Source organism: Delphinapterus leucas, chromosome 4 (genome assembly GCF_059928025.1).
Source record: "Delphinapterus leucas isolate spDelLeu-1000000601 "Yukka" chromosome 4, BTC_Dleu_Yukka2, whole genome shotgun sequence".
Taxonomy (NCBI): domain Eukaryota; kingdom Metazoa; phylum Chordata; class Mammalia; order Artiodactyla; family Monodontidae; genus Delphinapterus; species Delphinapterus leucas.
The window spans coordinates 103,111,743-103,183,831 of record NC_143132.1 but is presented as its reverse complement, the minus strand read 5'-3'; the positions used below and the strand labels follow the sequence as shown (position 1 = coordinate 103,183,831).

The 72,089-nt window shown below is 39.5% G+C and overlaps 1 protein-coding gene across 1 annotated transcript; it reads left to right on the top strand.

The window, feature by feature from the left end:
* Window positions 1-13,361: 13,361 nt before the first annotated feature.
* Window positions 13,362-51,279, top strand: OTOL1 (otolin 1). The gene is made up of 5 exons (XM_022575496.2): window positions 13,362-13,448; window positions 29,158-29,526; window positions 32,637-32,726; window positions 44,453-44,524; window positions 45,185-51,279. The coding sequence occupies exons 2-5, from the start codon at window positions 29,166-29,168 to the stop codon at window positions 46,081-46,083; spliced, it is 1,422 nt and encodes a 473-aa protein (XP_022431204.2). The 5' UTR covers window positions 13,362-13,448; window positions 29,158-29,165; the 3' UTR covers window positions 46,084-51,279.
* Window positions 51,280-72,089: the final 20,810 nt, after the last annotated feature.

The following is a 72,089-nucleotide window of genomic DNA, read 5'->3' as shown; positions in this document are numbered from 1 at the left end:
TGTCACGTTGTGGGAATTGAGGCTTGGGAACTGGCACAAATGATGGTACTCAGGTTGTTGCTATCGCTCTGAACAATAAACTGTCCTTTGTCTTTGGCCCAGAAGTCTTATGTCTTCTACCAACATCCATCAGACTGTGGGAGGCTAAGCTTTAGTTTGCAAGTAGGTTAAAATCTCAGGCCCTTCACAGTTCTTGATGCTATACATGCTTTTTGCACTAAAGTGCATAATCTCAGGAAAGCTTAAAAAAAAGAAAAACAGGATAAGTAGCCTTATATTGGTTAAGGAAAACAAAGAAGAAAGTAAAATCTAACCAAAAATACAACTTCCCGACTTCACAGAACAGAGCTACTATTAAGAGGCAAAATAGCCATCATCTTGCATTGGGGAAGAATAAGTGAAAGAGCTAATTGATGGTAATGTCAAAACAATTATAGGGACCGGAAGAAAATACAGAAATTGGAAAACAATAGAATCGTAACACATGGAAAGTTGAAAATTAAGGAGAAGTTGACTCAGGAAGCTCCCAAAGAAGTGTTATGTCATTATGCAGGCATCAATTCTTCTGCAATCTCTGGAAAGAAAAAAAATATCACTGAGTGGTTGTTTCTGAAAGGGTGAATATGGTGGGAGAGAGATCTACTTTGTATATTTTGAATTTTGTACCATCTTCAGGTAGTACTTATTCAAAAGATACATGTATAAAATTTAATTTGAAAAGCTTTTAAATGATTTTTTAGGCAAGAAAGCACGAATTGTTTTTAGACTAAAAAACCAAAAAATACAGCAGGTACTTTACCTTTTAAAAGATTTACTGAGGAAACAGTTTTTTTGGTTTCATGGAGATAAAAAAGTCTTTACCTTTGCAACACTACTTTTGTTAAGGAAATTCTTCAGAATAGGCTCTTTCATTCCAGGTTTGTAAGAAAAAAAATAGCCACCTATTGCTATTGAGTAGAGGTATGAGGTTACCTTGAATCTGAGAATACGTGCATTGTGTTCTATTTGGTAATGTCAATTAGATGTACGTATTTTACTTCTAAAAGAGGGAACAGAAGTAGTTTTCCTAAAAGATATTCAATCAGGACTATTAGTGACCTCTGTTTGGGTTTATTAAGGATTGAATAACTATGAATTTGAGATGGTCTCTTCAGGAGCATAGAGCTTGCTTTTTAGTTGTGCTTCTGGGAAGTCAAGAGGGTGTATTCCAGCCAAGCTTGCAGCAATTGTGAGAGAGGCTGCTGTTGACCACAAAGTGTGGCTCGTGCTTGAACTTCTCTGGCCCAGTACCAGCAGGAGAACTGTAATAGGAACAGCAAATGGGGCATTTGTCTGGGTGGCTCCACTGCCATTAGTATTAACTGCAGGGGCTGCTGGGCTGTTTGAGGAGGCTCAGATAGTTATAACTGAGAATGAACTTTTTAGATTAAGTAAATAATGCTGAGGTCCTTAGGAATATCTCAGGAACAGACCCCTGGGGTAAAGATGGGGCCTCTTGCAATTGTAGACTAGCACTTGGAATTATACTAGTAGTGAAAAGACCTTCTTTGTTACTCCGAAATGTTGAAATGGAGTATTTTGATTTGATTACTGACTTAAACATGTTTAAGTTTGTTTAAATATGCTCAATATTTAAAAAAATTTTTTTTCAGACAAAATAGACTATTTTTTTAACTTTATATTGGACTATAGTTGATTTACAATGTTGTGTTAATTTCAGGTATACAGCAAGGTGATTCAGTTATACATATACATATATATACTCTTTTTCAATTTCTTTTCCCATTTATGTTATTACAGAATATTGATCAGGGTTCCCTGAGCTATACAGTAGGTGCTTGTTGGCTATCTGCTTAATCTTTAGTAATTTAATCATTGGCGATATTGATAAAGTAGGAACTCCAGCTTGGGTCTAAGTGGGATTTACCTAGAGTGAAATTGAGGGTTGGGCCTGCCAGATACTTGTTTGTGGGAAGCTTGAGGAATCTTATTTGGGGAAGAATGAGTCAGTTTTGCTGAAAACACTCAGTGAACCAAACTTAGGAGGACATACTCTGCATTGAATGTAGTTGCCATTGGATTCATGTTTGAATCCCATGTAATTCAGAAAGGTTGTGAGAAATATAGGAAGAGCGGTTTCAGTGAAAGTTTCATAAAATATTGAGGCCAATCCCAGGAGTGATTTGGAATGCTGCTAACAAAGGCAAAGAGCAAGGAGAGACTGTCCTACTTTGCTTTAGAGCCTTGCACGAAGTCTCTGAGGAAGCCGGGCAGTTCTGCTGTAAGCCTCACCAATATGTTGGATTGTGTGCAGAACCTCCTTCCTCAAGTTGCTTACTTCCAAACTGAAGCCTCATTGAGTACTTATTGGTAGAGACTAGGTCATGTGAGTGAATTTTTTGGGTTCCACCTTGAAGATGCAGGACTCTTATGCTTAAAAATATTTTTTAAAAAAATTATAAAAAAAAAGAGACATTTGTCAGAAAACTTACAAGTGTCCACTATAGCATGTACCTCCACAGTTGTTATGAGAATTAGATATTCTTATTTTAATATGCAAATAGAAATAGTTTTGAAAATGTTTTTGTGATATCTACACATTGTTTTAGATGTGGATAATCACCTGGACCAGAGGTCGTAAATTTAAAGTGGGATCCAGATACTTCTGGGGTTGTATGGAAAATATTGAGTTAGTGTTAAGGAATGAAAAGCTGGTAAGCATAAGGACTAAGAACTCTCCTGGGGGAGGAATTCATTTCTGAGATAAAAGTTGCCACTGACCATATATCCAGGGAAAACTAATTCAAAAAGATACATGCACCCCAATGTTCACATCAGCACTATTTACAATAGCCAAGACATGGAAACAATCTAAACGTCCATCAACAGATGAATTGATAAAGAAGATATGGTATATATATATATGCAATGGAATATTACTCAGAGCATGTCTGATATTGAATTTAAAATGATTGTTCTGGAAAACAGTATGGAACTTCCTTTAAAAACTAAAAATAGGGCTACCATATGATCCAGCAATCCCACCGCTAGGCATATATCCAGAAAAGACAAAAACTCTAATTTGAAAAGAGACATTTCTCCAAAGAAGACATACAGATGGCCAATAGGCACATGAAAAGATGCTCAACATCGCTAATTATCAGATAAAAGCAAATCAAAACTACAGTGAGGTATCACCTCACACTGGTCAGAATGGCCAGCATCAAAAAGTCTACAAATAATAAATGCAGGAGGGGGTGTGGAGAAAAGGGAACCCCCCTACACTTTTGGTGAGAGTGTAAATTGGTGCAGCCACTATAGAGAACAGTATGGAGGTTCCTTAAGAAACTAAACATAGAGCTACCATATGATTCAGCAATCCCACTCCTGGGCATATATCTGGAGAAAAACATGGTTTGAAAGGATACATGCACCCCAATGTTCATTGCAGTGCTGTTTACAATAGCCAAGACATGGAAGCAACCTCAATGTCCACTGACAGATAAATGGATAAAGAAGATGTGGTACATATATACAATGGAATACTACTCAGCCATAAAAAAGAATGAAATAATGCCATTTGCAGCAACATGGACAGATCTGGAGATTATCATACTAAGTGAAGTAAGTCAAACAGAGAAAGACAAATATCATATGTCACTTATATATAAAATCTAACAAAATGATACAAATGAACTCATTTACAAAACAGAAATAGACTCACAGACATAGAAAACAAACTTATGGTTACCAGAGGAGATAGTGGGGTGGGGAGGAGAGTAAATTAGGATTTGGGGATTAACATATATACACTACTATATATAAAATAGGTAAACAGCAAAGACCTACTACATAGCACAGGGAACTATATTCAATATCTTGTACTAACCCATAATGGAAAAAATCTGAAAAACAATATGTGTGTGTGTGTGTGTGTGTGTATAGCCGATTCACTTTGCTATACACTTGAAACTAACACAACATTGTAAATTAACTAGATATCAAAGAAAAGTTGCCACTGAGGAAGGAGAATTCTAATGCAGCCTGTCTATGTATTAGATTTATCTCCCAGGATAGCCCTCTTTCGTCTCATGTTTGAGTTCTATGTGGAGTGGGAGAGAGAAACAGAAAATATTTTACACTTAAATCTCTTTAAGGCATCAAGAGAATAAACAGACATCCAAGTGGCTGTACACAGCGGGGAGTGGTATTTCCCCGGATTCACAGTGCACTGTCACCTCCACTGCTGGAGGGGGAGCAGAGGGGCGGGTCCAGTAGAGACTTGGGGAAGGTGGGGCACAGTGGACCATGCAGGGCCTGTGGTGCCAGCTGGCAAGACATCCATGAGATGTCTTAGAGATACTTGCGGGGGGCGGGTGTCTTAGGACATAGATATGAAAGTAGGTAAAATATGAGTAATTACTTTTTAGGCAACCTGGAAGCTGGAGAAAAATCAGGTTATACACATATTTCATTTTTGATCCATCAATATATTGTTGGGGTTGTTTTGTGGGCAACTGGGATTGTTTCCATATGCACAGACTAACTGCTCTGATGGAATTCAAATAACTGAAGAAGGTTTTCATTTTAATTGGCACCTTACCATGTATTTAAAACAAACACTTAGACATTAATGTATATTAGTGAGGGATGCAGATTAGCAAAAATTAATTGATTTTATGGAGGAAAAGTATAAATCTGTCAGACCTTAAGAAAATATATGATATAAAAGAAAATATTTTTAGTGTTTAAATTGAATTGCTGGTATATTGCAATACTTCAAAGGTCCCTGGTGAGAGATTTGCCTATATTCTTGAACTCTACTTTATTGAAAAAAATCCCAATGTTATAAAACTTGAATATTTTCAGGAAGCAAAAAGCATTTTCAAATATAAGTTGTTCAAGGAACATTAGGTCTCTTATTGCTTGAATTAATGGGAAAGAAGCTAAATGGTTTTAGAAAAAGGTTTGAAGCAACCAAAGAGATCATCTTTCTTTTTTTCTGGTAGTCAATCTGAATGATTAACAAGTATAGTGAAATGTCTAGCTGTTAAAAATTTGACTTTATTTACACATTAAATTACAAAATAGAAGGAAGCTTTCTGCTATTTAAATTTTCCACTATAAGGTTTATAATTTTACCAGAGTTGAAAACAAGTGAGTATTTTTGCAATGAGATTTTCAATTAGAGAGAGGATGAAACAAAACTTCATACAATTAAAATCTTATAAAGTATAAAATTAATTTCAAACTGTTTGGGACTTTCCAAGCTCCATGGTACTAATGAAACTTTAATTTTTAAATAGGTACATTTAAGGGAAAATTATATTATTAAAATCAAAATGCTCTGATATATGAAGACTTTCTGCAGTCCTCTTACTCAGGGAAGCTTTCTCCTTGAACTCCTTCTTCTTTCATGTTTGTTCAAAGGAGTCAGGGTCAAGTGTACAGACCTGTTACATGAGATACACATCTGAAAAGTAGAGGTCAGAGGGAGATGCAGTGAGCTAAAGCAGAGAGGTTTTCTGGACTGAAGCCCAACAGGGAAGATTTACTTGGAAAGAAAGAAAGCTGACAAGCTCCTTCAGCTCAGGGTCAGGAATATAATCTGCTTGGTGATGTAGCTGTTTTATAAAAAGAGCTTTATTCTGGGCCTTCATTGTTTTCCTCCTAATAAATTAGTTTGAGTACAAATGTACCCTGAAGAGGAACATAAAACATTTTATGAAGTCATTTGGTTTTATTTATAACTATATATAATGCATATATTATAAAATACATGTTATAAATATGTATTATGATATATATCATATATGTATGTATTATAATACACAGATATATTTATGTATTTGTTTTTCTGCTGCTCATAATTTAAATTTCACCCTAACACATTTTCTTTTTCAAAATTTAATACACAGAAAGACTCCTTTAAGTGATTGTGATGGCCGTTAAAGAAAAGTTAATATTTAGAGACTGTATGAGTTAAAAATGCTAATTCTATGCCAGAGTATGGCAGGGTTCTGGTGAGAGCTCTTCTCCTGGTTTGCAGACAGCTGCTCTCTTGCTGTGTCTTCACGTGGCAGAGAGAGAGTAAGCTCTCTGGTATCTCTTCTTATATGAGCACTAGTCCCATCACGAGGGCCCCACCCTCACGACCTCATTTAAACCTAATTATTTCCTAAAGGTCCCATCTCCAAATATCATCACATTGAGGGGTAGGGCTTCAATATATGAATTTTGGGGGGGAGGAGCATAATTTAGTTCATAGTAACTACATAAGAGGTGATAAGAGTATAAAGATATGGTGCATAAAAAGCAATCACAGCCAGTCCATAGTGAGTTGAAACTGTCCAACAACTTCTTGGAGAAGATTATTTTCAATTTTTTAAGTGTAAGTAAATGTAATGATTTATAAATGCAGCTACATGTATTTTATCAGCAGTACTGAGGGCTTAGGCAATGAGGTGTTTTAAGCTATCTAAGTTTAGTGGTCCAGAAATCCATCCAGTGCCAGCACATCAGAGAGGGTGAAGAATTACAGGCTGGCATGGATTCCTAATGTGACTCAGCCTAGTGTGTGATGCCTGTTGAACACTCTCAGATGAACTGATGCAGATTTCTGTGGTCCACGCTCCTTTAAACTTCATGCTCAAGGTTGTTTCTTGTACTTTAATGATAAAGTCCTACACAAATGCCCAGAAAAGAGGAAGGATAAAATTCACAGGTACGGGCTTCCCTGGTGGCGCAGTGGTTGAGAGTCCGCCTGCCGATGCAGGGGACATGGGTTCGTGCCCCGGTCCGGGAAGGTCCCACATGCCGCGGAGCGGCTGGGCCCGTGAGCCATGGCCGCTGAACCTGTGTGTCCGGAGCCTGTGCTCCGCAATGGGAGAGGCCACAACAGTGAGAGGCCCGCGTACCGCAAAAAAAAATTCACAGGTATGTGTGGACTAGGAATGGGAAATAGTACAAAACAGGCTTATGAGCTGGGCTTTGACACCAGACAGAGCTGGGTTTGAATGCTGGATCTACCTCTCCCTGGCTGGTTCTCTTGAGCAAATTTCTTAACTTCTCTGTGTTCAGTTTTCTCATCTATAAAATGGGGATAACAGTACTTCCTGCACACGGTTTCATTTACTAGTAAATTAATAATTAAATACAATTATTAATATGTTAATATTTACAGCTTTCTCTGTAACCTTCTAACCACAGTGAAGATGGGTGGGTCTTTGCTCGTTTAGCGTCTCTTCTCCTGCTGTCTAAGGAGAAAGGCTATCCAGGCAGATTTGGTAATAACAGAGGAAAAATGATAGAAAACCAGACAGTCAGAGCAGCAGGCCAATCACACTCTGACAGGGACAGCACGCATCAGGGACTCAGGCTCATCAGAGCACATTCTGGGAAACAGCAGTGTTGAGGCAAAGGTGGATGAGGACAGTCACAGTGGTGGGATGTGGGAGCGAAGGGTGCACAGTGGGAGGGAAACACTGTGTCCATGGGCCCACATATATTTTAGTAGATAAAGTCTGGATTGGAATCCAGATTTAACTGCAACCCAGCTCTGCACTACGGGAGTTATGATTCAATAGGAAGCGTGTGCAAAACTCCTAATGCAGAGCCTTGCACATACAAGTGTTTGCTAGCTGGACATTTTAGTACATTTTTAGAGACAGACAGCACCTGAGAGCCACCTACTCTAATAGTTCTCTAACTTCACTGTGAAAGTGTTTGTATAAAACATAGGTCCTGGCCCCCATACCTATGGATTCTGGCACAGAAGGTGTGAGGTGGGACCAAGAAAGCTCCCTTTTTATCTCGTATTATACATTTCTTTATTTTTAGTAAACACTTCTATGATCCAGGTGGTCTACAGACTATAGCTTGAGCCTAGACTCAGATGCTGTCATTTGGTAGTTCCCCTTCCTGGAGCTATTCTAGAGAAACTCTTTTTTATGTGCACAGTAAAGAATGTACAAGGATATTTATTGTGACATTTGGTAGAGGTTAAACATTGAAATAAGCCTAAATAGCTTCCAATTGATAAATAATACACAAAAGTGTAGTGTATTCATATGATGGAATGTTAGGCAACAATTAAAGAGACTAAGGGAGAGCTATGTTCTGATGTGGAAAGATCTACATTTACTTTCATATACTTTGTGAGGAAAATATCTACTTCTACTGCTATACAGGAGATCTGAACAAAGCGATTGCAATTTTGTTAGGTAAAGATGTTTTTAACTCCAAGCAGTATAATGGTTTTAGGTATTTACAGAGAAAAAGAAATGTAAGTAACCCGAGAAACGAACTTTGTGAAGGTCATGGGGCCATTACTTCAACTTTAAACCATCTTCCACTGTTATTCACACACTGCCTATGAAGATGAGTCCAATTCTAAGATATATTGCTTAGTGAAAGCAAGTTACAGAGCAAGATGTACCATGTGGAACTATTTATTAAACATAAAGCAAACAATACTATTTTTTTATGAGTGTATATGTATGTAGACATAGGATGTAAATGCTTAAAAAGGTTTGGAAGGATTCAGATGTGATAACAGTGCTCCTCTTTGGACAGTGGGAATAGCAGACAGCAATTGGGGTGTTGTTGCTTGTAATGTTTTATGCATTTACAGGACAAATGTATTGATATATTACTTGTGTAATTAAAAATCTATGAAAAAAGACCTGGAGGAGACCAACGCTTCCATTTTATAGAGGAAACAGATATTTGCTTGCCAAGGCTCTCAGAGAGCATGGTAAACCCAAAGGGAGAATTCAATGTGCTTGATTGTTTATTTCAGGGCAGTAACTTTCTTCATCATGCCCAGTTGAACTCATCAGGCATTTTAGATGAAGATGTGGTAGACATAGACATATATATCCTCATCATCAGGAGTCAGTGGTTATGAAGAAAAGGCCAGCTGGGGCTGGGCTGGGATTCTCTAGGTAGTGGCTTGACTAAACTTGCATTTGTCAATGTCCAGCAGTGATCAAGACCCCAGAAACACTAAAATGAGGAGGAGACAGATAGCTTTCAGAATGCCTATTAATTTATAATGAGAAATATAACCATATGGGCTGCTGTGTTTGTATTAGCCTGACCACAGCATACTCTCCAAGCCAGCAAGCTACAGCGGAAGCCAAATGATAATTAGAAACCCACTTTGTAAGTTACCATGAGTAATCACTATGTCACATTATTTTAAGCATTATGATCAACACATTCTCTCTGAGGGCAGAATGAGGAAGGACTTGGTGAGTGTGGAATCAAAACGAGAGGATTTACATTAGTCAAATATTTCATGGCTTCTGGTTAAGCTGCATCCAGCTCATAATGGGGATCAGGTTACCAATGGGACTGGAATATTAAAGTCCCATTGCCTTAGGTTCCTTGGGCCTGTCTGGTTGGGCTCCAATCCTGTTTGTGCCTCACAAATTCCTTTTTCTATGTTCTGATGGTTGATTAGTCCCTTCTATAGCACCAGTCCTAGGTATGTTAATATATTTAACCATTTTGCTGATCTGGGATTTAATTTGGTTTTCTTTGTATCTCTCCTCTGATCTATTTTGTGTTGCTTTCACAGTCTAATGCTTGTTGCCATCTCAGAGTCTCTGCACTTGGGATGCTCTTGCATTATCCTCTGATTTCTCCTTCTCCACATTCAAATTGAAGCAGCTTAAAGTCAGTTTGTTAGAAGGACCTTCCCTGAGCAGTCAGTCTAAAGAAGCCACTCGTTCTCTGTCACTTCACTTTATTTTAGTTTGTGTGTAATGCTCATTGGCTTATTAGTATATGATATTTACTATTTACATCTTTGTGTTTTAATTTTTGGTTGTCTCTCCCATTAGGATATAAGATCCATGAAGGTAAGAACCTTGTCAACCTTTCTTCTTCTCTATTCCCAGCATCTAGAACAGAGTCTGGCACTTGATAGGTTCTCATGAATGCTTGCTTACTTCTTTGCTGAATGAATGATCTTTCAAGAGACCAACGGTGCTTTTGTAATGTATAAGTTCTTGGGAACATCTTATTGTAATCCCAAACAATATGACAAAGTTATCTTCTTAGAAATGAACCTGGCCAAGAATCTACAAGTCTTGGTCAATCCTCAATGGGTGTCAGGCTTATGAAGTAAAGGGGAAGGTTGGGGGGAATGTGTTTGTTCAGAAATGTCACCCAAGTGATTGTTCTCCTGCAGTGAGGGCTCACTCAGTAGCGGAAGCAGATGCCTTTAAATACCCAAATGCTGCCTGAATAATAGATTCCAGTGGAGATTCTCCAGAAAACTGTGGCATTTACTAAACAGGAGAATTGTTTGACACATTGGTGCCATGGTCTTAAAGTATTAGGATGAAAGATAATCCTGTAAACCAAGAGGAATGGCAGAGAAGTTCAGGCCAGTGAAGAGCTAAGGCTTTAATATTCCCAAGATATTTGCATTTCATCAGATTTCAGAGCCTTTCTTCAGAGTCAAAAAAAGTCACCCCTCCCCTCATCATAGGGTACTCATCTCTCATTGGGTAGGGGCAAATCTTGAAAGGAGTAAAACAGACCCCTGTCTGATGGTGAATGTGATTGAATTTTCCAATGTGCTGTCCAGGAGAGGGATTACTGATAAGGAAACATCCATAAGGTAGGTGATGATTACAAACATGGATTTATTTTATCTTCTATCAGGTCTTTTGCAATAAGATCCCAGGCTTAAAAAAGTTGTGTTGATGTAATTTGCCTCAAGGAAGTAAGAATATGAATAGACATGATAAAAGCATGCAATTGGTAGAAGGCAGTCTTTCCTCTGTTGTATTAAATCTATTTTTTGTATTGATTTTTGAAATGTGGAAGGTTGTGGTATGGAGTATAAAATCATTCTTAATCTTAAAGTCACTAAGTTTGTGAATATCCATGAGACATGTAGAATAAATAAATTCTAAAGGGAGATTATAATATATTGATATTACTGAGGTCAAGCTACATATTTTTGGTTCCATGCAATATTTAACTCCCTTTCAGAGATGAAGATATTAAAAATCAGGTTTTGTTTAGATTACAATACTGTGGTATATCTTCAGTTAAGGTGATGTAGGTAGTTGTATCAGAAATGTGGTTTCTATCATAATAATTATCTGGTGAGGAGAAAAGATAGTTTGCTTTCAAAAATATGTTATGCCTGTGGTATTTTAGGGAACAATTACGAACAATAATAAAAATTTAATATGCATTTAGCTTCTTATGATAGAATTAGTGGAGCTTACATTTCTAGATCTAATGGTCATTTTATTTTCACCCCCTCTGTAAAGGATTTATAATTCATGAATAAAAATTAACTGCTGGATATGGGGATATATGTATATGTATAGCTGATTCACTTTGTTATAAAACAGAAGCTACCACACCATTGTAAAGCAATTATACTCCAATAAAAATGTTAAAAAAAAATTAACTGCTGACTTAAACTTGACTTGAGGGTTTTCAGGACAGAAGCTAATTTTTATGTATTATGTTCTTTCTACCAGTGTTTAAGGCAAATCATTGTGGCCATCCCTTTTTGATCCTAAATGCTATTTTCATTTTTGAAATTTCATAAAGAACTCTGTCATTTATTTTTCTATTTTTAAGAAGCCAATTTTTCTAATAACATATCTGTACTAAAAAAAAAAAGGAAATGCTATGCTTCTGTGAGAATGAAGTCAGGCAGATCATTAAACAGAAGAAATCTTATCTAAAGATCTTTCTAAGAAATAATTTTCCTTCTGAAATTCGCATTTTATTCCTTCCTCTTCCTTTCTTCCTCCTTAAGTTCTTTGGCAGAAATCTAAAATGAAACTAATTGCTTTACTTTTTAATCTTTAAAATACAATTAACTAGAGATATACAAAATACTGCTTAATAAGGCCAAAGGTAGGAAAGAAGATATTCAATTGAAACATCACAGCCTTTATCCCTTATCTTTTATTGTTGAATGAAAACTAGACACTTGGCTGCTTTTTTCAATTTCTGGAATTGATAAGATATTAAGCAAGAGTCCATACTAGAAAAGAAACTTATTTTCATTTATGTGATACCTACTGTAGTGATATGACATTTACTATAATTTAGTCTTACTGCGTAGCTTATAAGATTTGAAATCTAAGGGCTTTGTATAATCTCCTTCCAAGTGTTTTAATTGACATTCTGCTATAATGAACCCCATAGACCATTACCTGGCTAATTGCTTGAGTTACAGTGCTTATTCTTTGTCCTTGATCTTTTGGGTATTAAATAGCGTGGCTGTTCTGGAAGAGGAAATGGACTGCTGGTTTGCATGTGAAGCATTAACCTCTTGGTAGCTTTTTCAGGGACAGACTCCCTTCTGTTCTTCTCTGGGCTGATACCAAACCTGATGCTCATCAGAGATCCCTGTTATTCTGGGATTCTCAGCTTTCTCCAGGAGAGCCCTTGACCTCTAAAGGGTCTTCCAGAGCCACTGCCACAGGCAGAGCTTTCCATGACGTGCCTCTCAAGTCCTGGAATAGGCCCTGGACCAGGTGACAAAATGAGGATGTAACAATATTTAATTCTCGAGCGATATGATTAGCCAGGGTTTGTTGGGAAAAGAGTCTTAATACTTTAGAATTAGAAAAGGGTTTATCACTCTGGCTCATCTAGTCCAAACTCATTGTTTTTAATGGTAAACTGACTTGCCCCAGGTCTCTCACAGCTGTTAGTGACCCAGGTTCTTGACTTCATTTTATGGAGTTAACAGAATCCATATCCATGATGAAGTCTTGGAAATTAATGCCAAATTATGGAGTTAGAGCAAAGCAGGAAAGTGCTAGAATCAGCATGTCAGTACGACCCAGAAAAATGCAGTGTGGCCAATATCCTTGTTTCCTGCCTTTTTTTGGTCAGTGGTATGGGTCAGTGGCAATGACCTTATAAGTGGTGGGAAGTAATTAAGGGTTTTTCAAAAACTTTTGGAAATGTTTTAGAGGCAGGGTAAGGACCAACTCCATTACCTATAGGCCTAGATTGATTTCTCTTAGTAACTTATGATTCAAATGTTTCTATGGGGCCTGCTCTTGCCTTGATCTAAGATGCTAAACAGCTGTTACTAGTTCGGATTCCGGTGGGCAGGATAGGAACTGATATCTTTTGGGATATATGTAATGTCTGTTGGCATCCTCAAACATTTTACTTTCCTAATGTTTGTTTATAAGACATTCAGAGCACTGGAATAAGTTTGGAACACTGGATTTTAGAAAAAGGGAGATCTTAAACACTGCAGAAATTGAAGACAAATAGAAGTTTGGTAATTGGAAATATTTTTGTATAATAAAGCATTTATTTCATGCCATATCTTTAGCAGATTTACTTCATATTTGAGTTCCCTACATATGAGCATGTGAGTAAGCTGATAAAAGGATCAACACTAATCTTTCCACAGTGAGAAGCAAGGCTACCAGCAGAAGGTAAGCTAGTAGTGATGAAAATTTTCATCTATCATGTTATCTGAAAAATACCTTTTGCTTCAAAGACAAACTCCTTGTCCTTGCTTTTTTATTTTTATTTTTTAATTGAAGTATAGTTGATTTACGATGTTTCAGGTATACAGCAAAGTGATTTAGTTACATATACATATATACATCTATATACTTTTTTAGATCCTTTTCCAGTACAGGTTATTACAAACTTCTTTTCTTTAAACCCTCTAATCTGCTAGATTCTGTATCCTCAGGGTTGTCCAGAACCTCCCCATCAGGGTACCTCTGGCTAATTTTCGGGTGGACCTGATGGAGCACGAGTGAGCTGGCTTCCACTCCTTTCCATAATAATTCCCTACTGAGGAACACCCACGACAGACCTTCTGCTTGGTCGACAGAAACGTGAAGTGGTTTGCTTAGGTTTGGTTATACTTATTTAAATGGGTGTCTAAATAATTTATGTCAAGGAAGTTGAAAAATTTCAGTGAAACCTCTGCTTCGTGAAGAAAGTTTCTAACATGGAAGCCAGTTTGGCTCCACCATAGATTTTTGTTAACATGCCAAAACTTAACAAAAATATATCATGGGCATAGGTAAATTTTAAATTCAGTTTTTTAGCAGCAACTTCGATAGATTATTAACTGCCACCAGGACCAACTAATAAACAAGTAAGGGAACAAATCAATCATGTTTGGGCCCCATTGCTTTTTTCTTTTTATTAATCAATGGACTTTATCTTTTAGAGTAGTTTCAAGTTTACAGAAAATTGAGCAGAAAGTACACAGTCCCATGTACCCATCCCCCCACCCCTCACACACAGTTATCCACTGCCTTTTACAATCAGTGGCTCACTGTCTACCCACCCAGTCACACTGTCCCTTTTCTCACCTCCTTTCTCTCTCTCCATAAAATAGGAAAACCACTACAGCAGACACACTCAGAATCCCTGTGAGGGAAATAAACAAAGATGAACCAGAGTAGTAAGAATTTCATTCTTGCCTTTGCCTAATTCCATTCTTAAAGGTTTCTTTTGGTTTTTGGAGATCTGGGGCCAGGGCTTATTTTCATGCCTAAATTAAAGTACATTTATAACCTGTCTGCTCATCTGTGTGGGTCGAGTTGGCTTTTCCACCAGCTGCTCACCTGAATGATTATTTCCTCCTGCCTTAGCTTGATTGCTCCCAGCTCTCCTGAATGCGATTCCTTCTCTGCACCCAATTCTGTGCCATGGGCCTCGCCTGCCGCTTAGAACATTTTGCTTCCTGGATTTAACACAAAGTGGGCGGAGAAGAGGTGTAACTGAAAAAGTGGTGGCATGCACAGAAGGAAAAAGGCATGCACAGAAGGAAAAAAGCATCCACATTTGCTGCCGGACTTTTTTTTTTTTCAATGGTGTTAGAGACTCTGAACCAAAGCTAATCCCTTTTATCTAACTGAAAAATGATGAGAATATGTTTTTATTTTACTGCATACTTGTTAAATACAAGAAGCATTTAACTGGGCAGAAGGTAATGTTATATTCAATGTGCTTAATAAAATTGTAATGGATTCACTTATTTTGACACTCTGGGAGAAGTAGTCTCCCACTGGATAACGGAAATTATGATGCTTTTGCTGCATCTCTTGACACAAAGGGATGAGCAAGCCTTATTAGAGCTGATCACAGTCACTCTGGAGTTGCCCTTAAAAAGTAAAGTGGGAAATAGGAATCTCTAGTTGCAAAGTTTCTCTTCCTTCCTTTTGATGGTGTTTTATTTGTGAACTCAAACTCTGAGCTCAAGGAGGCCTGCCTGAGTTTGCTGGAAGCAACCGGGCAAGAGAAAACAGCTTCTCAGAAATTCTCCCTAATTCACCCTTATGGCTGCATAGCATTGAGAGCTCAACAGCAGGCACCTTAAAAAGGAAAAGAGGAGATTATTCGATGGATGTGGCTCTCGGGGAAGGAGAAGGAAGTAGTGGCAGCAACTGGCCCTCCCTGTTTTCCTCTCCCTGACATGCTTATATAATATGCTCTGTTGTGGGACCTTCTTCCTTGGGATAAACATGCCTGAAATGAGTGTGATGTTAACGATCTCACTTGTCTGCGGCTCTTGATTCTCAGCTCCACTTTTGGTTACTTGTTTAGGCGGAAAGGTCACAGGGGGCTGCCGACATCCTAGGAACAAGCCCTGAAGTCATCCCATTTCTTGACTGGGGCTCAGGCTCTAATAAAACTTCCTCTTTTCCTCATAACCTTTTCCCATATAGGTTGTTACAGAGTATTGAGTATAGTTCCTTGTGCTGTGGTGGGTTCTTGTTGATTACCTTTCTTATATATAGTAGTGTGTATACCTTAATCCCAGCCTCTTAATTTATCTCTTTCTCCCACATTTCCCCTTTGGTAACCATAAATTTGTTTTCTATGTCTGTGAGTCTGTTTCTGTTTTGTAAATAAGTTCATTTGTATCATTTTTGGGGATTCTACATATAACTGATGTCATATGATATTTGTTTTTCTCTATCTGACTTACTTCACTTAGTATGATCACCTCTAGGTCCATCCATGTTGCTGCAAATGGCATTATTTCATTCTTTATTATGGCTGAGTAATATTCCACTGTATATATGTACCACATCTTCTTTATCCATTCATCTGTTGATGGACATTTAGGTTGCTTCCATGTCTTGGCTATTGTAAACAGCACTGTGATGAACATTGGGGAAAGATGCACTTTTCAGATAAAAATTAAAGTAACACTTGTTTTCCAGAATGGGTTGACCTATTAGTTGTGAATTAACATCAACAAACTGTTGTAAGCCACCCTCATCTCCTATTGCCTGGACTGCAGCAGCTCCCATGTGGTTTTACTGCTTATTGTTTTGATCTACCTGCAACCATCCTCTACACAGAAGCCAGGGTCTCGCTCATGCTTTAATTTTCAGTGACTTCTTAAAGCTTGTAGAAGAAATCCCAAATCCTAATGATGGTCTACAGCACCCTACAAAGTGCATCCCGGGTGACCATGACAGTAATCTCTCTTCCTCACTCCATATGGTCAGGCCTCCAGTACCAAGGGCACACCTGGTTCCTGCTGCTTGAAAAGTTCTTCTCCTTGCTCTTCCTGAGACTGGCTGCTCTGATTCATCAATGCTCCCTCCTCAGGCCTTCCTAACTTAAGTATCACTTCCTTAGATACGCTTTCTCTAGCCACTTGTCTGAAACGATCTTTCCTTGTCACTCTTTATCAAATACCCCTATTTATTTCTTCCATAGCACTATTACAGTCTGAAATATTGGATTTTTTTTACCATCAGATATTTATTACTCTCATTGGAATGTAAGTTCTATGAGAGCAGATATTTTGTTCTATGACTCCTGCATATAATGTGTCTACACAAAATAGGTGTTTAATAAACATTTGTTGACTGAAAGAATGAATGAATGTGAAACATGGGTATGAGAAGGAACACAGCATGGAATATTGTTCATAATGAAGTGTTGTGAGAAATTAAAAGTAACTGTTCACATAGGAAAGGAATGCTATATACATAAAAGTCCATTTTATAATCTTATATAATGATACAAGTGTCAGAAGGGAAGAATTCTCTACAAAAGGTCGAAAAAGACCATCACTGTTACAGCCCAACAACATATCCATACCTATCTGTGTGCCTAAAATTATTTCAAAAGTCTTTATAATTATACTGGAGTCAGCATTCAAGAATGCAACTGGGATGCATCACTGGTGTGGATGATGTATTTGCAGGCTCAGAACATTGTGGGAGGATCTTTTGACAAAATTTTTTGGGATATAATTGGATCCAGCTAATTTCTAAGAGATTAAGATGTTGTGGATGGATGAGGAGTGACTGGGTTAAGAAAAAAGAGAATGTAGGATTGGATATAAGATGGGCTAAGGCAGGCAGGCTGGGAGTTTATAATAAGAGAAGTGGAAGTAAAAGTAAAGGGAGAAGAAGAAGACTATAGTAGGATTCAGTCTGGGACCCCTGTAGCTGTGTAAGGCAGAAAGGGATTTGATACAGGTAATTAGGTGTTCATGCAGTCATTGAAGGGGAAGGAGCACAGGGCAGGAAGGGCTGCCACTAGCTGTCAGGTTTGTCACCCGCCTTCAGAGAATTAAGACTTTGCTAGTGATGGTCACAGCCAGCTACACAACCAGGGCAAGAAATCATGTTGTTGTACCAGAGAACACTGCAAAACTTCGATTCTGCCAAAGTCCATACGGTCACTAGCTGCGGCCGGCAGAAGTATAATGGCTTCTGCTTCCTTTCTGTCTTCCACATCCCATGCAACTGTTTCTCACTGGCAGAAACTGAACTGGAGCCCTGATGGCAAGAGATTCTGGGACAAGTAGTCCTCAGGCTTTGAGTTCCTGAGATAAAGGAGAGAGCATATAAAGGGATGGAAATGGGGCCAAATGCCAATCTGGTACAATATGAGAATAGGAAATACTTGTCACTGCTTTAAAATACTATTTCTGGCTAATTTCATTAGCTCTAATCCTCACTAAAAATAATAGCCAACAGTAACCACCAGGTGCACTGTGTTAAGAGCTTTACATGCATTACATCATTAAGTTTCACAACCGTAAAATATGTCTCTACTATTATTATCTCTATTAAAAAAATAAGGAACTAGGGCTTCCCTGGTGGCGCAGTGGTTGAGAGTCCGCCTGCCGATGCAGGGGACACGGGTTCGTGCCCCGGTCCGGGAAGATCCCACATGCCACGGAGCAGCTGGGTCCGTGAGCCATGGTCGCTGAGCCTGCGTGTCCGGAGCCTGTGCTCCGCAACGGGAGAGGCCACAACAGTGAGAGGCCCGCGTACCGCAAAAAAAAAAAAAAAAAAAAAAAAAAGGAACTAAGACTTTGAGAGGTACAATATCTTGCTCCCAAACAACTCGTAAATAGAAGATCTGAATCTTGTACTCAGGACTCACTGTCTACAAAGCCAATGGCTTTTAGTCCTTTTACTATATTACTTGCTAGTCAGTTATTAAATTTATTTATAATCCATGGCCTTAGCCTCAACATAAAATTTTCCAGTCATCTTACAAATATACATTATTAAGTTGGTGTAAATACCTCACTTATTTTGGGGAAAAAAACTAATGAATCTTTAAAGAACATCCTCCCAAGCATGGGCACTAACTTAATGAGAGAGAAGAAAGAGTACACCATTAGAAGGAATGTAATGTCTCCTGTATTTAGAATGCAATTTTATGGTATTAACGCATTTTCATATATCGATAAAATGTCTACTGTTATAAAACCACATCATAGTATCTAAGGTTAGACAGGGCATTCAAGGTTGAAGAGTCTTCAAGTTTCTTTATAGTAGCATCTCAACAAAACGTGGCCCAGCTTCTGCTTAAGAACTTTCAACGGGGGCAACGTCCAAGACTATGGGGGTTGATTGACAAGGGGGAGGAGTACATAGGATACCTGCTGCTGGGAAAGGGAAAGACGGTGCTGCCTGGAGGCTGCTTAGTCATTTTTGTCTCAGTGGTAGCAAATATAGTGTTAGGCTAGAGGCTGGAACTATTGGTAATATCTTTTGCTGCCTAAACTTTCCCAAACTCACTCCATGGCTTACAAATTATAGTTTGAGTGTCTGCGGTGGCTTCAAGATGGCCAAAGATTACTTGTCTCTTCTTCCATTAAGAGATAGGGTCTATGGCCCTTCCCTTAGAGTCTGGCTGGCCTCTGTGACTTCTGTAACTAATAGAATTCAATAAAAGTGTTGCTGTGCCACTTCTCAGGTACAGCCTAAGTAGACTGGTAACTTCCATGTTCTTAGAACACTCTCTTTGGGAACTCTGAGGTCTGATTGAAGAAATTTGACAATCCTGAGACTAACGTGCTAGGGAGATGATTGTGATTGATGAGCTCAGCTTTTTTTCCCCCATTTTTATCAAGGCATTGGATTTGTAGTGAAGTCTCTCCAGACTAGCCCATGCACCAGCTGAATACTGCTGAGTGACCTTAGTTGATGCCTCCTGGAACAGAAGAATCAACCTAAATAATCTAGACCCAAATTCCTGACCCATGACATTATGAGCTATGGTAAAATGGTTATTTTAAGTCAGTGAGTTCGAGGTACTTTGTTACACAGCAATAGATGACTGGAACATGTCTGTGGGATCAGTGAGGGTCGTCTGATCTAGATTGGCCTCAACTGGTCTCACCTGGGCTCACTCACATCTGTGGATCAGTTGTGGACTTTCATCTAGATTGAGTTGGGCTGGGGCAGCTTACCTGGGGAAGCTCTGCTCCATGTGTCTCTCATCCTCCTTCTGTGACAAGCAAGGTCGGCCATGCATATCCATCTCACGGCAATGGCCAAAGTGCAAGAGCAAGTGGAAGCACATAAGGCCTCTTGAGACCTAGGCTTGGAAATGGTATCCTGTCACTTCCACCTCATTCTACTGGCCAAAGTCACATGGCTGAACTCAAAGTCAAGGGGCTGGAGTATAGACATCATTTCTTTTGTGGGAGACAGTGCAAAACTCATACATCAAAGAGTGTGAGTACAGGGAAGGGTGGAAAATTGGAGACAATAATGCAATCTACTACATTTACTTCATTTCATTTTAGCAAACATTTATGAGATACATATTATGCTAGACACTGGGAACACAGAAATAAAAGAGACCTAACTTTCTGCTCTTGAAATGCCTACAGTCCAGGCAAACTTCAGGAGGAGTAAAAGGGCTTTTACTGTATTTAGGTTTATTGGGGACCTCAATCTCCTTTTAGATCTTTACTTCTAACCCCTCTGTTAAGATTTATACCTGTGTTAAACTTCAGAGTTAGCATTTGAGTCATGTCTTATTGTTTTAGTGACTTAAAATTTGGTCAAAAGCCCTTACTTGCTTGACTCATTGTGGAGGTTTTGTTTGGCTAAGTTTTTGTGTTTTTACACAAACATGAAAAAATCCAAATGAAAAGAAATAATATATAAACGCCATCAATCAGGTTGCTATCAACTCTTGCTCTACTCTTTTAAAAAGGGCTTCATCTCCAAGTTCTTGGGGAGCTTCATCATAGTCTTAAGGTACTGACTACATTATCCTTTAATATCTGTATTTAAATTGGGAAGCAGGAAGCTACAACGCAAGGAAGACATTTATGAGGACAAGTCACACCCTCCAATAGGAACACTGAGCACCTTCACAATATTACTTGGTTCTGCTCATTCCTTTCTGTGGTCCTTTAGCCTCTTGTCAGATGGGCTGTGTTCCCTTCTGTAACTTTGCCCCACACTAATATGTTCCACGGTCAGAGCCAGACTTCTTATCTTTCCTCTTCCTCATGTCTCCCATTAGGTTCCCGTTTCTTGTCCCACTTTCTTCCACTGAAGGGCCTCAGGCTGAGCTCCTTGAAGGGCCTAACTCAGTTCGTTCTGCAGCGTCTCTGATCACTCACTAATCCCCAGGCAGCACAGCACAGTGGGGAGCACATGGGATGACTTTGGAGTCAGATGGATTTAGGTTTTAATCCCAGCTCCACTGCTTACTAATACTGTGATCTGGGGCAGGCTACTTAACCTCTCCGTGCCTCAGTTTTATAATCCATTATGTGGGCATAGTAAATCTTACCTTGCATGGTTCATGTGTGAGGTAATTGTAATAATAATTACAAAGTGCTTAGAAAATGTCTGTCATGATCTCAGTGTTAGTTCCTTTCCCTTCCCCATCCCAATAGCTATCTCTTATTTGCCACCTCATGACTGGTTTACCAAGGGGCTATCACACCATGTTTTTGGGATCAAAAATACTTTGTGTGCCTAGAAGAATAATACAGATATGTTTTAGTAAGGAATAAAAACCCTGTTTTTTCCCCATATAACCTCATTTTGTTTAAGAGAACATAAACAATGCCTTAGAGCATTAACACTCAGCATTTTGTAAGCTCAAATTATTTTTATAGTAAAGTGGTAAGAAAATTAAAAGTTACCAATATTCCACTTTGCATACTTTGCACTTTGGATATTTGCCATATTTGAATGTTTACTGCAGACAAGATCCTTAGGGATGGGGCTCGATTTATTTGTCTATATATTGTATGACCCAGCACAGGACCTGACACTTCTTCGATGCTTAGGTAAATGTTTGTTGAACAAATGAATGTTTCATTGAATGCAATTGTATGAACTAATGAAAGTTGAATTATTTTATATCTAAACTGAATATTTGTGTTGTCTGGTTTTGGCTGGGGCTGGATTTAGCTTACTGATGCACAGGAGCCTTGTTTATGTGCTCAGTGTTGCAGAGATGGGGGGAGTGGGGCTGTGGGATCTGTATTTGGAGAGATGCATTATTGTCATCTGCCCTTCACACTTTCCTCTTTGCCTTTGTTGTTTCTCATCTTTCCTACTAGATTGTCAACTCCCAGAGGGCACAGGCCATGGCTTATTCTGTATTACTGTATGTTACCACATATAATTTCTCACTGCTTGTAATACTGTCAGTACTCAGTTAATATTGGTTGAATGGATGAATATGGTAGCAAAGACAGCTTGAAGGAAGATTAGCACTTTTGGATCTTTATAGTGTTTTGGAAATGCAGCATCCTTTGTCCCTTCTCATCTGCTTTGATTTATATCTGTCTCCTCCATAGCTGTTTCATTGATCCTACACTTGGATTTATTATTCTTTAATCTCACCCTTATAAATGTCACATGATTTGTGGGAAAGGGTTGAGGCTGTTTATTTTATAATTTTTTTCCTTCTTAATTATTTTTTTTTTTTGACATCTTTATTGGAGTATAATTGCTTTACATTGTTGTGTTAGTTGCTGCTGTGTAACAAAATGAATCAGCTATACATATACATATATCCCCATATCCCCCCCTTTCTTGCGTCTCCCTCCCACCCTCCCTATTCCACCCGTCTAGGTGGTCACAAAACACCGAGCTGATCTCCCTGTGCTATGCAGCTGCTTTCCACTAGCTATCTATTTTATATTTGGTAGTGTGTATATGTCCATGCCACTCTCTCACTTCGTCCCAGCTTACCCTTCCCCTTTCCCGTGTCCTCAAGTCCATTCTCTACATCTGTGTCTTTATTCCTGTCCTGCCCCTAGGTTCTTCAGAACCACTTTTTTTTCAGATTCCATATATATGTGTTATCATACAGTATTTGTTTTTCTCTTTCTCACTTACTTCACTCTGTATGACAGACTCTAGGTCCATCCACCTCACTACAAATTGCTCAATTTCATTTCTTTTTATGACTGAGTAATATTCCATTGTGTATATGTGCCACATCTTCTTTATCCATTCTTCTGTCGTTGGACACTCAGGTTGTTTCCATGTCGTGGCTATTGTAAATAGAGCTACAATGAACATTGTGGTACATGACTCTTTTTGAATTATGATTTTCTCAGGGTATATGCCCAATAGTGGGATTGCTGGGTCATATGGTAGTTCTATTTTTGGTTTTTTAAGGAACCTCCATACTGTTCTCCATAGTGGCTGTATCAATTTACATTCCCACCAACAGTGCAAAGGGATTCCCTTTTCTCTGCACCCTCTACAGCATTTATTGCTTATAGATTTTTTGATGATGACTATTCTGACTGGTGTGAGGTGATATCTCATTGTAGTTTTGATCTGCATTTCTCTAGTGATTAATGATGTTGAACATCCTCTCATGTGTTTGTTGGCATTCTGTATATCTTCTTTGGAGAAATGTCTATTTAGGTCTTCTGCCCATTTTTGGATTGGGTTGTTTGTTTTGTTGATATTGAGCTGCATGAGCTGCTTGTATATTTTGGAGATTAATCCTTTGTCAGTTGCTTTGTTTGCGCATATTTTCTCCCATTCTGAGGGTTGTCTTTTTGTCTTGTTTATGGTTTCCTTTGCTGTACAAAAGCTTTTAAGTTTCATTAGGTCCCATTTGTTTATTTTTGCTTTTATTTCCGTTTATCTAGGAGGTGGGTCAAAAAGGATCTTACTGTGATATATGTCATAGAGTGTTCTGCCTATGTTTTCCTCTAAGAGTTTTATAGTGTCTGGCCTTACATTTCGGTCTTTAATCCATTTTGAGTTTATTTTTGTATATGGTGTTAGGGAGTGTTCTTATTTCATTCTTTTACATGTAGCTATCCAGTTTTCCCAACACCACTTATTGAAGAGGCTGTCTTTTCTCCATTGTATACTCTAGCCTCCTTTATCAAAGATATGGTGACCATATGAGCATGGGTTTATCTCTCGGCTTCCTATCCTGTTCCATTGATCTATATTTCTGTTTTTGTGCCAATACAATACTGTCTTGATTGCTGTAGCTTTGTAGTATAGTCTGAAGTCAGGGAGCCTTATTCCTCCAGCTCCGTTTTTCTTTCTCAAGATTGCTTTGGCTATTTGGAGTCTTTTGTGTTTCCATACAAATTGTGAAATTTTTTGTTCCTGTTCTGTGAAAAATGCCATTGGTAGTTTGATAGGGATTGCATTGAATCTGTAGATTGCTTTGGGTAGAATAGCCATTTTCACAATGTTGATCCTTCCAATCCAAGAACATGGTATGTCTCTCCATCTGTTTGTATCATCTTTAATTTCTTTCAGCAGTGTCTTATAGTTTTCTGCATACAGGTGTTTTGTCTCCTTAGGTAGGTTTATTCCTAGATATTTTATTCTTCTTGTTGCAATGGTAAATGAGAGTGTTTTCTTGATTTCACTTTCAGTTTTTTCATCATTAGTGTATAGGAATGCAAGAGATTTCTGTGCATTAATTTTGTATCCTGCTACTTTGCCAAATTCATTGATTAGCTCTCATAGTTTTCTGGTAACATCTTTAGGATTCTCTATGTATAGTATCATGTCATCTGCAAACAGTGACAGCTTTACTTCTTCTTTTCCGATTTGGATTCCTTTTATTTCTTTCTCTCCTCTGATTTCTGTGGCTAAAACTTCCAAAACTATGTTGAATAATAGAGGTGAGAATGGGTAACCTTGTCTAGTTCCTGACCTTAGTGGAAATGGTTTCAGTTTTTCACCATTGAGAATGATGTTGGCTTTGGGTTTGTCATATATGGCCTTTATTATGTTGAAGCAAGTTCCATCTATGCCTACATTCAGGAGAGTTTTTATCATAAATGGGTGTTGAATTTTGTCAAAAGCTTTTTCTACATCTATTGAGATGATCATATGGTTTTTCTCCTTCAGTTTGTTAATATGGTTTATCACATTTATTGATTTGCCTATACTGAAGAATCCTTGAATTCCTAGGGTAAACCCCAGTTGATCATGGTGTATGATCCTTCTCATGTGCTGCAGGATTCTGTTTTCTAGTATTTTGGTAAGGATTTTTGCATCTATGTTCAACCATGATATTGGCCTGTAGTTTTCTGTTTTTGAAACATCTTTGTCTGGTTTTGGTATCAGGGTGATGGTGGCCTCATAGAATGAGTTTGGGAGTGTTCCACCCTCTGCTATATTTTGGAAGAGTTTGAGAAGGATAGGTGTTAGCTCTTGTCTAAATGTTTGCCAGAATTCATCTGTGAAGCCATGTGGTCCTGGGCTTTTGTTTGTTCGAAGATTTTTAATAACAGTTGAAATTTTAGTGCTTGGGATTAGTCTCTTTATATTTTCTATTTCTTCCTGGTTCAGTCTTGGAAGGTTGTGTTTTTTAAGAATTTGTCCATTTCTTCCAGGTTGTCCATTTTATTGGCATATAGTTGCTTGTAGTAATCTCTCATGATCCTTTGTATTTCTTCAGTGTCAGTTGTTACTTCTCCTTTTTCATTTCTAATCCTGTTGATATGAGTCTTCTCCCTGTTTTTCTTGATGAGTCTGGCTAATGGTTTATCAATTTTGTTTATCTTCTCAAAGAACCAGATTTTAGTTTTATTGATCTTGGCTATCATTTCCTTCATTTCTTTTTCATTTATTTCTGATTTGATCTTTATGATTTCTTTCCTTCTGCTAACTTTGGGGTTTTTTTGTTCTTCTTTCTCTAATTGTTAGGTGTAAGGTTAGGTTGTTTATTTGAGATGTTTCTTGTTTCTTGAGGTAGGATTGTATTGCTGTAAACTTCCCTCTTAGAACTGCTTTTGCTGCATTGCATAGGTTTTGGGTCGTTGTGTTTTCACTGTCATTTGTTTCTAGGTATTTTTTGATTTCCTCTTTGATTTCTTCAGTGATCTCTTGGTTTTTTAGTAGTGTATTTTTTAGCCTCCATGTGTTTGTATGTTTTACAGTTTTTTTCCTGTAATTGATAACTAGTCTCATAGCGTTGTGATCAGAAAAGATACTTGATATGATTTCAACTTTCTTAAATTTACCAAGGCTTGATTTGTGACCCAAGATGTGGTCTGTCCTGGAGAATGTTCCGTGAACACTTGAGAAGAAAGTGTATTCTGTTGTTTTTGGATGGAATGTCTTATAAATATCAATTAAGTCCATCTTGTTTAATGTATCATTTAAAGCTTGTGTTTCCTTATTTATTTGCATTTTGCTTTTTCTGTCCATTGGTGAAAGTAGGTGTTAAAGTCCCCTAGTATTATTGTGTTACTGTCGATTTCCCCTTTTATGGCTGTTAGCATTTGCCTTATGTATTGAGGTGCTCCTATGTTCGGTGCGTAAATAGTTACAATTTTTATATCTTCTTGGATTGATCCCTTGATCATTGTGTAGTGTCCTTCTTTGTCTCTTCTAATAGTCTTTATTTTAAAGTCTATTTTGTCTGATACGAGTATTGCTACTCCAGCTTTCTTTTGATTTCCATTTTCATGGAATATCTTTTTCCACCCCCTCACTTTCAGTCTGTATGTGTCTGAAGCGGGTCTGAAATGGGTCTCTTGTAGACACCATTTATATGGGTGTTGTTCTTGTATCCATTCAGCCAGTGTCTGTTTTTTGGTTGGAGCATTTAATCCATTTACATTTAAGGTAATTATCAATACGTATGTTCCTATTACCATTTTCTTAATTTTTTTGTGTTTGTTATTGTAGGTCTTTTCCTTCTCTTGTGTTTCCTGCCTACAGAAGTTCCTTTAGCATTTGTTGTAAAGGTGGTTTCGTGGTGATGAATTTTCTTAACTTTTGCTTGTTTGTAAAGGTTTTAATTTCTCTGTCGAATTGGAATGAAACCCTTGTTGTGTAGCGTAATCTTCGTTGTAGGTTTTTCCCTTTCATCACTGTAAGTATATCCTGCCACTCACTTCTGGCTTGCAGAGTTTCTGCTGAAAGATCAGCTGTTAACTTTTTGGGGATTCCTTTGTATGTTATTTGTTGCTTTTCCCTTGCTGCTTTTAATATTTTTTCTTTGTATTTAATTTTTGATAGTTTGATTAATATGTGCCTTGGTGTGTTTCTCCTTGGATTTATCCTGTATGGGACTCTCTGCACTTCCTGGACTTGATTTACTATTTCCTTTCCCATATTAGGGAAGTTTTCAACTATAATTTCTTCAAATATTTTCTCAGTCCCTTTCTTTTCCTTTTCTTCCTCTGGGACCCCTATAATTCGAATGCTGGTGAGTTTAATGTTGCCCCAGAGGTCTCTGAGACTGTCCTCAGTTCTTTTCATTCTTTTTTCTGCTCTGTGGTAGTTATTTCCACTATGTTATTTTCCAGGTCACTTATCTGTTCTTCTGCCTCAGTTATTCTGCTATTGATTTCTTCTGGAGAATTTTTAATTTCATTTATTTTGTTGCTCATAATTGTTTGTTTGCTCTTTAGTTCTTCTAGGTCCTTGTTAAATGTTTCCTGTATTTTCTCCATTCTATTTCTAAGATTTTGGATCATCTTTACTATCATTACTCTGAACTCTTTTGCAGGTAGACTGCGTATTTCCTCATCATTTTTTTTGGTCTAGTGGGTTTTTACCTTGCTCCTTTATCTGTTGTGTATTTCTCTGTCTTCTCATTTTGCTTAAGTTACTGCATTTGGGGCCTCCTTTTCGTAGGCTGCAGGTTCATAGTTCCCATTGTTTTTCGTGTCTGCTCCAGTGGGTAAGGTTGGTTCAGTGATTTGTGTAGGCTTCCTGGTGGAGGGGACTAATGCCTGTGTTCTTGTGGATGAGGCTGGAATTTTCTGGTGGGCAGGACTGCATCCAATTGTGTGTTTTGGGGTGTCTGTGAACTTAGTATGATTTTAGGCAGCCTCTGTGCTAATGGGTGGGGTTGTGTTGCTAGTTGTTTGGCGTGGGGTTTCCAGCACTTGAGCTTGCTGATCGTTGAGTGGAACTGGGTGTTAGTGTTGAGATGGAGATCTCTGGGAGAGCTCTTACCAATTGATATTACCTGGGGCCAGGAGGTCTCTGGTGGAAAAGTGTCCTGAACTCGGCTCTCCCACCTCAGAGGCACAGGCTTGGCACCCGGCCAGAGTACCAAGACCCTGTCAGCCCCACGGCCAGATTCATGGGGATTTTCTTGCCTTTTGGGAAGTCTGAGGGCTTCTGCCAGCATTCAGTAGGTGTTCTGTAGGAGTTGTTCCACATGTAGATGTATTTTTGATGTATTTGTGGGGAGGAAGTTGATCTCCACATCTTACTTCCCTGCCTTCTTGAAGGTCCTATGGTTGAGACTTTGATATTATTCAGACGTGGATTTAAGTTCTGACTTAATAACTTGTGGGTTGTGTGATCTTGAACAAGGTATGTAACCACCTGGTGCCTCTTTCCTCATCTGTGAAGGTGAGTGTGAGTGTTGTCTACCTGGCAGAGCTGTTTTGAGAACAGATTGGATTGATGAATATAAGGCACCTACTCTTTGTAGGGATTCTATAAATAGTAGGTATTGTTACTATCCTTATTTCCATTCTCTTTTCTCTCTTACTGTTTATCTTAAACACTCCTTCCTTTTCCAATCAGAAGTCATGCATTTCTAACCCTGGCTATCTGTTAGCAGCCACTGGACTACTGGGAGTTTCTGGGGAATGGAATATTATGAACTCTCAAAATTTCATTTCATCAGGAACCTTATATCCCCTTGAACAGTGATAAAAGCCTTAATAAGAATAACCACTATTTGGCCCATTAAAATAATACAAAGATAAATGTGAGTTTGCAGAAAAACCCTTAAATTATAAAGCAAAGAATTGGAGAGTTAAATGGCATGTGAAGAATCTGAAGACATAACACATATTTAAATTTATGATTTTTTATTCTCTCTCTCTATTTATTACAACAGATTCTAAAAGATTGTTCTCATAACAAGACCATTATCCTGAGTAGATTTAAGGACTCTTTTACCAGTATTTTTTCTTGAAATAATTGAGTTTGCTGAAATAAACAATTCAGCTCAATATTTTTCATCTCCCTCTAATACAGATGTATTTGATTCCTATAAATCTGGGTGAAGTCAGTCATGATTTTATTCAGATTTGTTTTCCACAGGGTATATGAGCTATTAAGTCATGTTGCATTTATTATAGATCATGTTTGCTTTTTGGCAAGATAATTTTAACGATTGAGAACAATATTTTAGTACATGTAACACTGGGAAAACAACCAGAAAGGAGTATTGAAGCAAAATGTTCCTTACAATAAATACTTTAAGTAAATAAAATATTCCATTGTGAATCAAGCATACATTTACATATGAAATGTATAAAAATCACTTAGTATTATGCATACTGTTCATTCTTATGGTTCATATATGTATATATATTCCTCTCATATAAGAATATATCTATATCACTTTGTCTTTTAGTTTGTAATATATGTATATATTCCCATTATATCTTTCTTCCAGCCTCAAATATGTGGATATTTTCTTGGTTTTGTGCCATTTTAATTATCTTGGCTGTTGCTGGTGTGGACACAATAGTAAAGACCACACCATATACCAAATTCACGAAGTCTGAGGGAAAAGAGATGCCAAAGGGTCCAAAGCCATCCAGTGGCCAACCTCCAGAAGAAGAAGAAACTCCCTTCACAGAAGCAGCTGAAATGGCAGAACCAACCCCTGACCCCTCAGCTTTCAATTCTGTCTTTGGTGCTGCCACCCTCTTCCCCTCTGAAAACCTCACTCTTGACACGGCTGATTTCTTCTTGAATTGCTGTGATTGTTGTTCATCTGGACCAGGGCAAAAAGGAGAACCTGGAGAGACTGGAAATCCAGGTATTTGAAAATATACGAGGCCCTATATTTCTCACTTGTACATCCTTAGAGTTGAGAGGTGGTGGATTGGTGGTGGAATTGCCTCAAGGGTTTCTACATTGTCATGCGAATGGGACAAGCCTAGGTGTAACACTGTGACAAATGCAATGGGTTCTGTTGCCCAGTGGGGTAGCCAGAGTCCCATGTATGGCTATTAATATTAAAATTAAATGAGATTAAAAATTCAATTTCTCAGTCACACGGGTCCCATTTTAAATGCTCAGTAGCCACGTGTGGCCAATGGGCAGCACAGATATAGAGCATTTCCATAATTGCAGAAAGTTCTACTGGATGGTGCTGGTTAGAGCAGAGACTGGCCTACCAACCCTAGCACTGGTGTGTAGTCCTTCCAGTTACACAATCTTTTCATTAATGGCTGATGTAAATAGGGTAAGTGAAAATTCGGTGGTCTGGTAAGAATGTGTACTGACTGATGGGGTTTTGGAGTGCTACTTGTAGTTAGGATTAGAAATGGAATGCCTGTGAGGTGGAGAATAAAGGCGGGATTCAGTTCACTTCTCATTGAAATTCTGAGGCAACACAGTCCCCTTGCCCAGGAATTTTCTCCATTGAACGTCATGGTTAAATATTTCAAAATTTCAGATGTCTTTCATGTATACAGTATGAATATACTCTCACTTTTATTGTAATACAGTTCAGCTTTCACATGTCCTACAGCAGAGAATTCAAGGAAGAAGTGAGATCAGAATGTCAATTTCAAATCCACTATTCCCTGAAAGAATTACATATAAATATTTGTTGTGTCTTGCCTGAAGAATTTAAAGTTATAAAATCAGGAATTCTGCATCCTCATTAAGCTTTTCATTCATTTCATCCCATTTCAGGAAGCTTTTGGGAAATGTGATCAGTGTTTATGTGGAGGTGGTATTGAATGGGAAAGAAGCTGGGCAGGGGTCTGGGGAACCAAGATTTCAGGCTTGCCAAAACATTACTGGAGATCTAATTAGACTGAGAAAATTATATTTACCAGGGTTTCTCTTAGTATCATGTCTGGCAAGCTGCTAGCGGGGAGCGGGAGGGGGTCATGTAAACACAGCTGGTTGCTAAACTGTCTTGTAAGTCATAGCATCAGGGCTTTTGTCTTACCCAGTGGTGGATTTAGCTGCGCTGTTCTTAGAGCTCAGCTTATTACATACATTAATTAACACACATAGTACATACATCACATTTGTGTTATCTACTGTAATGTGAATAATAAATGTAGACTTTAAAAGTTATGAGCCTAATTTTACAGAGTTTCTGAATGAAAGTGTTTTGAAGTATACAGCTCAGCTCTATCTAATAGCTCGTAAAGGTAAAATTCCATTTGAAATTTTATCTCCAGCTTCTCTCATTAATTCAGTTATATAATAGTTACCTACTATGTGCCAAGAACTGTTAAGCACTTTATGTTGTTTCTCATCTTTGTAGAAAATGATTAAAATATTATTACATTTCAGTGCATAATTTAATTGCGTTTCAGAGGGTTTCAGGTAATTCTAGAGGTTATAGCACCTGAGAGTATAGAACCTGGTGTCAAACTCGGTTTGTGCACCCTCCAGCCCCAGCTCTTCCATTAGGTCCAGCCTTCCGATATTTACACTAAACTAACCAAGATGTACACCTTGCCTAGATGGAAGGGGCAGCCTGCCTGCCCCTTGTGCCCTTGCAGGTAGTTGCTGTGTGCTCCCTGTGCGTTTCCCTCATAACCACATTGGGCATTTGGGGGTCGTGAGGAAGGGGGGTCACTGCACAGTGAACTGTAATTGATCATTTTGCTTGCTTCTGCCTTCCCTGCTCTTTGTTCTCCATTCCTTTCCTCTCTGCTCTTCCTTCTTTTTTAGACAGAAGAGCTTAACCACCACTTTGGCTTCTTAAGCTTGCCTTCAGCCTTAACCTCCATTGCATGCAATTTATTAAAGCTTTTCATCTAAACAAATACAGCGTTCTTTCAAAGAGGAAATTCAACAGATTGAAAATAATTTTCTCCATCCCATCAACTTAATTATAATAATTAAGATGAAAAATTACAATTTAATTGAGTGTACTTATTTATATGGTTAACTTTCAAAGAACCTGGCCATAAATTATTCCAATCAAGCTTGAACAGGACTGGGGTTGCAGGAACGATAACTGTCCTAGGCTTGGGTGTCTGTGTGGCCCAGGTAAGTGGAAGGGACCTGGGCTGCTGGGATGAGCGAGGACACCAGTGAGGTCTGAGTCCTGCACCATCTGCCCCTCACCTGCCCCTCAGCCTCTTTTACCCTGATCGCTAGCTCCGCCCATGGTGCTCTTCTTTCAGTTTCTTAAAAACACCATGGTCTTTTCTACTCTTGTGTTTCCTGAAATACTCATCCATGTTTGTTTTTTTTTTCTTTGTCTCAGAAATTTCTAATTTGTTCATTGGGTCTTAGCTTAATGACATTTTTTTCCAGGAGGTATCCTCTGATCCCATAAATCAGTTTTTTTTTAAACCACCATCTACAATAGGAACTTTCTCTTTTCTTTACATAACTAACAACAGTGTGGCCATTTCTATTTATTTGTGTGGTTATTTGTTCATGTTTATCTTTCATGGACTCTCAGCTCCATGAGGGAAGGGACTGCTGGAATGTTGATGGCTGATTCCTGACACCTATCAGGATGCTTGGTGTGTAGGGGGGCTCAGCAATTTTTCCTGAATGAGTATATAAGTGAAGGAATGGGAAAACCAAAAGTGCTAGGTATTGTGGTTTTACTTCCAATTTGAAAGTGTGGTCCACATGAGGTTAAGAGTCAGATAATCATCTTTTCTTGTTGTTTGATATAGTACTGCTTCTCTGAATCATTTGATCACTGCCATGAATTCAGTGACAAGTACTAATGGGCTCAGTTTATCTATTCAGGTAGTGCAAAATTGCAAATCAGAAAAAATATTGTCCTTAGAACTCTGTAATAGTTTATTCTCACCCAGATTTTATCATTAGGACACTGACAGTCATTGGCCTCAATAAAATGACTGATTTTTTTGGAAGTAATGAATTTCAAAAGAGAATTTTTCTACCCTGATGGTTTTTAAATCTCATTTCCAGGTTTTAAGGGAGAAGCTGGTGATATGGGGATCCTAGGGCCACCAGGAGTCACTGGACCCCAAGGTCCAAAAGGCCAGAAAGGAGACAAGGGTAGGTAATTATATCCATTTCATGTCAGAACTCAAGAGATGTTCTGCATCATTTTTAAGAAGAGCAGCTTGTTAAGTAAATACCAGATTCTTACAGGTAGATCTATTTTTTAAAATGTAAAAACTTGGTAAAGCATATTGTGAGTTATATTTGATATAAAAATGTTAACTTTATAAATAGCCGATTGAGAAATTTTAAACTCGCCCCCACACACATACCTTTTCTGTTTCTTGTAGTCCACCTGGCTGACTCAGTGACTGGGAGCCACAGGGCATAGACTCTGGGAAAGGGTCCTTTCCTATATACTCCTGTTTGAGTTCTTCTTTATGATGCAAATTAATTTCATACTACACAAAACTAATCAGAGCAGGCAATCCTCTAGAATATTCCATATAGATGGATAGACTACCTACTAAGGAGAGTATGACATATCCTTTGGCTTACTCTCAAATCAGGGGCAGTGTCAACGGTGGGAAGAGAACTGAATTAAAATGGAAGAAGTCAAGCTATTTGCAGTGACCCTGGACCCGTCACTTTACCTCATCTGGAAATTGAGAGGACTAGACTAGATATTTATTTATACTCTGTTTAAGGAAGATTTGTCGTTATGGGGGCTTTCCTAGATCTTTTCCAGCTCAGAAATTCTGTAATTCCATAGATGTATCAGCAAAGAGGGTGCTCTGCTCTGGGAAATCCCTGGTTCTATAAGTGCTTCAAGGTATTGAGGGAAGGTTATAGATTCACTGGGACATTTAGAAATTCCTCAGGGAATACCACCAGCCTGTAGAAATACTATATATCCATCAAGTTAAATGTTTTAGCCTTAGTGTCACGTGTCAAAAGACATAATATCATCTATACATCACCCTCTGCATGGCTCAGGAACCGCCTAACTCATTTCTGGTAGAACATTCAGTGAAGTAATTACTCAAAAAAGATGCTAAGGTAAGAGAGAGCCACTTCACACTTGTCAGTTATGCGATTTTCATTCTTGGAAGCATTTAATCCTTTTGTGGCTGAATTATGTTAGCAGAAAGCCCTGTGAAATAAAGATGAGTGATGAACCTCCCCAGTGTTTCATACATTTTGAAAGTTAGACTTCTGGAAGTAGAAGAAAAAAACAGGGAAGTATTATAAAATGAGGTTCTTAAGAATATGCCTTGATGAAGGATCAAAAGTATAAAATCATTTAGCCAGTCTCTATAAAGTGACAACTGTATTTTCCTTTTACTTCCACTTAACTTGGACTCTTGTTTAAGACTTAAAGTTAAAAAAATAAATGAGTAGAATGACTGTAGTTTTTACTCAATCATTATCTGATTGAGTAAATTCACTATAAGCAGTTAAACTCTTTAAATGAACTCAAGAACCAGAATAACTGTGCAGTGAAGGTCAGGATATGAATATTGACAAGGACTGGGAATAGAATTATTCCTTCACTTCCATTCATAGTTATGTTCTCTTCAAAGGTATACAGATGTTCTCCCGATGGCCTATGGGTTAATTTCCAATTTTTTTTTTTTTTTTTGCGGTACGTGGGCCTCTCACTGTTGTGGCCTCTTCCGTTGCGGAGCACAGGCTCCGGACGCGCAGGCTCAGCGGCCATGGCTCACGGGCCTAGCTGCTCCGCGGCATGTGGGATCTTCCCGGACCAGGGCACGAACCCGTGTCTCCTGCATCGGCAGGTGGACTCTTAACCACTGCGCCACCAGGGAACCCCTAACTTCCAAATTTTAAATTTTAAATGGAATGATAAAGAGGAGCAAGCTACTTAGAAAACTCAGTTGAGCAGCTTATGGTGGGATTTCTCTAGCTAGTCTTATGAAATTTGGCTGAATTGCTTTTCATGACTTTTATTTATGTATTTATTTATTTATTTACAGCCATTGTGCTTTTATTGTAAAATTAATAAATTCTTTATAGTAGATTATTAAATACTGGCATATTTATACAATGGTAATGAGAACCAACAAACAACTATATGCAACAGTATAAATCAATTTTACAAATATAATGTTGAACGAAAGAATTCAGACACAAAAGATTATATACTATACAACTTCAATTATATAATGGTTAGTACACCCCCCAAAGTCTATGATGCTAAAAGTCAACTGTAGTTACTCTCAAAGGTTAGGCTGTGACAAAAAGGGGGCACATTAGAGTCTTCTGGGACTCTGATAATATTCTGGTTTCTTACACAACATTGTAAATCAACTATACTTCAGTTAAAAATAAAATAAAAGAGATTAAGAAACTAAAAAAAATTATTTTGGTTTCTTCTTTGAAAAATTTTTATTGGGATATAGTTGCCGTAAAGTGAATCAGCTATACATATACATATATGCCCTCATTTTTGGATTTCCTTCCCATTTAGGTCACCACAGAGCACTGAGTAGAGTTCCCTGTGCTTTACAGTACATTCTCATTAGTTATCTATTTTATATATAGTATCAATAGTGTATATATGTCAATCCCTATCTCACAATTCATCCTACCCACACCCTTTTCCCCTTTGGTATCCATATGTTTATTCTCTACGTCTGTGTCTCTATTTCTGCTTTGCAAATAAGATAATCTATACCATTTTTTAAGAATCCACATATATGGGATAATATACGATATTTGTTTTTCTCTTTCTGCCTTACTTCATTCTGTATGACAGTCTCTAGGTCCATCCACATCTCTACAAATGACCCAGTTTCATTCCTTTTTATGGCTGAGTAATATTCCATTATATATATGTACCACATCTTTTTTATCCATTCCTCTGTTGATGGACATTTAGGTTGCTTCTATGTCCTGCCTATTGTAAATAGTGCTGCAATGAACATTGGGGTGCATGTCATGTGTCTTTTTGCATTATGGTTTCTCTCGGTATATGCCCAGTAGTGGGATTGCTGGGTCATATGGCAATTCTATTTTTAGTTTTTTAAGGAACCTCCATACTGTTCTCCATAGTGGTTTTATCAATTTACATTCCCATCAACAGTGCAAGAGGGTTCCCTTTTCTCCACATCCTCTCCAGCATTTATTGTTTGTAGATTTTTTGTTGATGGCCATTCTGACTGGTGTGAGGTGATACCTTTTTGTAGTTTTGATTTGCATTTCTCTAATAATTACTGATGTTGAGCATCCTTTCATATGTTTGTTGGCAATCTGTATGTCTTCTTTGGAGAAATGTCTATTTAGGTCTTCTGCCCATTTTTGGATTGGGTTGTTTTTTTTTTCATATTGAGCTGCATGGGTTGCTTGTATATTTTGGAGGTTAATCCTTTGTCAGTTGCTTCATTTGCAAATATTTTCTCCCATTCTGAGGGTTGTCTTTTGGTCTTGTTAATGGTTTCCTTTGCTGTACAAAAGTTTTGAAGTTTCATTAGGTCCTTCCCATTTGTTTATTTTTGTTTTTATCTCCATTTCTCTAAGAGGTGGGTCAAAAAGGATCTTTCTGTGATTTATGTCATTGAATGTTCTGCCTATGTTTTCATCTAAGAGTTTTATAGTGTCTGGCCTTACATTTAGATCTTTGATCCATTTTGAGTTTTTTTTTGTGTATGGTGTTAGGGGGTGTTCTAATTTCATTCTTTTACATGTAGCTGTCCAGTTTTCCCAGCACCACTTATTGAAGAGACTGTCTTTTCTCCACTGTATATTCTTGCCTCCTTTATCAAAAATAAGGTGACTGTAGGTGCATGGGTTTATCTCTGGGCTTTCTATCCTATTCCATTGATCTATCTTTCTGTTTTTGTGCCAGTACCATACTGTCTTGATTACTGTAGCTTTGTAGTATAGTCTGAAGTCGGGGAGCCTGATTCCTCCAACTCCTTTTTTCTTTCTCAAGATAGCTTTGGCTTTGGGGTCTTTTGTGTTTCCATACAAATTGTGAAAAATTTTTGTTCTAGTTCTGTGAAAAATGCCATTGGTAGTTTGATAGGGATTGCATTGAATCTGTAGATTGCTTTGGATATTATAGTCATTTTCACAATATTGATTCTTCCAATTCAAGAACATGGTATATCTCTCCATCTGTTTGTGTCTTTTTTTATTTCTTTCATCAGTATCTTATAGTTTTCTGAGTACAGGTCTTTTGCCTCCTTAGGTAGGTTTATTCCTAGATATTTTATTCATTTTTTTGCAGTGGTGAATGAAATTTTTTCCTTAATTTCTCTTTCTGATCTTTCATTGTTAGTGTATAGGAATGCAAGAGATTTCTGTGTATTAATTTTGTATCGTGCAACTTTACTAAATTCATTGATTAGCTCTAGTAGTTTTCTAGTGGCATCTTTAGGATTCTCTATGTATATTATCATGTAATCTGCAAACAGTTACAGTTTTACATATTCTTTTCCAGTTTGTATTCCTTTTATTTCTTTTTCTTCTCTGATTGCTGTGGCTAGGACTTCCAAAACTATGTTGTATAATAGTGGCGAGAGTGGGCACCCTTGTCTTGTTCCTGATCTTAGAGGAAATGCTTTCAGTTTTTCACCATTGAGAATAATGCTCGATGTGAGTTTTTCATATATGACCTTTATTGTGTTGAGGTAAGTTCCCTCTATGCCCACATTCTGGAGAGTTTTTTTTACCTTAAATGGGTGTTGAATTTTGTCAAAAGCTCTTTATACATCTCTTGAGATGATCATATGGTTTTTGTCCTTCAATTTGTTAATATGGTATATCACATTGATTGATTTGCATGTATTTAAGAGTCCTTGCATCCCTGGGATAAATCCTACTTGATCATGGCATGTGGTCCTTTTAATGTGTTGTTGGATTCGGTTTGCTAGTATTTTGTTGAGGATTTTTGCGTTTATGTTCATCAGTGATATTGGCCTGTAATTTTCTTTTTTTGTGTGATATCTTTGTCTGGTTTTGATATCATGGTGGTGGTGGCCTCCTAGAATGAGTTTGGGAGTGTTCCTCCCTCTGCAATTTTTGGGAAGAGTTTGAGAAGGATAGGTGTTAGCTCTTCTCTAAAATTTGATAGAATTCGCGTGTGAAGTCATCTGGTCTTGGACTTTTGTTTGTTGGAAGATTTTTAATCACAGTTTCAATTTCATTACTTGTGATTGGTCTGTTTATGTTTTCTGTTTCTTCTTGGTTCAGTCTTGGAAGGTTATGCCTTTCTAAGAATTTGTCCGTTTCTTCCAAGTTGTCCATTTTATTGGCATAGAGTTGCTTACAAAGGATCTCTTATGATCCTTTGTATTTCTGCAATGTCAGTTGTAACTCGTCCTTTTCAATTTCTAATTTTATTGATTTGAGTGCTCTCCCTTTTTTTCTTGATGAGTCTGCCTAAAGTTTTATCAATTTGGTTTATCTTCTCAAAGAACCATCTTTTAGTTTCATTGATCTTTGCTGTTGTTTTCTTTGTTTCTATTTCATTTATTTCCTTCTACTAACTTTTTTTTTGTTGTTCTTCTTTCTCTAGTTGCTTTAAGTGTAAGGTTAGGTTGTTTATTTGAGATTTTTCTTGTTTCTTGAGGTAGGATTGTATTACTTTAAACTTCCCTCTTAGAACTGCTTTTGCTGCCTCTCATAGGTTTTGGTTCATCGTGTTTTTATTGTCATTTGTTTCTAGGTATTTTAAATTTTTATTTATTTATTTTTGGCTGTGTTGGGTCTTCACTGCTGCATGCAGGCTTTCTCTAGTTGTGGCGAGCAGGGGCTACTCTTCATTGCAGTGCACGGGCTTCTCATTGTGGTGGCTTCTCTTGTTGTGGCTCTAGGTGCGTGGGCTTCAGTAGTTGTGGCACGCAGGCTCAGTAGTTGTGGCTCATGGGCTGTAGCGTGCAGGCTCAGTAGTTGTGGTGCATGGGCTTAGTTGCTCTGTGGCATGTGAGATCTTCCCAGACCAAGGCTTGAACCTGTGTCCCCTGCATTGGCAGGTGGATTCTTAACCACTGTGCCACCAGGAGCCCCCTCTTGGTGTTTTATGATTTCCTCTTTGATTTCTTCAGTGATCTCTTGGTTGTTTAGTAGCATATTGTTTTCCCTCCAAGTGTTTGTGTTTTTTACTGGTTTTTTTCCCTGTAATTGATTTCTAATCTCATAGCCTTGTGGTCAGAAAAGATGCTTGATATGATTTCAATTTTCTTAAATTTACCGAGGCTTGATTTGTGATCCAAGATGTGATCTATCCTGGAGAATGTTCCACGTACACTTGAGAATAAAGTGTATTCTGCTGCTTTTGGATGGAATGTCCTATAAATATCAACTAAGTCTACCTGGTCTAATGTGTCATTTAAAGCTTGTGTTACCTTATTAATTTTCTGTCTGGATAGCTATCCATTGATATAAGTGGAGTGTTAAAGTCCCCACTATTATTGTGTTACTGTCAATTTCCTCTTTTATGGCTGTTAGCATTTGCCTTATGTATAGAGGTGCTCCTATGTTGGGTGCATAAATATTTACTCTTGTTATATCTTCTTCTTGGATTGATCCCTTGATCATTATGTAGTGTCCTTCTTTGTCTCTTGTAATAGTCTTTATTTTAAAGTCTATTTTGTCTGATATGAGTATTTCTACTGCAGCTTTCTTTTGATTTCCATTTGCATGGAATATCTTTCTCCATCCTCTCACTTTCAATCTGTATGTGTCCCTAGGTCTGAAGTTGGTCTCTTGTAGACAGCATATACATGGGTCTTATTTTTGTATGCATTCAGCCAATCTGTGTCTTTTGGTTGGAGCATTTAATCCATTTACATTTAAGGTAATTATCAGTATGTATGTTCCTATTACCATTTTCTTAATTTTTTGGGGTTTGTTTTTGTAGGTCTTTTTCTTCTCTTGTGCTTCCTGCCTAGAAAAGTTCATTTAGCATTTGTTGTAAAGCTGGTTTTGTGGTGCTGAATTCTCTTAGCTTTGCTTTTCTGTAGAGCTTTTGATTTCTCCATCAAATCTGAATGAGATCCTTGCCAGGTAGAGTAATCTTGGTTGTAGATTTTACCCTTTTTATCACTTTAAATATATCCTGTCACTCCCTTCTGGCCTGCAGAGTTTCTGCTGAAAAATCAGCTGATAACCTTATGGGAATTCCCTTGTATGTTATTTGTTGCTTTTCCCTTGCTGCTTTTAGTATTTTTTCTTTGTGTTTAATTTTTGTTAGTTTGATTGATATGTGTCTCAGCCTGTTTCTCCTTGGATTTATCCTGTATGGGACTGTCTGTGCTTCCTGGACTTGATTGACTATTTCCTTTCCCATGTTAGAGAAGTTTTTTACTATAGTCTCTTCAAATATTTTCTCAGACACTTTCTCTTTCTCTACTTCTTCTGGGATCCCTATAATTTGAACATTGGTGCCTTTAATGTTGTCCCAGAGGTCTCTGAGACTGTCCTCATTTCTTTTCATTCTTTTTTCTTTATTTTGCTCCATGGTAGTTATTTCCACCATCCTATCTTCCAGGTCACTTATCTGTTCTTCTTCCTCAGTAATTCTGCTATTGATTCCTTTGAGTTTATTTTTAATTTCAGTTATTGTGTTGCTCATCACAGTTTGTTTGTTCTTTAGTTCTTCTAGGTCCTTGTTAAACATTTCTGTTTAACAGAATTGGATCATCTTTACTGTTATTACTCTGAATTCTTTTCCAGGTAGACTGCCTATTTCCTCTTCATTTATTTGGTCTTGTGGGTTTTTACCTTGCTCCTTCTTCTACAACGTATTTCTCAGTCTTCTCATTTTGTCTAACTTACTGTGTTTGAGGTCTTCTTTCCACAGACTGAAGTGTCATAGTTCCTCTTGCTGCTTGTGTCTGCCCTTGGTGGGTGAGGTTGGTCCAGTGGCTTGTGTAGGCTTCCTGGTGGGAGGGACTGGTGCCTGTGTTCTCGTGGGTGGAGCTGGATCTTGTCCCTCTGATGAGCAGGGCCATGTCAGGTGGTGTGTTTTGGGGTGTCTGTGAGCTTAGCACAACTTTAGGCAGCCTGTCTGCTGATAGGTGGTTTTGTGTTCCTGTCTTGCTTGTTGTTTGCTGTGAGGCATCCAGCACTAGAGCCTGCAGGCAGTTGGGTAGAGCCATGTCTTGTATTCAAGATGCAGACCTCTGTGAGAGGTCTCATCAATTAACATTCCTTGGGGTCAGGAATTCTCTGGCATTCCAGCATCCTGGACTCAGTGCTCCCTTCCCCGAGGCTCTGGCCTGACCCCCGGCTGGGGAACCAAGACCCCACAAGCCACACATCACAGCAATAAAGGGAAAAAAAGGGGTGGGGGGAGAAAACAAAGGAAAACAAAAAGAGAAACAAAACCCAAGAGAAATAGCAAATACAGAAACAAATAGCAACAACAGCAATAAAACCAAAAAACAAACAAAGCTCCAGACAAATGGTAAAAGCAAAACCAACCAAACAAAAATGAAAACACACTCATGCACACACAAAAAGAAACAAAAACAAAACCAAAGAAAACAAAACCCAAGAGAACAACCAGACAAACAGAACCCCAAAATGAAATCAAACAATTAAAAACAAAACTCACACAAACAGAAAACAAAAAACAAAACTTAAACAGAATGCAAACTGAAGAATAAAGCAAACAAAAACAGACACACAAAAACAATTTAAAAAAGGATAAAAAGAAAAAACAGAAAGAGGGAAAAAAAGATAAAAACAAAATAGAACAAAGAAAAGGAAAAAAACAGAACAATGAAAAATAAAAATAAAAACAAAAAAATTAACAAAATTATAAAAAGGAAGAAAAGAAAACAGAGAAAAACCAAACAAACCTAAAACCCCCCAAACTACTAAATAAGAATAAAGAATAATAATTACAAAAAACAAAGCCAGCAACAGAACAAATCAAAACATAATAATAATAATAGTAATAATAATATTTTCCTGGGGTCTCAGCTGTCATTGTGCTAGCCCCTGCTCTGAGCCACAGCCCACCTCCACCTCCCCAGTAGGCCCTCCAGTGCCTCTAGGTTGGTCTCTCGACCTGCTGTGGGCACTGTGAGGACAGGTCAGACTCTGATCTGGCCCAGCTCATGTGTGTGCCTGCCCCCAAAGTCCACAGCTGCCAGAGCTAGACCAGTTTCATTTGTGGGAACACTCATTGTCCATTCAGATCCATAGATGCAGGGTCTACTAAGCTGATCACAGGGCCTTAATATGTAGCTTGTGCAACTGATGGAAAGATTTTTGTTCCTCTTCCTTAGTCACCCTGCCCCTGGGGTTCAGCTGTGATTTTAGCCCCACTTCTGCATGTGGGCCACCCACAGGATTCTGCTCCCTAGGCTGCCCTGGAGCACTTGGGCCTGCCCCAGTGAGGACATGGCGTGGAGGTGGCATGGCTGCCTGGGTCGCAGGAGCTCCAGTGGCGACAGATGTACAGGGAAGTGGCAGCCACAGGCACAAGAGATCTGGCCTAGTGTGAGCATTTTCTAGTGCCCAGTGGCAGGTGTGTGAGGGCCAGCCCTGTCAGGGCCCTCTCCTAGCACCTGCAGGGATGGGCAGGGGCTGGTGCATGGGGAGAGAGGCTGCAGTGGTGGCTCCATCCCCTGCATGTCACTCAACAGTGGTGCCTTGCTTCCATGGCAGTCCAGGTTTCCTCTACAGGCATTCCCAGTTGCATATTTCCTCCCTCCCATCCCTATCGGCTGTCTCCTCGCAGCCAACAATAGTACTGCTTCTGGGTTTGTGCTCCAGTCCGCACGCTCCAGCTCCCACTGCCGTGCGCACCAGTGGACACACGTCCCAGTGTGGGGCATGCAGTGCTGTTGCATGGACTGTCTGTGTAGGTCTCACTCTGTGCTCTCTGCCACAGACTGGCCGTTCCACCCTCCTCTGACAGCCTCAGGTGCTTCCCTTCTGTCCCAACCAGTTTCTCTGTTGGTGAGGGGGCTTCCCCAGATGTGGGAACCTCTCTTCTGCTTCAGCTCCCCAACTGGGGAGCAGGTTCCATCCCATTTCCTCTCCTCTTCTTTCTCCCTTTCTTTCATCCTGCCTGGTTATGCAGGCATCTTTATTGTCCTTTCTGGCGTCCAAGGTCTTCTACTAGTGTTCAGCCCGTGTTCTGTGAGAACTGTTGCATCTGTAGATGTATTCTTTTTTTTTTTTTTTTTCACGGTACGCGGGCCTCTCACTGTTGTGGCCTCTCCTGCTGTGGAGCACAGGCTCCGGACGCGCAGGCTCAGCAGCCATGGCTCATGGGCCCAGCCGCTCCGCGGCATGTGGGATCTTCCCGGACCGGGGCACAAACCCGCGTCCCCTGCATCGGCAGGCAGACCCTCAACCACTGCGCCACCAGGGAAGCCCTGTAGATGTATTCTTGATGCATTTGTCGAGAGAGATGAACTCCATGTCCTCCTACTCCTCCGCCATCTTGAAAAGCCCCCTCTTCTCATGACTTTTAATTTGACTTAGGGTTTCTTTTTCCCTGGAAAAAATGAAACAAAATATGTTGGTTATATCATAAATAATATGGCTGGTAAGTTGATGCCAACCAATATTATATACTGTTATGTTTGACTCTGTACAGATTGCTAAACTTTTTCATACCTCAGTTTCTTTTGTGATGAAAGTGGTGACAAAAATATGTGCTCTACCTTTCTTGATGGGAGATGCTACAAACTTTTGTAAATGAAAAATATTCCAATTGATGAAATGTGCTCTGTTATGTGAGCCTCCCTGTTATATGAGAGGCTGTTTTATTATCAAATAAAAATTAATATTAAACTAAAAGTTTGAAATTTAAAAATTCATGTTAAGAGCTTGGAACATTACCTGGTGCAAAGTAAGTGCTCAATGAGAGTTAGCTATTATTGTTACTGTTATTTTTGCTATTATTAGTTACAATTAAAATAAATCTAGAGTGGCTGCACTGTAACAGGATGGGCCTTTGGCCAGGCCCAGTATAAAAGTCCATTTTGTGGTAATATTGCAAATATCTAAAAGCCCAGATATTTTTATTTTTTTCAAACATGAATTTTCACAGCTTTATAATTGCCCAAAGAGTGTATGAAGAAAATTCCAAGCAAAATGAAAATTAGCTTTTCCTTGGTGCTTTATGTATATCAAGGACAATATTTTTTATCCTGTGTGGGTTTTTTTTTTTTTTTTTTTTTTTTGCGGTACACGGGCCTCCCACTGCTGCGGCCTCTCCCGTTGCGGAGCACAGGCTCCGGACGCGCAGGCTCAACGGCCATGGCTCACGGGCCCAGCCGCTCCGCGGCATGTGGGATCCTCCCGGACCGGGGCACGAACCCGTGTCCGCTGCATCGGCAGACGGACTCTCAACCACTGCGCCACCAGGGAAGCCCCCTGTGTGGGTTTTTATCATGAATAGTTTTAGCTGACTGCAGAGTGTTGTGCTCTGTGTTTTAGCTTATATGGTGCACGGTACGATCTCTCACACATTGTGAGGGATATAAAAAAAGAGGACCTTTTAACTGTCATTCAGAATTCGTAATAAGAAGAGCACAAACACAGACATACAAATGTAAGGCAGAATGTCATAGGTTTTGTAAGAGATTTGAAGAGCTACAAGAATGCTGAGGGAAAAGCTGAAATCTGTTTGAAGAGATTTGGCACTACCTCCAAATATACTTTAAATGGTTCACCATCAATTGGAATAAAATATTCCTAATGTTGCTCAATAAATTCTTTTTCCATATTGTTTTACCTTTACACATTTTGGTAAAGGAAGCATTAGAATGTGACACAGTTGTGAAATGGGTGTTTCTTATATCATAGCTAATATAGTTAGAAAAAAGTTAATCTTGGTATCATTTTAGGACTTAAGGGAGAACGTGGGGAGCGAGGAACAAATGGAGTTCCAGGATACCCAGGAAAACCTGGAGTGCCAGGTAGTGTATAAAGTATATCTACTGTGTGTAGTCACGTGTGCAGTATGGCCCTTAATTTTCTTCCTGTTTGTATTTAAAGTTATCAGGGAGGTAAGATGGAAATATCAATTAGTAATAATCTTCTAATAATTTAGTGTACTGATTGGATGGAGTGTTATCAGCACTGGTGTAGGAATCTGGAAGTGGTAAAAGTATCTGAACTCTGCACCTCTTTCTCGCTGTCCTTGGGAAAAAGATCTCTAAATCTTCCTGGGTTGCAGATTTTTTGCCTGTAAGATTTTGGGTTTGGATGGACAATATGGAGATTTAGGAGAATAGCTCGGTTGGACCAAAATGCAAAGTATAATGGAACACAACGGGCAACTATAGTTCTAATATTCATTATCTTAAAAGTCAAACAAACAAACAGACAAACTAGATATATAAGATCTAAATATAAGCTGTTGCTTCTCAGTAGCGTTAACTCTTTCCTTTATGAGGGAGTCTCTTGATTTGAATGGCTCAGTGTAAGAGTCTCCTCTGCATGGCCATTGCTCAGGCAAGAAGCAGGTTTCCAGCTCCAGTTAAGAGGTTTTGTTTCATTTTGTGAGCTCTCTGATAATAGCATACTGGTCATACCATATGTGAGCCTTAACCATTATTTTAATTTTTCCATTTCAGGTGGACTTGGTCCTAAGGGGGATAGAGGAAATATTGGCCTGGCAGGAGTGAAAGGACAAAAAGGCTCCAAGGGGGACACGTGTGCCAATGGTACCAAAGGAGATAAGGGAGACCGAGGGGCTGTGGGTGCACCAGGCTTGAATGGAGAGCCTGGGGCCAAGGGAGACAAGGGGGAGATGGGGGATAAGGGCTACTGTGTAGATTCTGGGGAGAGGGGGGAAAAAGGAGAAAAAGGCGAGGAGGGCATGAAAGGAGAAAAAGGTAGCAAAGGAGATATTGGAATGGAAGGGAAAAGTGGTTCAGACGGGCTGCCTGGGCCCCAAGGTGATCCAGGAGTTAAAGGAGAAAAGGGAGAGTTGGGTCCTCCTGGTCTTGTGGGACCTGCAGGGCCAAAGGGTGAACTTGGGAGCAAAGGGTTCCGAGGGTCTATTGGGAAGAAGGGCTCTCGGGGTCTCAAGGGCTCCAAGGGGGAGGTGGCCAGAGTCCCACAGTCAGCTTTCAGTGCTGCTTTATCCAAGCCTTTCCCCCCTCCAAATGCCCCTATCAAGTTTGACAAGGTTCTCTATAACGACCAAGGGAACTACAGCCCTGTCACTGGGAAATTTAACTGTAGTATTCCTGGGGCATATGTTTTTTCCTACCACGTCACCGTGAGGGGCCGACCTGCTCAGATCAGCCTGGTGGCCTGGAATAGGAAGCAGTTCAAGTCCAGAGAAACACTCTATGGTCATGAAATAGACCAGGCCTCTCTCCTCATCATCTTGAAATTAAAAGCAGGGGACCAAGTCTGGCTGGAAGTTTCAAAAGATTGGAATGGGGTGTATGTCAGTGCTGAGGATGATAGCGTTTTTACTGGGTTCCTTTTGTACCCAGAGGAAAACCCTGGCATTTCACCATAAACTTGTATCTTCAACACAGTAGTTTGGGTTTAGTGGAATAAGTGAGGTAACATTGGGTAGTGCTATTGAAAAAAGTAAGCTTCATTTTTTTCATGATTATAAAAATAATACAGAAAAATTAAGAAAAAATTATATCGCCTAGAGTCAATAATTCCTATTTTAGAACATCACCTTTAAAAAATATTTATATGTATTTGAGAGCATGTGTCTATTAATTTTGTAGCTAGCCTTTTTCATTTAGCATTATAATGGCATTTCTCAAGCCCTTTAAATAATATTTGTATACAAAAATATGAATGAAATTTGTAATAAATAAATATATTCTTACTAAATATTTTCTGTCTCATAAAAATGTGTGTAACTCTTTTCAGTGTGAATGTGAGGCTAACAGCTGACATATGATGGGTAGGTATTTCTCAAAAGTTTCTAATTCTGTTGGGAGGATTGCCTTCCCACAAAATAGAACTATTCCCATGTTAGTTTAATTCAGGGAGAATACACAGAAAGAATAGTAAAGACTAGCTAAAGTATTTTTAAGATCAATCAGTGTGTAAGGGTTTGCTCATAAAAAACCTGTATTATATGGACTTGTGTGTTGGGTAAAAGGTAAAAAGAAAGTTGATATAGATATTGCTTCATCATAGCAAAGATCCAGCGATTCATCTAATTATTGCGCTTAGAAGAACTGAATGTCCCCCAAAGATTTCAGAGTAAAATTAAATCATTATTGATCTAAAGTTTCAGCCCTTTCTTCATGGAAGAACACTTAATTTGGATAAATTCTTTGGCTTCATTATCATCATCTCTAAAATAATTAATTCTAGTTATTCAGTGATAACATTGCTTTAACAGGTGGGTATTTGGGAATTCACTTGCAATGTGAATATTTAAAGCTGTGAATATATAATAACTCAACAGCCTCATTTATTAAGAAGTGAATTTGTTGACTCGAATTTGGTTTAATGAAGGCATATAGTTATGCAGATTTGCAAATCTTGGTGAGTCAAATCAGGGCGTTGGTGATGGGAAACATTTTGGCCTTGCTCTGCCAGATAAACAAGCTCTGAAAAACATAATTTATTTTTGATCTTCATATATATGTATATATATATATTAGAATAGTGCTTCTCAAACTGTGTTCAGAGGAAAACCATTACTGGAAGTTGTTATTATGAGCTACTGCAAGGAGTGGGTTCTGTGTCAAACAAATGTTGGAAATGCTGTATTCTATCTCCCTTTTAAAGATTCATAGAGCATGTTAGTGTAGTCCCTGATATTCCTACAGAAAAGAAATTTGTTGAATTTTGCTTTGTCCATTTATTTTGAGTATAGAACTCATCAAGCAGCATCCCATGGATCAGCGTTCTGTAAGATGCCAATTTTGGAAATGTTGCATTAGTGTCTCATCCAAAGATTACCCGCAGGCTGGGATAAAGTTTACTCTTGACATTTAGCCCTTGCTTCAGCAATTCTTCTCTATTTAGATTGCAATATTGCTTTAATTGTGGCTTTGCTTGTATTTGTCACAGGGAGAGTAAGAATTCACAAATGATTAAGACAGCGATATTTGCACTTAGACTTTTCTTTTCCAGTTTGAGGATGGGATAGTGAAGAGATTCCAGGAACTTAGAGTTTTGTCTCTCTGTATTGTCTTATAGATATATTTCTTTCTTTATGCCTTCTCCATCTTTGGGTCAGAGGGATTTGGGAGGCTGAGACCAACTAACCTAGGAAGATGGAAGATAAACCACATCAAAGGATGTGATGTAAAAGGCAGCTGGGCAGAGGGCCAGTAAGAGAGGAAAAATTCACATGGAGGATAGATGATATCCAGTGGTGTCTTACATGTGTGTTTGTGGTAAACATTTTGTAGGAAGTCTTAAGTTAAGAGTTTAGGGTTAGGATCCAGGGTTGGTGGTTAGTTATGAATTTTCCTCAGGGCATCCCAACTAAGGAAGTTCTTAGCCTTTGGGATGGCTTTGGGAGGTGACTTCTGGGTTCTGTATGCCACTCTCTGCTACAAGGGTGAAGTGGCACAACAATGTCCCTTCTTTCAACTATACCATGTCTTCCATCTCGTTGAAAGCCCAAAAACAAAGAGTGGATCTCTTGCATCCTAAGGATTTGAATGCAACCCATATCCTGCTCCTACCCTAATGACTGTCGCATATCCTGACCTCTCCCCTGAATGCCTGCCTAGAGTATTAAACTGCTGAGAGGACTTCCCTGGTGGTACAGTGGTTAAGAATCCACCTGCCAAAACAGGGGACACGGGTTCGATCCCTGGTCCGGGAAGATCCCACATGCCGCGGAGCAACTAAACTCGTGCGCCACAACTACTGAGCCTGCGCTCTAGAGCCCGTGAACCACAACTACTTAGCCTGCGTGCCACAACTACTGAAGCCCGTGCACCTAGAGCCCATGCTCTGCAACAAGAGAAGCTACTGCAAGAGAAGTCCACGCACCGCAACGAAGAGTAGCCCCCGCTTGCCGCAACTAGAGAAAGCCTGTGCACAGCAGTGAAGACGCAATGCAGCCAAAAGTAAGTAAGTAAATAAATAAATGTATTTAAAAAAAAAAAAAAACTGCTGAGAGTTAAAATACATCTCAGGCTTAACATGACAAAACAAGCTTCTGAAAGTCTCCCCAAGCTGCTCTTCCTACATCCTGCCCTAGCTCACATAATGGCAACTTTTTATGGAGATGCTCAGGCTGAAAACCTTGTGTCATTTGATTCTTCCCTTTCACACTTAAATCCAGTCTGTCAGGAATCCTTCTGGTGCTTCTTTCAGAAAGTATTCAGAATTTGATGACTTCTCACATCTCCGTTGCCATCACCCTGAAGAGACCACCATCATTTATTGCCAGGATTTTTTTATTGCAGTAACCTCCAAATTGGATTTCCCTAAGATACAAGGGGCCAAAGTACAAATGGGACCCAACATAATAAATATCTAAATATTTGAACTTTATGAGTCAATCTAACAAAGTTATTTAAAATATGTTCTATCCTCCTACTTTAACGTATACTCTTGTGTTGAAAAAGTAAGAAACAATTAATGATTTTTATATGACCAACAGTAAGCAAAACATAGATGACTGAATTACTATTGTGTGTGTCTGGGTGTTCTCTTAATGGGTAGGTGATATTTGGATGAGTATAGAAAGAGTTTAAGTTATGAATTACTATATGTCTATCCTGTAGATGTTATTTTTAAAACTTAATTTCCGTAAAATATATGCCACATAACCAAGATTTCCATGTAATTGATGTTCTATTGATAGTTTTATCAAATTAGACCACTCTTGTTGAGTCCTTGTATTTTAAAAATTAATTAAACATATTAATTTCAATTCAGTTTGGAGAAACTTTGCTCATCTGAACTAGCAATAAGAGCCACAACATCTACACATCATGTTCAAGTATTGTAACTGGGGTTGCAGATGGTACATTACCACTATTGTAAACAATATTTCAAAATGTTTAAATTTCATCCTATAAACTATGATCACTTATATTGCCATTTTCGTCATCTCTTGAAACAATATTCTAGAATTTAGCTCCAGCATGAATTTTGTTTTGACCTGCATAAATACAAATTTAGAGAGATATGAATTGTTTAATATTTCTAGCCATTAAGTATGCAACCATTGCAAACCCTGGGCCATTCGTGAATATCTCAAGAATGCTGAATTGGAACACAAAGAGAAGCAAGGAAATGGACTCTCAGCACAACTGAGACATAATATGTTGTTATCTATGGCACTTATGCTCTCCAAGAGGAAGTTAGTAAGTGAAGTCGTACTTCTCTTAATTAGGCACATCCATTTCTCAAATCCTCCCCACATTCCTAAGCAGTGTCCAGCTCCCATGTTTGCAGCCTTGATGGCATTTGGAGGCAGTCACCTTTTGTTTGATGCACACATGGCAAGAGGTGTGGAGAAGAGTCTAAAAGGGTCTAAAATGTGGTAGTCATGGGAATACATATTTAAGACTGAAGGTTGTGCTGTGCCAGAATTGAGCCTGATTGCTAAGAAGGATGCCCTGGGTACTATCATAAATGTACATGTTTTGTGTTTGTTTTATGCAGGACCCCGTACAATATGGGGCCCAGGGCAGGGGCCCCTCTTGCTTGGGTCTAAAGGCAGTATCTCCTATTTCTGTCTCCAACTCCTTTAATCAAAGCAATCCTGTTAAAAAGGAAGTTAGATCATCTTACTCCTCTGCTCAAAGCCTCTTGAAGCTCCTGTCTCATCGGGAGTAGAAGCTGAATCCTTACTATGACCGGAAAGGCCCCTGTGTGATCGGGCCCCTGCTTTCCCTCTGACTCTGCCATCTCCTCCACGCTCACTCTGGGCATTGCCCTCAATGCTATTTCTCAAATTCACTCACATATTTCCACTTAGGGCTAGGGCTTTGCACGTGCCATTCTACCTAAATGGCTCTTATCCCAGGTAACTGCATGACTGGCCCCTTCCTCTCTCTAGAGCCTTTATTCAAATATCACCTTTTCAGTAAGGTCTTTGACTACTTGATTTTAAATTTTAAATTTTAAATTGCATTCCCATGTCCTGTCTCTCATCCTCTCATCCTTGCTTTTTTCTCCACAGCACTCACCACATCTAATATATATTTCCCTTACTGATCTTTATTTTCTGTCTTCCCACTAGGAAGTAAGTTCCAGGACTCCAAGGATTTTTATCTGTTTATTGCCCTTTCCCCAGCACCAGCACATTAATTCAGTGAATGAAGATTGATGGGGTCCAAGCTGCTGTGGTGGTTGTAAATCTCTCTACAAGGTGATGCTCACAGGTTATCTTGCTTTTGGTTTCCATCTTAATGTAAAACAACAATGACAAACTACCAGTCTAGTTGCAAAGTAACTAAAACTGTGACTTCTTAGATTTCCTAATTAAGAAACTGGCTTCATGAAATGCCATGTTTTATGTTTCATTGTGTTTCAAAGAGCTACAGAATTTTTTTTTCCTGTGGGGACAGGGGACTACTGGGCGGTTCCACGGGGTTGCAAAGAGGAGCTTACAAGTATGGAAGGGGAACGTGTCTCCTGTTGCTGGCGATGATGCTCCTTTTGAGTGGGTGTCTAATCCATTTTTATCTCTTAACCCAGCCCCAAATGGGTCATCCTGAGTCCTGGGAATTACTATATTCTATATCTGTGAAGCCACTTACAAAATGATTTTTTTTTTTTTTTTTTTTTTTTTTTTTTAAACATCTTTATTGGGGTATAATTGCTTTACAATTGTGTGTTAGTTTCTGCTTTATAACAAAGTGAATCAGTTATACATATACATATGTTCCCATATGTCTTCCCTCTTGCGTCTCCCCCCCTCCCACTCTCCCTATCCCACCCCTCCAGGCTGTCACAAAGCACCGAGCTAATATCCCTGTGCCTTGCGGCTGCTTCCTCCTAGCTATCTACCTTACTACGTTTGTTAGTGTGTATATGTCCATGACTCTCTCTCGCCCTGTCAAAGCTCACCCTTCCCCCTCCCCATATCCTCAAGTCCGTTCTCCAGTAGGTCTGCGTCTTTATTCCTGTCTTACCCCTAGGTTCTTCATGACATTTTTTTCCCCCTTAAATTCCATATATATGCGTTAGCATACGGTATTTGTCTTTTTCTTTCTGACTTACTTCACTCTGTATGACAGACTCTAGGTCTATCCATCTCATTACAAATAGCTCAATTTCATTTCTTTTTAAGGCTGAGTAATATTCCATTGTATATATGTGCCACATCTTCTTTATCCATTCATCCGATGATGGGCGCTTAGGTTGTTTCCATCTCCGGGCAATTGTAAATAGAGCTGCAATGAACATTTTGGTACATGACTCTTTTTGAATTTTGGTTTTCTCAGGGTATATGCCCAGTAGTGGGATTGCTGGGTCATATGGTAATTCTATTTGTAGTTTTTTAAGGAACCTCCATACTGTTCTCCATAGTGGCTGAACCAATTCACATTCCCACCAGCAGTGCAAGAGTGTTCCCTTTTCTCCACACCCTCTCCAGCATTTATTGTTTCTAGATTTTTTGATGATGGCCATTCTGACTGGTGTGAGATGATATCTCATTGTAGTTTTGATTTGCATTTCTCTAATGATTAATGATGTTGAGCATTCTTTCATGTGTTTGTTGGCATTCTGTATATCTTCTTTGGAGAAATGTCTATTTAGGTCTTCTGCCCATTTTTGGATTGGGTTGTTTGTTTTTTTGTTATTGAGCTGCATGAGCTGCTTGTAAATTTTGGAGATTAATCCTTTGTCAGTTGCTTCATTTGCAAATATTTTCTCCCATTCTGAGGGTTGTCTTTTGGTCTTGATTATGGTTTCCTTTGCTGTGCAAAAGCTTTGAAGTTTCATTAGGTCCCATTTGTTTATTTTTGTTTTTATTTCCATTACTCTAGGAGGTGGGTCAGAAAGGATCTTGCTGTGATTTATGTCATAGAGTGTTCTGCCTATGTTTTCCTCTAAGAGTTTGATAGTTTCTGGCCTTACATTTAGCTCTTTAATCCATTTTGAGCTTATTTTTGTGTATGGTGTTAGGGAGTGATCTAATCTCATACTTTTACATGTACCTGTCCAGTTTTCCCAGCACCATTTATTGAAGAGGCTGTCCTTTCTCCACTGTACATTCCTGCCACCTTTATCAAAGATAAGGTGTCCATATGTGCGTGGGTTTATCGCTGGGCTTTCTATCCTGTTCCATTGATCTATCTTTCTGTTTTTGTGCCAGTACCATACTGTCTTGATTACTGTAGCTTTGTAGTATAGTCTGAAGTCAGGGAGCCTGATTCCTCCAGCTCCTTTTTTCGTTCTCAAGATTGCTTTGGCTATTCGGGGTCTTTTGTGTTTCCATACAAATTGTGAAAGTTTTTGTTCTAGTTCTGTGAAAAATGCCAGTGGTAGTTTGATAGGGATTGCATTGAATCTGTAGATTGCTTTGGGTAGTAGAGTCATTTTCACAATGTTGATTCTTCCCATCCAAGAACATGGTATATCTCTCCATCTATTTGTATCATCTTTAATTTCTTTCATCAGTGTCTTATAATTTTCTGCATACAGGTCTTTCGTCTCCTTAGGTAGGTTTATTCCTAGATATTTTATTCTTTTTGTTGCAATGGTAAATGGGAGTGTTTTCTTGATTTCACTTTCAGATTTTTCATCATTAGTATATAGGAATGCCAGAGATTTCTGTGCATTAACTTTGTATCCTGCTACTTTACCAAATTCATTGATTAGCTCTAGTAGTTTTCTGGTAGCATCTTTAGGATTCTCTATGTATAGTATCATGTCATCTGCAAACAGTGACAGCTTTACTTCTTCTTTTCCGATTTGGATTCCTTTTATTTCCTTTTCTTCTCTGATTGCTGTGGCTAAAACTTCCAAAACTATGTTGAATAAGAGTGGTGAGAGTGGGCAACCTTGTCTTGTTCCTGATCTTAGTGGAAATGCTTTCAGTTTTTCACCATTGAGGATGATGTTTGCTGTGGGCTTGTCATATATGGCCTTTATTATGTTGAGGAAAGTTCCCTCTAGGCCTATTTTCTGCAGGGTTTTTAGCATAAATGGGTGTTGAATTTTGTCGAAAGCTTTCTCTGCATCTATTGAGATAATCATATGGTTTTTCTCCTTCAATTTGTTAATATGGTTTATCACATTGATAGATTTGCGTATATTGAAGAATCCTTGCATTCCTGGTATAAACCCCACTTGATCATGGTGTATGATCCTTTTAATGTGCTGTTGGATTCTGTTTGCTAGTATTTTGTTGAGGATTTTTGCATCTATGTTCATCAGTGATATTGGCCTGTAGTTTTCTTTCTTTGTGACATCCTTGTCTGGTTTTGGTATCAAGGTGATGGTGGCCTCGTAGAAGGAATTTGGGAGTGTTCCTCCCTCTGCTATATTTTGGAAGAGTTTGAGAAGGATAGGTGTTAGCTCTTCTCTAAACGTTTGATAGAATTCACCTGTGAAGCCATCTGGTCCTGGGCTTTTGTTTGTTGGAAGATTTTTAATCACAGTTTCAATTTCAGTGCTTGTGATTGGTCTGTTCATATTTTCTATTTCTTCCTGATTCAGTCTTGGCAGGTTGTGCATTTCTAAGAATTTGTCCATTTCTTCCAGATTGTCCATTTTATTGGCATAGAGTTGCTTGTAGTAATCTCTTATGATTTTTTTTATTTCTGCAGTGTCAGTTGTTACTTCTCCTTTTTCATTTCTAATTCTATTGATTTGAGTCTTCTCCCTTTTTTTCTTGATGAGTCTGGCTAGTGGTTTATCTATTTTGTTTATCTTCTCAAAGAACCAGCTTTTAGTTTTATTGATCTTTGCTATCGTTTCCTTCATTTCTTTTTCATTTATTTCTGATCTGATTTTTATGATTTCTTTCCTTCTGCTAGCTTTGGGGTTTTTTTGTTCTTCTTTCTCTAATTGCTTGAGGTGCAAGGTTAGGTTGTTTATTCGAGATGTTTCCTGCTTCTTAAGGTGGGCTTGTATTGCTATAAACTTCCCCCTTAGAACTGCTTTTGCTGCATCCCATAGGTTTTGGGTCGTTGTGTCTCCATTGTCATTTGTTTCTAGGTATTTTTTTATTTCCTCTTTGATTTCTTCAGTGATCACTTCATTATTAAGTAGTGTATTGTTTAGCTTCCATGTGTTTGTATTTTTTACAGATCTTTTCCTGTAATTGATATCTAGTCTCATGGCGTTGTGGTCAGAAAAGATACTTGATACAATTTCAATTTTCTTAAATTTACCAAGGCTTGATTTGTGACCCAAGATATGATCTATCCTGGAGAATGTTCCATGAGCACTTGAGAAAAATGTGTATTCTGTTGTTTTTGGATGGAGTGTCCTATAAATATCAATTAAGTCCATCTTGTTTAATGTATCATTTAAAGCTTGTGTTTCCTTATTTATTTTCATTTTGGATGATCTGTCCATGGGTGAAAGTGGGGTGTTAAAGTCCCCTACTATGAATGTGTTACTGTCAATCTCCTGTTTTATGGCTGTTAGTATTTGCCTTATGTATTGAGGTGCTCCTATGTTGGGTGCATAAATATTTACAATTGTTATATCTTCTTCTTGGATTGATCCCTTGATCATTATGTAGTGTCCTTCTTTGTCTCTTGTAATAGTCCTTATTTTAAAGTCTATTTTGTCTGATATGAGAATTGCTACTCCAGCTTTCTTTTGGTTTCCATTTGCATGGAATATCTTTTTCCATCCCCTTATTTTCAGTCTGTATGTGTCTCTAGGTCTGAAGTGGGTCTCTTGTAGACAGCATATATAAGGGTCTTGTTTTTGTATCCATTCAGCCAATCTGTGTCTTTTGGTGGGAGCATTTAGTCCATTTACATTTAAGGTAATTATCGATATGTATGTTCCTATTCCCATTTTCTATATTGTTTTGGGTTCGTTATTATAGGTGTTTTCCTTCTCTTGTGTTCCTTGTCTAGAGAAGTTCCTTTAGCATTTGGTGTAAAGCTGGTTTGGTGGTGCTAAACTCTCTCAGCTTTTGCTTGTCTGTAAAGGTTTTAATTTCTCCATCAAATCTGAATGAGATCCTTGCTGGGTAGAGTAGCCTTGGTTGCAGGTTTTTCTCCTTCATCACTTTCAGTATGTCCTGCCACTCCCTTCTGGCTTGTAGGGTTTCTGCTGAGAGGTCAGCTGTTAACCTTATGGGGATTCCCTTGTGTGTTATTTGCTGTTTTTCCCTTGCTGCCTTTAATATGCTTTCTTTGTATTTAATTTTTGACAGTTTGATTAATATGTGTCTTGGCGTATTTCTCCTTGTATTTATCCTGTATGGGACTCTCTGTGCTTCCTGGACTTGATTAACTATTTCCTTTCCCATATTAGGGAAGTTTTCAACTATAATCTCTTCAAATATTTTCTCAGTCCCTTTCTTTTTCTCTTCTTCTTCTGGAACCCCTATAATTCGAATGTTGGTGCGTTTAATGTTGTCCCAGAGGTCTCTGAGACTGTCCTCAGTTCTTTTCATTCTTTTTTCTTTATTCTGCTCTGCAGTAGTTATTTCCACTATTTTATCTTCCAGGTCACTTATCCGTTCTTCTGCCTCAGTTATTCTGTTATTGATCCCATCTAGAGTACTTTTAATTTCATTTATTGCGTTGTTCATCATTGCTTGTTTCATCTTTATTTCTTCTAGGTCCTTGTTAACTGCTTCTTGCATTTTGTCCATTCTACTTCCAAGATTTCGGATCATCCTTACTATCATTATTCTGAATTCTTTTTCAGGTAGACTGCCTATTTCCTCTTCATTTGTTAGGTCTGGTGCATTTTTATCTTGCTCCTTCATCTGCTGTGTGTTTTTCTGCCTTCTCATTTTGCTTATCTTACTGTGTTTGGGGGTCTCCTTTTTGCAGGCTGCACGTTCGTAGTTCCCGTTGTTTTTGATGTCTGTCTCCAGTGGCTAAGGTTGTTTCAGTGGGTTGTGTAGGCTTCCTGGTGGAGGGGACTAGTGCCTGTGTTGTGGTGGATGAGGCTGGATCTTGTCTCTCTAGTGGGCAGGTTCACGTCTGGTGGTGTGTTTTGGGGTGTCTGTGGCCTTATTATGATTTTAGGCAGCCTCTCTGCTAATGGGTGGGGTTGTGTTCCTGTTTTGCTAGTTGTTTGGCATAGGTTGTCTAGCACTGTGGCTTGCTGGTCGTTGAGTGAAGCTGGGTGCTGGTGTTAAGATGGAGGTCACTGGGAGATTTCCACCGTTTAATATTATGTGGAGCTGGGAGGTCTCTTGTTGACCAGTGTCCTGAAGTTGGCTCTCCTACTTCAGAGGCAGAGCCCTGACTCCTGGCTGGAGCACCAAGAGCCTTTCATCCACACGGCTCAGAATAAAAGGGAGAAAAAGTAGAGAGAATTAGTAGAAGTATGAGGAAAGAAAGAAGGAAAGGAGGAAAGGAAGGAAGGAAGAAAGAAGCAAAGAAGGAAAGAAAGGAGGGAGGGAGGAAGGAAGGAAGGAAGGAGGGAAAGAAGGAAAAAAGACAGAAAGAAAGAAGATACAGTAAAAATAAAATAAAGTATAATATAGTTATTGAATTAAAAAATATTTAGAAAAAAAAAAAGAGGGACGGATAGAACCTTAGGACAAATGTTGGAAGCAAAGCTATACAGAGAAAATCTTACACAGAAGCATACACATACACCTTCACAAAAAGAGGTAAAGGGGGAAAAATCATAAATCTTGCTCTCAGAGACCACCTCCTCAATTTGGGGTGATTCGTTGTCTAAAGGAGGGAAGGACGGAAAGAAAGAAAGAAAGAAAGAAGGAACGACGGTAAAGTATAATAAAGTTATTACAATTAAAATTAATTATTGAGAAAAAAAATTTTTTTTTAAAAACCATGGACGGATAGAGCCCTAGGACAAATGGTGGAAGCAAGAGTATACAGACAAGATCTCACACATAAGCATACACGTACACATTCACAAAAAGAGGAAAAGGGAAAAAAAATCATAGATCTCGCTCCTAAATTCCACCTCTTCAATTTGGGATCATTCCTTGTCTATTCAGGTATTCCACAGATGCAGGGTATATCAAATTGATTGTGGAGCTTTAATCCGCTGCTTCTGAGGCTGCTGGGAAAGATTTCCCTTTCTCTTCTTTGTTCTCACAGCTCACAGGAGCTCAGCTTTGGATTTGGCCCTGCCTCTGCGTGTAGGTCGCTGGAGGGCGTCTGTTTTTTGCTCAGACAGGAAAGGGTTAAAGGGGCCGCTGATTCGGGGGCTCAGGCTCACTGAGGCCGGGGGTGAGGGGGGGGAAGGAGGGGCACTGCGTGCGGGGCGGGCCTGCGGCGTCAGAGGCGGCGTGACGTTGCGGCAGAGGCCGGCGTGACGTTGCACCAGCCTGAGGCCCGCCGTGCGTTCTCCCGGGGAAGTTGTCCCTGGTTCCCGGGAACCTGGCAGTGGCGGGCTGCACAGGCTCCGCGGAAGAGGGGTGTGGAGAGTGACCTGTGCTCGCACACAGGCCCCTTGGTGGCGGCAGCAGCAGCCTTAGCGTCTCCCGCCCGTCTCTGGGGTCCGCGCTTTTAGCCGCGGCTCGCGCCCGTCTCTGGGATTCGCGCTTTTAACCGCGGCTCGCGCCCGTCTCTGGGGTTCGCGCTTTTAGCCGCGGCTCGCGCCCGTCTCTGGAGTTCCTTTAAGCAGCGCTCTTAAACCCCTCTCCTCGCGCACCAGGAAACAAAGAGGGAAGAAAAAGTCTCTTGCCTCTTCGGCAGGTGCAGGCTTTTCCCCGAACTCCCTCCCGGCTAGTCGTGGTGCACTAACCCCTTCAGGCTATGTTCAAGCCGCCAACCCCAGTCCTCTCCCTGCGCTCCGTCCAAAACCGAAACCCGAGCTTCAGCTCGCAGCCCCGCCCGCCCGGGCGGGTGAGCAGACAAGCCTCTCGGGCTGGTGAGTGCCGGTCGGCACCGATCCTCTGTGCGGGAATCTCCCCGCTTTGCCCTCCGCACCCGTCGCTGTGCACTACTCCTCGGTCCCGAAGCCCCCCCCTCCGCCTCCCGCAGTCTCCGCCCGCGGAGGGGCTTCCTAGTGTGTGGAAACTTTTCCTCCTTCACAGCTCCCTCCCACTGGCGCAGGTGCCGTCCTTATTCTTTTGTCTCTGTTTTTTCTTTTTTTCTTTTGCCCTACCCAGGTACGTGGGGAGTTTCTTGCCTTTTGGGAGGTCTGAGGTCTTCTGCCAGCCTTCAGTAGGTGTTCTGTAGGAGTTGTTCCACGTGTAGATGTACTTCTGGTGTATCCGTGGGGAGGAAGGCGATCTCCGCGTCTTACTCTTCCGCCATCTTCAAGGTCCCCCTCTACAAAATGATTTTAAAATGAGGCAAGAAGACTGTAAGACTTTAAGATTTAAGGATGCTGTAAAACTTGGAAGAAGGACTTAGGGAGAAGGAAAAATTGAGAGCAACGCAGTTACCAGTGACAAAGATGGGGGTGGGGCAGGCAGGAGAGAGAGAATTATGGAGTCATAGAAACTGCTATTTCCTAGGTCCCAACAATGTGCCAGGCACTGAGCTTTATGTGTCTAAAGTGCCTTAAGTGATAGATCACGTGAGGAGAATGAGGCATGGGGTTATTAGGAAATGTGCCAAAGGACACCCTTCTGGTAGGTGGGGGAGCCAGGAACCCACACTCTTTTTAAAAAATTTTATTGAAGTAGAGTTGATTTACAATGTTGTGTTAATTTCTGCTGTACAGCAAAGTGATTCACTTACACATATACATATTCTTTTCCATTAGGGTTTATCACAGGGTACTGAATATAGTTCCCAGTGCTATACAGTAGGACCTTGTTGTTTATCCACCCTATATATAACAGTTTGCATCTGCTAATGCCAAACTCCCACTCCTTCCCTCCCCCACTCCCTCCCCCTTGGCAACCACAAATCTGTTCTCTATGTCTGTGTGTCTGTTTTGTAGATATCATGAACCCGCCCTCTTAACCAATGGAGCAAAGCAGTGTTTACTAAAAAGCTTAACTGGTAAGACCTGGTATTGATACAATGGGAAAAAGAATGGTAGTAGCTCAGTTTCTCAAGGCTATCACCCCAAGCGGGAAAGGGAATGAGAAGGGGACAAGAATCCACTGATATTTCAGCAGGGGATACAAGAATGGGTTTCATGCAAAACTGCAGTTGGAACCGATGGGGTTTACTGATAATGGAGTGTGTAGTTGGGCGCTCTGATCAGCCTAGTGAATAATCCATGTGAGTTTGGTGGGAAAATTTAGTAGGAGTGCTTGATTGTTCTAGGAACTAGAATTAAAGCATATTTATTGTTGCTTGAAGTATAAGAATTACCTTGTGTCTAATAGAGATGACATGAGAGATTTGCATGTTCAGGGTTCCTTGCCTCTAAGGTAGGAAATGCATGGAAGGCATCTCTCTTGTCCTGAGCTTGTGGAGGACGCTGAGGAGACAGAAGCTTCCTTCTACTCTCTGTGTAGTCATTCATTGCCTTAGGGTTACTGTGTGCCAGGCACTGTTCTTGGTACTGAGGATAAATCAGTGAGCACAACAGGGGAAAACATCCTCTGTCTTCATAGTGCTTATGAAGAGAAAGAATTAAAAATATATAAGCCATCAGCTATATATTATGTCAGAAGATGATAAATGGTATGGAGAGAAATACGGCAGGAAGAAGGATTGGGAGTATCAGAGTAGGGTTGGGGGGTGGTGAGAGAGATTTAAAATAGTGTTCAGAAAACGCTTCACTGAGATGTAATATTTGAGCTAAGATATGAAGAAGCCAAAAGAGCGAATCATGTGGACATGAGAGCAAGCAGAGGGAACACAAGGACAAAATCCCTCAGGTAGGGGCTTGCTTGGCAAGAAGACCAGTGAGACTGCAGGAAGCAGGGGGTGAGGTCAGAGAGGCAATGGGGTCACAGATTGTGTAGGACTTTGGTTTGGTGCATGTGGAGTTGTGCCACTCAGACCTCACCTCCTTCAAGGAAAGTCTGGATGCCCTCCTGAGGGACTGTGCTCCTTCAAGGTCTGCCTTGGCTGCAGAGCTGCCTCTTTTGAGGCTGCCCTTCGTCGGGCAGCCCCAGACCGATAACCGAGCAAGGTGGGTGGACAAAGGCCCAGCTGCTCAGCCCTTGGTGGTTACCTGGATGACCCATATGTGCTCCAGACTCTCTGCTGCCTGACTGAGGCTTTGCTGGGCCTTCCTTACAGTTGGGCTCTTCCCTGCTCAGTTCTGCCTCCTTTCCCTTCCCTTCACAGGGGTTGATAAACATCTTGTGCCTCAGATCCTCTCTGAACATTTGCTTCTGGAGACCCAACTGGTGACCATGAGATGGAAAATGTGAGAGACAGTGGTAGAGGTACAGTTCACTGTGCACTAACACAGTGGGACGGTTTAGTGTACAGGTTAGGGTACGACAACGGTTTAGGGTGAGCGTAAGTGTTAGGGTACACTGTGCACTCACACATGTGCACACCCCCCCCCCCCCCGCCCACATACCCACACCTACACATGCGCCTCTCCTTTGTTCTGAGCCAGGGCTGAAAGAATTGATTAGGTAATTAAGTAATGTTGTCAGAACACTACTGGAAGCTTTGGGCCTGGCCTTTAGGTCCAAAGACCTCCTATTGTCTGACTGTAGTGATTGATTAAGTGCATGGACTCAGGAATGGGATGCACTGGGTTAGAGTTTCATTTACTAGCCATGTGACCTTGGGCAGGATGCTTAGTCTATCTGTGCCTCCATTTCCTCATCCATAAAATGAGATTTTGGTGTTATAAGAGTTTATATTTGCAAAATTCTTAGAACTGTGTCTGGCACATAGTGAACGCTAGACAGATGTTTGTCAGATAAGAAAGCCAGTTCTATTCAAGTCAAATGTGAGAGGGTGCATTTTGCATATGGTTCAGATTCCTTTTTGGGGTCAGGTATGTTTCAGTTTTTCAGCTGAGTGGAGGGGGAAGAGGACTGATTTGGGTTCAGGGTAGTAACAGAGGTGAGAGCGTTGGTGGAGTTGGAGCTATACTATTTTTTTTTTTTTCTTGCGTTACGTGGGCCTCTCACCGTCGCGGCCTCTCCCGTTGCGGAGCACAGGCTCCGGACGCGCAGGCCCAGCGGCCATGGCTCACGGGCGCAGCCGCTCCGCGGCATGTGGGATCTTCCCAGACCGGGGCACGAACCCGCGTCCCCTGCATCAGCAGGCGGACTCTCAACCACTGCGCCACCAGGGAAGCCCTGGAGCTATACATTTAATCAAGGCCTTTCCATAGAATGTGTGAGTTATTAAAAAAAATACAAAAAATATGTTCTATAAAGGATATATAAAAATAAAGTGCTACTCCTTTAAAATGAGACTGAGGTTCACCCTCTCCTCAAAATTACTGTTGATAGAGTTAGTATATCAAAGTGCATGAATCCACCTTCATACTGAGGCACTGAGGACCACTGTCCTGGATTGCCATTGCTGACCATAAGCTTCCTATATACCTGAACAAGGCATTGAAGGAAGGCCCAACTAAAGACGGATGTTTTGCTGATGTGAAAGGTAATGACAGTGACAAATGAGACCTCCCAGTGGACCATAGCGAGGGTTAGCAGCAGGAAATTGCATCGGCTCAGTGATTAAGGCAACACCAGCAGTCAGAAGACAGCAGGGCAGGTGGCCTTGGTCTTGCTGCTGCTTCATCTGATCTGTCACACAGGGTGATGAGTCTGAGATGTGTCTGCCAGGCCCACAAACATGATCTTCCCCTGCTTCCCTTTTTCCCTGAGGGTAAATGAGCAAGAAGAAATTTGGAACATCCGGATTATTCAGTGTCAGAGCCAAAGCAGCACACCCACTCTCCTTGGATGTTGAAGGCAAGTTAAAATTGCCTCTGACAAAACATTTTGTGACGGTCTTACTCATTCATTTTAATTCAAGAAAAATTAATAAGCACCTACTATGTACCAGGCACTGGGCTTGATGCCAGGGATACAAAGAAGAATGAGATAATTTCTTGTCTTCAAGGAAGTCACAGTCGAATGGAAGAGGTGACTAAGTAAAGACAAGGGTTGTTCCATCCTTTTGTCTCAGGGATGACCAAGAACCTAAATGCCATAGCTATTATAAGAGAACTGGAGAAATCACTTAATCCAGCAAGTTGGTTGATTGATGTTCTTATTTAACTACTCCATGGAGTACTAGATAAGCAATTTATTTCAAAAAGTTCAGTCTTAGTAGGAAAAAAATGTTAAACAAAAATCCAAGAATGACATTTTCACATTTGGGTATTACCATCTGGGACCCTAAGTCTTGTTTCTAAGATCCTGGACTGACAAGCAGGAGAGGGCTAAAGACTCTGTGGGGAAATCAGAAGTTGACCTGGCAAAGTCCAGAACCAAAGGAGGCAGAAGCTTTCACCCAGGCCTGGAAAGGATCTCTATATTCACCTTACCAACTCCTCATGAGGGAAGAGAGTCCAAAGCCTGGATTCTGTAACTCAAGATGTGTGACCCAAGGACCCAAATATTGCAGCATTCATATTGCAGCCAAAGGCTTCTGATTTGAAAAAGAAAAAAAAATTATTGGTATATTATATACCTTCAGAAAAGTGCAGCTGTGTTGAATGTATAGCTTGGTGGCTTTAAACAGATGGTGATACCCATGAAATCACCACCATGTCATGATATGGAAAATTTCCAGTACTTGGAAGGCTTCCTTGTGCCCACTTCCAGTCAAATCACCCCATCCCACAAACATGACCATGACTCTAATGTCTATTACCATAGATTCATTTTGCATGTTATTGAACTTCATATAAATGGAATAATGCAGTTTAGAGTTTTTCATATCTGTCTTCTTTCCTCAACATCTGTCTGGAATATCATCTATGGTGTTGCGTGTATCAGTAGTACTTAAAATGTTGAACATCTTTTCGTATACTGATTGACCACTTGAATATCCTCTTTTGTGAAGTGCCTGTTCAACTTTTTGGCCAAATTTTAGTGGGTTGTCTTTTTCATTTTGATTTAGAGGAGTTCTTTAGACTGTCTGCATGCAAGACTCTTGAGTTTTAATCTACTTCTCTTTTTCTACAAGTGGGTCAGTTTGTTTCCTGAGCCCCCTCCTCCTTTTCATTCATTCCTCTTAGATTTCCAGAACTCTCAAATGTAAGCTCCCCTAGTGGTTCTCTACTTTTGTGGGACTAAAATTGCTCCCAAAAGTGAATTCATGCTTAGATATAAGTGAATTAATGCTTAGATATTAATGGAAATTCTTTGTTACTTTAACCCCTAGATATTTATCTTTTGAAAGGAAATGAAACAAATCAACAGAATACTGATGGTGGAATTTCAGAAACTGGGAAGCTGATGGAGAATTTTTTGAGGGAAATTGCGGGGCAAGAATGACCAACAAGAGGTATTTTTTATATCTCTGAAATCCAACATTGCTGTCATTTCTTAAACTTTTCTTTGAATGTGGGCCAATTAAATGCTGGACAAAGGAAAAAGACACTTATTCGTCAACAAATGATTGCTTCATTAAAAAAAGAGAAAGGATTAAGGAATATAGGGCTAAACCTGGATCACTGGTTTCAGGACTATTTTCAAAGATTGGGCATCAGTGGTTAACACCAACCTGGGAACCTTACGGTGTGATGTTCCAGGGAGGCTTGTTGTCCTAGAAACCAGGCTTCATGTTGCAATAATGACTTGTTAGGAGATAATAAAACATGCTTATTAAGTTAATGAGCCGTGTTACATTGGGAAGTGGAGTCTAACACCTTATAGGCAAGAAAATGATTTAAAATAACTTGAAAGTGAAAGCAAAACTCAGAAAAAAATAAGAAATATCATTGAAGGCAATTTTAGTGATGACAAAGAGGGCCAAAAATAGTGAAAAAAATTAAAATAGAGGTGTGTGTGTGTGCCTAGCCAGACCCAAAGCAGTCTCTGGTCATTCTCAAGCTGAGAGTTTGCTAGAAAAGAAAACAGGGTTTGGAGATGACCAGCCTAAGCAAACTGTATTATTTAATCTCTCACTATAAAACCAGTTCTCAGTTATGTGTGCTAAAAAAAAACCCACCACAGGCACAGATTTGAGAATCTTAGTCTGTTTCTGCCATAAATATTTTACTCCTCAAATAGTTATTGGTCATTAACAGTTGGGTAACTGTGATAGATAGTTATCATACAGTTTTGTCAATTCCTTAATTAAAGTATTTATTAACTATAATAGGAGACCAGAAGAGAGGTTCAAAGCAGTCTGTGAGGATTAGGGGAGCTTTTGCATTAATTTTAATTTATTTCCCCATTCAAGAAGTATTCATTGAGCATCTACCTCATACCAGCATCAAGATAGATGCTGAAGATACAGCTTTGAACAGAAAGATGAGCCTTTGTTTTCGTGGAGCTGGCACTTTAGTGGGAAAGACAGAGGAGATGACTTTAAACCGTGTCTTGAAGTATTTTTTTGGTGAAAAGGGAGGAAAGCCATTCCTGTAAGGGGCTCCTATAGATAGAATTACAGTTTGGAAAGAGATTGGTGAATTTGCAGAACTGCAAACAGGGGGGTGTGGGCTGACGTCATGTGGAATGCATGCGATGAGAATCCAGTGAAGTAGATGCTTCTAGTAATGTTGCAGTTAAATCTACCAGGGGCTGGGATAGCTAGCTGCATCTAGCTGTCTCTCTGTTTATCATCCTATCTATGTAAGGCCTACTCTATGGATGGCACTAATAAACACTGGGGGAATTCATACAGCAGTGAATATGACAGGGTCCCTATCTTATCCTTAAAAGTTCTTAGAATGTAGGAATGTCATATCCCAATGACATGAAGGTGAGAGTAGCTGAGAGGTAGATGAAAATGGAAGGAGCTAGATTCAGGGTTTGACCTGGCTCCATTCTATCCTAATCAAGATAGAATTTTAAACTCTTTCATAGGGATTTCCCATCCTTTACCCTCAAGTGTTCAAAGACTTGTATAGCAGTTTTGGGCTATTTGTCTCTACTGAGAGGTGTCAGAGCAGACAAAAAATAAGCCTATTAAAGTGAGAAGAAGAAAATGGCCCTTTGGTTTTCTAGTTGACTATGTTCTGGTCAAATAACTTTTAAGTATCTGATTCAAAGGGGTTAATTTAGGGTTACATTTATTATATATCCTCTTAAATGCCCTTCAGAAGCATTGGGTATATATTAGTGAGCTTTTCCTGCAGTAACAAACAACCGCCAAATTTCAATGGTTTATAATATTTATTTCTCACTCATGTGTTTACAGGTTGGTTGTAGCTTTGCTCAGCTCTGCTTGGCTGCTCTGGACTGGGCTCCAGGCTGTGGACTGGGTTCAAGTCTGTTTCATATATTCTTTCATTCTGGGGACCTAAGTGGAATGAGCAGCCATTATGTAGGGAAAGTTTTCTTCATGGTGGAGGGCTGGAGCTCAATGAGTGATAGAAACTTGTACTAAAAGTTTCTGCTTGGACATAAGTCATATTCACTCAAATTCCTTTTGCAAAGAAAGTCTTCTGACCAAACCCATAACTGGGCTGAGAAGTATACTCTTCCCACAGAGCAAGGGTGGGAGTAGGTAGCGTGAATGTTTGCTGGTAAATACAAGCTACCACAATGTAAGTATATATGTATTGTACTTTTTAAAATAAAATAACTTCTACAGATAAACTGAACTCGCTTTCAGAAGTGTTGTGATCAGAAGTTATTAGAAAATACTACAGTGCAAAGGAAATGTTCTAAAATTTTCTTTCATGCTATATTAGATGAGTTGATATTAGAAGAATATGCATTGTCATGATCTGAAATACTTGACTTGGGGTAAGATTGCTATGGGGGAAAAATTAAAATTTAGACTGTAATAATTTGGAGGTATCCATGTGTGAGAAATATCTGAGCAGTTATTCATTAATTTAGAACTGATGTAATAGTACTAATCATCCAGCCAGGATTAGAGTGATCCATAGGTCTTTAAACATAGGAACACATTTTTTTAGGGGGGAGGTTGGGATGGACTGAGGGATATGGTGAATATTTTACAGTGTAGACTAAGCTACCTATAACTGCAATGTTACTGGTACAGTCTTTATGTTTTGTTTGCCTTACAACTGATTTCCCCTGCAAAACCAGGTGGTATATTGTATGATTTCTGTTTTAACGAGTGACAGAAGTAGTCATTTTCCTGGTGTGTGGCAAAAGCATAAGTTAGTCCTTGTAATGGGACTGTAAATATGGCTCTGGCTGAGGTATGAACTTATGAGTTAAACTTGGTTATAGGATTAGGGATTAAAATTTAGAACAGCTTAACGGCAGTGTATGCTGTGTGGATATTTAAGTAATTGCAGGGCATTACACAGCATGATGAAGACACTGCATTTTCATCCCTTCTTGTACTTTTACGCTTTATGCCGACATTAGGTGTTGTTCTTAATGCGCAATGATGATGATTTTAGATTATTATTCACAATTCTGCAGCTTCACCGAACGCTACTTACAACTAAGCCACTGAGCAATTTTAATTGACTTAGAGATTACAATGACCCTCTCTAATTAAGATGTGTCACTGTGTACCACACTTAGAGAGACCTGCAATTCAGCACAAGGCAGCCCGTCCTGTCAGGGGCATCAAATTAGTTCTGTTTTCAAATACAGATGATGTACAACATTCCTGTAGAAAACTAAGAATTTACTGAGAGGATAAAGTAAAAAGCAGTAGAGAAGTTTGTTCTTATACCTAAAGAGAAATGAAAGTCCCCATTAATTATTATGAGGTCACTGGGATCCAACTGCTACTCTCCTTCCCTCCTCTTGTTTGTCTTTTGCCCATTGTAGTAGTTAGATTCCTTTCAGCTGCAATTAATGGGCAACCTAATTCAACCAATAAAGAAATTTATTATCTCACCTAACAGGTGGTTAACAGGTAGCAAGGACCTCAGGCATGAGGAAATCAGGATGCTCGCTCTGTTTCTCTGTTCTCTTGGCCTCTTCCCTCTTGTCTGCATTGTCTTTATTCTCAGGCTGGCTTCTCCCATTGTGTTAACATGCGTGCCAGCAACATCCAAGGAAGCATGCTTCCTTGGTCATGTCCAGAAGCAAATATCTCTTCTTGAATATGTCAGACACCTTAGTTATAACCCAATATCTATTCTTCCTTGTGATGGCTAATTCTATGTGTTAACTTGACAAGGCTAAGTGATGCCCAGATATCTGGTAAAATGTGTCTTCTAGAAACACACATTAGAAGAGATTAGCATTTGAATCAGTAGACTGAGCAAAGCAAATAATCCTCACCCATGCAGGTGGGCATCATTCCGTCTGCTGAGGGCCTCAATAGAACAAAAAGGAGGAGGGAGGGTGAATTTGCTCACTGTGTTGAGCTGAGCACCCTCAGACATCAGTGTTCCTGGTTCTTGGGCTTTAAAACTTGGACCAGGACTTACAAAGTTGGGCCACCCACCCACCTTGGGCTTTGGGACTCCTAATGGGACTTACACCATTGACTCCCCTGGTTCTGAAGCCTTTGGACTTGGACTGAATTAAGCCATTGGCTTTCCTGTTCTCCAGCTTGTGGGACTTCGTGGCTTCCATAATCACGTGAGTCAATTCCTATAACAACATTTCTCTTCCAATCTCTCTCTCTCCTTGTCTCTGTCCGTGTGTGTGTGTGTGTGTGTGTGTGTGTGTATATATATATATATATATATATACACACACACACACATACATGATGGAATGAGGGTTTGTTGGTGGGCTTAGTCCTTGAGATGGTCTGTTATGGAAAAGGGCAGTGCAGTAAGGTAGAAGTAGCTGGGACATCTGACAGTTTTGTGGAGGAGAGCTACCTTACCAGCTTGAATTTTACATTAAAGAGTAATAAGCTATCGGTTTTACTTCAAGTTTTTGTGAGTTAGGTTTAAGTTTTCTGAAAAAATTTCACTCTCCAGGTTTTGTGAATCACTTTAGATCACTCCTCATCCTTGGGGCAGAAATTGTCTCCAAGGGAACCTATGGAGTGTTTTAATTGGCTTAAACCTAGGTTGCTGAACCAATCACTGGCAAGAGGGATGGGATTACAATGATTGGTTAAGACACTAATTGCACAGAGGTGAAGAGATTGGGCTCTGAGTTCCTACTCGTGGTGTAAAAATTTTGCCTCCTTCACTGACTAGTTGTATGACTTTGGACAACTGCTTTATCTTTCTCTGTCTCAGTTTCTTCACTCAAGAGCAATGATGATAGCACCTACCATGTGGGTGACTGGAGGTTTAAATGAGAATAAGGTATTTAGCTCAGGGTCTGTTACAAAGCAGAGCTGACATCACAAAAGTCACTGCTGGTCACATGGGTCCCCAGCTTCTTTTCCAGCAGCGCCTTCATTTTGAAGAATGTGCAGGTGACACAGAAAAAGGGATTTTATTTTTTCTCATAGGTTGTGGACATCATTTTTTTAGATACCATCTCTCAGCAATGCTGATCAAGAACGTTCTTTATCCCAGGTTTTACTCATAAAGAAATTAAACACACACACACCCCCCCCCACACACATGCACTTTTAAAGTTTTAAAGCACACAGGCAACTTTAAAAGGGATCAATTTTGATGCCATTGGCAACAATTATAAACTGGCTTAACTGTAGCATGCCACCATTTGGGCAGCATTCATCTTAGATGACATTTTAGCTGAGGTCTCTGGGCAGATAAAATTGGAATGGCTGTGTACATAGGTATCAGGGATACCTGGTACCTGGAGGAATCTCTGCTAATGAGCCAGTTGGTTTAGGTTGATATAAGGAAACAGTCTCTAAAACTTACACATGTTTTAAAATTTAATCAGATGCTCATGGTCATGGTGAGTTGTTTTATTGGAGGTTTCCAAGCAGAGGGGGGACAATCATTTATCAGCAATATAATTGAGAGGTTCACACACAGAATGCATGGTTAGACTAGGTAACTGCTTTTATGTGAGCTGCTCTGATTATGTCTTAATTCCTAGTCATGTCAACATAAATATGACCTTCATTTAGAATTTGATCTATCAACAGGCCATTGTAACTCTTCACTTGGTGAGTTGTCAATGCCAGTCAAGAATGTGTAATTCCTCAGAAAAGCCAGCAGTTAAAACTACTCATTCAAAGACAAAGCTTAATCACCCTGAAGCTATAGTTATTGAAATAGTAATTGAAAAGGACCTTAATATGACAAAAAACAAATAAAAATTGATGAGGCCAAGTGAAAGGTAAACAGTCCTTTGGAGAGAATTTAAAAATTTTCATACATTTACCTTTACTCACTACAAAGACAAGGCAATTACAAGACTTTTGACTTTTTAATTATATTGTTGCCACATATTTTAACTTTAATGTTTTGAAGAGTCTTGGATGAAATTGTTTTAATTGAGGCCAACTCAATTTTTGGTTATTATTTATAATTAGGTGGAATTTTCTCTTAATGTAATTTTGCTATAAAGCCTTCAAAACAGCTAAAAGAAAAGCTAGCAGTATATGCAATGAACAGTTATTTATACAACCCTATTTTCTCATCTAATGGACTTAGCAATAAAAAATTAAGGGGAGGAAGGAAGCTAATATTCATTGGGCCATCACTCTGTGAGGTGACTTGCACTGCACACAGTATCTTATTCAGCTTCTAAGTAACTGATGAGATAGATATTGAACCTATTTTATAGACAAGACCTTTCAGAAACATTAAATATCTTGTCCAGGATAAGCCAATACATGCTGGAGCCAAGATTTTGACTTAAGAGTTGCTTGAATCTACATAAAATCCATCTCTGTTACTCTAAGGTGGAGACCTTGCCGCCTCAAACTCAAGTGTGTTCACCGACTAGCCAGGGACATAAATGAGTGACTGTGAACGGTCGGTGGTAGGGGACGTGAGTCATGTAGAGGCTGAACTGGGGGGTGCCAATGGCACCTGAAGGCATTCACATTAAATTAAAAAATCACTTCAGCAGCTAGACACACTTATTTCCTAGACTCATCAAGCATGCATGCCAAGAGTTTGCAACCTCTGAAATGCTGTTTCATGCTATAGACTGAACAAATAATTTGAGAGACACAATCAAAATGCAATTTTGTTTCGGTCTCCCCTGATTTCTCTAAAATTGCATTTAATGGAAGAGACTTTTCCACTGAAAACTGTAGGCAGGTTCAAAGGACTTTTGGTAAGTAAAAGACCTGCCTACAACGGATTTAAGGCATAAACATTCTCAGTTCAGAAATTAGAGTCTTCAGTCCTCCACAATAATCAAAATTTCATAATTGATCTGTCAACCATCTTCTCTTTTCCCTCAGCTGGTCCCTTGCTCTGTGAGAGAGTGTCATGGTCCTTCTTTTCTTTCTTCTTCACCTCTTCTCTCAACTCGCAGGTGAAGGGTGTAAAAGCTATAATAAAGTTCTTACCTGAAATGGTGCTGCTTTGAGCTGGCTCAGGCAGACTTGAAGTTCGTTCTCTGTGAGGTTCTTTCAAAACTCCTTCCGTGATCCCCATCTCTAGGAACTTCTCACCTGCATCTGCCTTGGAAGGAGGAGGGGGGATGCAAATTGATGTCAGTGGATGTTTGAGCCTCCATCTGTAAGCCCTAGGATTTCTGACTTTTACCTGAGCTTTCTGTTGCTGAGTCTTTCCTCACCTACTGACCCCACACTGGTTCTTCGTGGTGCACAGCAATTCCCCTCTGTAGTAGTTGGTCACTTCTCTGCCCCTCTGGATCTCCCAGGTTAGGAGTCAGCCCCCGGTCCACTCTGCTGCAGAGTAAGGGAGACATACATCACATGTAATGGGCTCTCCGACTGTCCCACTGAAGCCCCCTGCCCCTGCTTACTAGGCTTTAGGTGAGGGTGCAGTTAGGAGAGGGGTAGTGGAGGCTGAGACTGTTGTTGGGTCCAAAAAAAAAAAATCCTTCCTTCGACCCCCTTTAAAAAGAACCTTTAACCTGGTTGACTGGTCCAAGAGTCAGGGGACTAGTTTTCATAATTTTCTCTGTAAATTCTTCATTTTGATTTATTGCATCTCAGTGCCCCAGGTGAAATTTGGTAACAACTGTCCCTCTAGGTAAGGCTGATGCAGGCTGAACAGAACAAAAATAGTTTCATAAATCTAGTAGAACCTTGGAAAACAGGATCTAGAAGAGATTCAAGGAGGACCCTTAGGTGGGCTTTGTGGGATCTATAAACCTCCCGGAACTATGTGCAAAATTTCAATGTATGTGTGCAAGTGTGTGTTTTTAGAGGGTTTATGGCCCCAAACAGGTTAGAAAGCTCTGGGAAAAAATGTGGTAGTGTTTGTGCACATAAAGTACTTTTTTGGGGGGTCAATATATCCATACAGGAGTACAGGAATAACTGGACTGCTTACTCAAGTTATGCTGTAACTGAGTGAAGTCAAGGAGGTTGTGGATGTCAGTAACTTTGGACCCTACTCCATTCTTTTCCTCAAAACTTATGACTTTTAATTCCCTGGTTGTCAAAGTTAAACTAGTTTTAAAATTGT

Coding starts and splice junctions, on each gene's coding strand:
- OTOL1 (XM_022575496.2), top strand. CDS start 29,166: ATGTGGATATTTTCTTGGTTTTGTGCCATTTTAATTATCTTGGCTGTT. Junction 32,727..44,452: donor AGGCCAGAAAGGAGACAAGG/GTAGGTAATTAT, acceptor GTATCATTTTAG/GACTTAAGGGAGAACGTGGG. Junction 44,525..45,184: donor AGGAAAACCTGGAGTGCCAG/GTAGTGTATAAA, acceptor TTTCCATTTCAG/GTGGACTTGGTCCTAAGGGG.